The sequence below is a fragment of the Cajanus cajan genome, chromosome 6, assembly GCF_000230855.2.
Source record: "Cajanus cajan strain Asha chromosome 6, NIPB_CcT2T_4, whole genome shotgun sequence".
NCBI classification, from domain to species: Eukaryota; Viridiplantae; Streptophyta; class Magnoliopsida; order Fabales; family Fabaceae; genus Cajanus; species Cajanus cajan.
Genome location: NC_138522.1, coordinates 41,252,489 through 41,324,577, shown reverse-complemented (window position 1 = coordinate 41,324,577; position 72,089 = coordinate 41,252,489). Strand labels below are relative to the sequence as shown.

General features: G+C 29.2%; 4 protein-coding genes across 4 annotated transcripts; 1 reads left to right on the top strand and 3 right to left on the bottom strand.

Moving 5' to 3' along the window:
• Positions 1-6,887: 6,887 nt before the first annotated feature.
• On the top strand, positions 6,888-11,554 carry LOC109810778 (low affinity sulfate transporter 3). The gene is made up of 12 exons (XM_020374332.3): positions 6,888-7,394; positions 7,519-7,567; positions 7,659-7,866; positions 7,953-8,145; positions 8,490-8,555; positions 8,648-8,878; positions 8,996-9,122; positions 9,242-9,528; positions 10,429-10,622; positions 10,709-10,785; positions 10,984-11,060; positions 11,150-11,554. Exons 1-12 carry the CDS (start codon positions 7,086-7,088, stop codon positions 11,291-11,293), a joined length of 1,962 nt encoding a protein of 653 aa, XP_020229921.2. The 5' UTR covers positions 6,888-7,085; the 3' UTR covers positions 11,294-11,554.
• Positions 11,555-22,493: 10,939 nt separating this feature from the next.
• LOC109810792 (uncharacterized) lies at positions 22,494-31,032 on the bottom strand. The gene is made up of 15 exons (XM_083076402.1): positions 28,592-31,032; positions 28,302-28,399; positions 28,058-28,199; positions 27,875-27,948; positions 27,486-27,551; positions 27,281-27,397; positions 27,025-27,165; positions 26,594-26,659; positions 26,245-26,472; positions 24,593-24,707; positions 24,436-24,483; positions 24,187-24,264; positions 23,754-23,896; positions 23,560-23,648; positions 22,494-23,330 (listed from the first exon to the last, which is right to left on the bottom strand). Exons 2-15 carry the CDS (start codon positions 28,397-28,399, stop codon positions 23,314-23,316), a joined length of 1,422 nt encoding a protein of 473 aa, XP_082932528.1. The 5' UTR covers positions 28,592-31,032; the 3' UTR covers positions 22,494-23,313.
• A 3,947-nt stretch (positions 31,033-34,979) lies between these two features.
• Positions 34,980-39,859, bottom strand: LOC109810796 (uncharacterized). Its single transcript, XM_020374351.3, has 10 exons — positions 39,618-39,859; positions 39,380-39,515; positions 39,036-39,259; positions 37,527-37,757; positions 37,278-37,394; positions 37,026-37,149; positions 36,279-36,368; positions 36,086-36,183; positions 35,883-35,971; positions 34,980-35,756 (listed from the first exon to the last, which is right to left on the bottom strand). Exons 1-10 carry the CDS (start codon positions 39,683-39,685, stop codon positions 35,719-35,721), a joined length of 1,215 nt encoding a protein of 404 aa, XP_020229940.2. The 5' UTR covers positions 39,686-39,859; the 3' UTR covers positions 34,980-35,718.
• LOC145949297 (uncharacterized) lies at positions 39,854-43,938 on the bottom strand. The gene is made up of 3 exons (XM_083076401.1): positions 43,106-43,938; positions 40,741-40,860; positions 39,854-40,214 (listed from the first exon to the last, which is right to left on the bottom strand). Exons 2-3 carry the CDS (start codon positions 40,858-40,860, stop codon positions 39,993-39,995), a joined length of 342 nt encoding a protein of 113 aa, XP_082932527.1. The 5' UTR covers positions 43,106-43,938; the 3' UTR covers positions 39,854-39,992.
• Positions 43,939-72,089: the final 28,151 nt, after the last annotated feature.

Here is a 72,089-nt window from a genome sequence, read left to right as displayed (position 1 = left end):
TCAAATTTAAAATTGTTGTTTTTAGTTCCTGTAATTTTAAAAAAAATCTTATTTTAGTCTTTATATTCAAATTTTGTTTATAAATTTATCAAACATTATTACATAAAATCTACCTATTGGTGTCCCTATTAGTAAAAATATCACATCAAATCTGATTGATATTGCATAACTTTCATAATTAGTCACTTTCAAATATGTTATTGGTGACTTAAGGGGCTAAAACAAAATTTTTGAAAATTACAGGAACTAAAAACAACTATTTTAAATTTGAGAGACTAAAAACAAATTTGTCTTAAATTTGAGGGACTAAAAACATATTTAAGCCATAAAAAAAAAACTTATAATACATAGTAATAATAAAGAAAAAGTAAGAGCCTTTTTATTTTAAGGAGGAATCTCTAGTTTTATCTTTTTCTCCCCGTCTTTTTCTTCGAAAGCAATGGGGTAAAATGCTCAAGAAAAAGAAGAAATTTCTTCCTGTATATTACTCGAACGTCGCATTTCAAACACTAATTACGGTTAAAGCTGGAATTGGTAAATGGCAATCTAGTATACCACATTTGAACAAAAGACAGCCCGAGTTGGACTGAAGCAATCTGATAGGCCTCCAATTAACAACATGCATGCAATGAACCTGGCAAATATGAAATTAAAAGAATTGATGAGGATCAATGAATTAATTAAACGTTTATTTTAATTATCTAAAAATAATGTTAGATCACTATTGCATAAACAACATATAATTTATTATTATTATAAATATAATATATTAGAATATTAATCTATTTAATATATAACTACATATAATTTTAATATTAACTTTGAATTAAATTTAATCACATATATTATGTCTCACTATAACTTCTACCTATAACTTTTGATAATATATTAATATATGTTGTGATAATTTTTTTAATTAGTATCATTTATTTATTGAAAATGTTAATTTAGTACTGTTTTTTTCTTCTGAAAAATCATTCGTTTAAGTTTCAGTATTTTAAGAACTAATTTAATATCACTTCAAAAAAATTGATTTAATAACATATATTTATACTGAAAAAGTGAAAAGCTAGTTTAATATATTTATTAATAGAGAACTAAACTAATGGCTTAGAAATAGAAATTCACCTAAAGGTTAAATAATGAAAAGTAGGAGCTGATATAAGCCCAATCATTTCCTATGTTACGTTGCAAAAACAAAAAACTCTATGTCTTATGGATTTTATGTGAATCAATATGTAATGTGAACCCCATGTTGACCCGGCATCAATCATAATTTAATTTTTATATACACAAGTATCCTCAATTATATACACAACAAGTATCCTCCATTAAAAAATAATCTTCAGACATATATTCATTCTAACAAAAACAAAAAAAATATGTTTATCATATTTAATTAGATTAGGCGTTTCAGAGCAACAACCACAATTGACTACATTTTCCTTCCATTAATTTAAATGTAAAAATTACACAAGAAATGAGATTTGACACGAAACTCGAAGCTAATAGTTATATAATAATCAGATTTTCCTTCCATTAAGCAACTTGTCCAAGTTATCGTTTTGTATGATCAAGAATCATATTTTATTGAAATATTTTAAGCAAGAATGTTATTTTTGGGATATTTAAAAAATGTTTAATTACTAGTATATTTTAATACTCCTAAAAATATATATTTTTTAAATTCAAAATAATTTAAATATAAATAAATAAAAACGAAAGTTACAAGTATGTGATAAATTTTTTTTTTCATTTTCTTGTAAAAATATTACTTTCTCACAGCTAATCACGGGAATAAATTAAAAATGGGAATGTAACTTTTCTGACAATAAAAGATACTCGAAAATCTTTTTGTCCAACTTTTTAACAAATATGTGAATAAATATCCACCTTTTATATTCTCATGAATAAAAGAAGATGCCATGAAATAAAAGTTTGCCTGTGATTTAGTCTTTCAAATATTTTTTTGAGTTAATTGAAACTTTTTTTTTTTCAAAATAAATAAATATGGTCTTTTTGTATTTTTTTACTTAAAACATTTAAATTATTATTTACTATTTAAATATTTGGTTTTTAATGACAAATTTAAGACAAAATTATTTTAAAAAGCTTAGAAATTAAAAATTAGTGAACACTTGATAAAACTTGAAGAATATTATAAGATATTATAATCGAGGTTTAAAGACATGATTTTTTTTTATTTATAAATTCGAATAAAAGTTGATGTTTTAATTTGTGTGTATTGAATAGAAAACAATTTAGTAATGAATAAAAATTTGAGAATTTTAAATAATAGATTATGTAACAATTTGTCATAATCTTATATATAACGAAATCAATTATTAGTGATAAAAAATAACTAAAATACTTAGAATTTTAGTATTCTCATCACTTGGATACAAACACTATACTATATATAAATATAAAAAAATGAGGAAAATAAAGCGCGCACACACACACAAAGAATCAATAAAATATGAAAGAATTAATTAACTATATTACAATTTAACTGCATTACACAACATATTCTCAACTTACAATATAATTATACATCCACCACCCATCTCAAAAAGGCACATACACTACCGAATCTTTAACTTTTTCACAAAACAACACATTATATGTCCAACATCATATATAACTTAGTACATGCAACATAATACAACTAAAGCAACTTAGCTTAAAAGTAACATTGCATCATAGTAATATAGTTTGACATACCAATTATATAAGAAAATACAACTATACTACCAACCTTAGTATGTAACCCATACAACACACTTCATACTCTACCACATATTAATACAACAAATAACTCAACTTGACATTCAACACCTTACAAGAGTAAGCAACTCTCACTACAAGAAAATTGTCGTATAGTGACACACATTCTATAATGACACAATAAGTGTCACTAAAAACTACTTTTACCTACACAATAAATATAATATATGTTGTTATATTGTTAAAAAGTGTGGGTATAAGCTATAGTGACACACAAAATATGTTGTTAAATCTCATTCAAAATCAATACTAAAATTATGTGTAGCTATATGCCAAATAGATATATACCTACGTATATTATACTTATAGTGACACTTTTTGTATGTTACTATATGTAACATTTATTATAGTGTCTATAACATATTATACATCATATTCCACATCAATGTCATTCAACAATCAATCCACAAAGTATATGAACACACCAAAACAACACATCATATGCTTACACTTCAACTAATGCGTCATCACGCAGTCAACTACGAGATCTCCTACACCAAGATCAATAGTCTAAGTAGTTTGACCTTATTGACTCAACCTAATCATTTTCATGCCTTACATGTTTGTTAGATTAATAATTGATTTGGGATACCAATTCCTATTTTTTTATTTCTCAGGTGTTGCTACTTAAATTAGGAAAGTTTAATATCACCATTAGGAATAACACAACTTGGGTTACGACTTATCATGACATTGACATGCATTAACCATGTCTCCTATGGATTGCAATCTAATTAACTATTCTCACGATACCACACACCTCTTCAGTAATCAATTAAGGGTTGTAGTCATCGACTTCATACCTTACTTCTACATTGACTAAAGATCTAGAGAAGACTCACCATTCCACTCCAAGAGTTTAACACCTACTCAAGGAGGGTTTTTCAACAACTGCCCTTCCAAAGCGTCACACCAATATCTTCACAATGAGATATTCAACTTTCAAAAACATCTTCTTCTCTAGTCCCAAGTCAATTAGCATTTCTAAATGCTTGTAGCATTCTCAGCATCACACCTCCACAACATACATCTATATGCATTACCTAGGTTAATGTATATAGAATTATCAATAGAAATCAATTTATGACATACCAATGCATCTCAACAATCTAACCATACAATCATCTATATATGTTATCCCTAATCAACATATATAAAACAATCACCACCAATCAACATACAACATGCAATAGATTCACTTAACCTATCTATGTTCACCATTTAATTCATCATACAACAAGATATCATCAAGAAACTCGCATTCGACGCCACACACCCAACGTCCAGTGCCATCGGGGCAAAGAATTCTCTACCTCATCCATACTCAACACCATACAACTCGCGCTTGACGTGGATTAGGTGGAGACCCCTTAGGCTCTGATGCTTGGCATGGCAATGACCCATGCCTAGCGTGGCAAGGTCTCGTGCCTAGTGTGGCAAGTTTCTATGCTTGGTGTGGCAAGGTCCTACATTTGGCGTGGCAAGGTCCCACATCTGGCCTTAAAAAAACTCGAGACAATTCTCTATTCTCATGCCAACGCCACTCCATTAGTGTCCAATGTCAATTCAAGTAGATCCAATTCTCTCACTTCACACTCGATGTCATTCAAACCATGTCTAGCATGACTAAGTTAGAGGTTATTTTCTCTCTTCATGCTCAATGCCACCAATCTTGTGTCTGATGTGAGCAAGATAAAGGTCTGTGATTTGAGTCACATCTGATGTCATGAAGGCATGCCCAACACAACGATGAGTTTTGCACTTGTAGACTCAAGAATTTGGCTTAAGCCACTTGAAAGATAGAAGATTCCAAGCATTCAAAACAAGATAACACCCATATACATTATCCATAACTCAATTCGCACCAAAATGGTTGCATGCAACAACAACAACTCAAATAAATCACCAAGATTCACCTTCATGAGCTAAAACCATCCAAGTTCAGCAAACAACACTCTACACCTTTGAATCATTCATATAATCATGCATTAAACACATTCAAGGCACATGCAACTCATCAATCCATTAAAGATCCAATTTATAGTTTCCCTTACCTTGGATTTGGAAAAAATGAGGAAGAAGGAAAAAAAGAAGAAACGACTCTGAGCTAATCCCAAAAGCTCCACACCAACTTAAATTATCAACTCCTTACCTTGAATTTCAGCTTCTATTACGCCAACAAGTCAACAGGGGAAGAAAATGAATCTTCTTGTGGAGTTGGATTGACGATTAGACTCCAGTAACCCCAAAACACTTCTTTCTAAAATTCTAGAGTTGTGAACTTATGAAATTCATCTATCAAAGTTCATCTTATATATTTTAGCTTTCTCCAATCAACTTTAACGCGTTTAAGTTACAACAACAAAATAATACAAAATAAAATACTTAATTACTCATATCTCAAACATACATAATTAAAAAAACATTGCATTACAAGTTATATTTGTTTAATTTTAAAAGTGAAAGCACTTCCAGACTAAAAAAAGATAAATTAAATCAATAACTTTTTTTTTTACGGAGAATCAATAAAATTATACACAATTCAAATTAAAGGAAAAAATAAGTAATTAAACAGACAAATGTATATATATTTTTGAAAGACAAGTTAAGGAGTTTATTTTTTGGAATAATTATTTGTTAGACCATCAAAAATATAATTAGTTGTCATGTGAAATATAAATCACAACTTTTAAATTTAAACTTGGAGCAACATAAAATGCAAAAATATGGAGAAAGCTTTTGGAGTTAGATTCATAATACATCCATATTTCAATTTTGTCTACCATAATATTTGGATTTTCGAACTGGTCAGAACAAGAAAGCCCTTTCCTAGCGGCAAAAACTGGATACGCTTATTATGTTCACAGACCTTTTACAGAGGGAATGGCAGCTTATTTGGCTCCACACTTTCAGGGATTGAAACAAAGTTGCTGACATTTTGACCAAGTCACAAGCTCACAATAACCGGTGGGAGAAGCAATGGGATGATTCTCTTGAACAAATCCTTTGGGCCGTCTCTTTCACCGATTAAAGTTGATACTCTGAATACGAAAAGGAGAATTAATATTTTTATGTTTGTTGTGAATTTGGAAAATTTATTCTGGACTATCGTTTATTTTGGAAAATAACTTTTTATCATGCTTCTTATTTATTTATTTATTTTTTTTACTTCTATGTTGAGAATGTGATATTACATGAGAATATTAAAAGATACATTCTAACATATTTATAATTTTATTTTCTATTTATTTTTTGTTTAAATTATTTTAAATTGTGAAATATATTATTTCAAATAATACTAAATTATATAACCAAACACATTCTAAAGATATTGAAGAATAACATTTTAATCAAAGTATTCTCGAGAATACGATTGTCGGATGTAATATGATACTTGGAAACAAATATTCTTAAAGGTCTCATCTTTTTAGGTTTTAATTTGCTTTTAGTTTCATTAATGTAGCTAAAAGACACTTAAAATTAAAAAACTAACCGTTTCAAAATCGCTCAAATTTACATGATTAATCACCGTAGAATTTCTCTTGATGTGTTTGAAAATCATTTCAATTGAACTTGTTCAATCCATCCTCTTAAGTTTTGTGCAATAGAACAGAACCCCCTTTTAATGTTTTTTCAACAACCTTCTACTAATGAGTTTTTCTTTTGCAAATTCTCACCTTCCATGCATGTTGAACACGAACTCTTCTCCTCTCCCGGTGAATTGGTAGATTGGTGGATTAATGCAATCCAGTTTCAAATAGACTCTAAAAGGATAGGATAATTAAAATCTTACAGTACTTTCTGTATCATCGGAAAAGAAAAAGAAAAAATAATCACCAAGCGCCTGAATAAGAAAGTGCAAAATTGTTCTAGTTTCATCAGTAGTATCGAATTAGAGCCTAGATATGTAATTAGAAGAGTTTGGTTATTCACATAATCTTACTTGACTTGTGCAAGATTGAATTTTAATGGAAGACACGTATGATCTATAAAATAAAAAAATAGCAAATGAAAAATGTAACATGTTAGAAAAGAAAAGTGGCGTGAGAATTATAAATGAGAATAGCGTTGCCAAAAGAGGAGTTGTACTCATCATCAGACATTCCCAACTTTTGAGAATAGCCAATCAAAGTGGTGCCACAACTATCCTCTCATCTATCAGAGGCTTCTATCATAGCTTCTTTCAAGCAATAATCCAAATAAATTGACCCATGTCAACATTAGTCGCGGAGATGGTATTCTTGTATTAATATACATTAGCACAAGTAGTAGAGTTCAACCAAACACTTTAAACAACAATGAGTTCATCTCCCAGTATGAACATGAGCCAGCAGGAGCTCTTCCATGTTGAGGAAACTAGCCAAGTAGAGAGGTCCCTCTGGGTGCTGAATCCTCCCAATCCACCACCTCTATGGAACAAGCTATTTGGTCCACTGAAGAAAACCGTGTCCTTTTTTTCATCCAAGAAGAAAACTTGCGTTGGACATTCTGTTTCATTTTTGGAGAGTTTATTTCCCATCCTTAGCTGGTTCAAAAACTACAAAGCCTCCAAGTTTAAAGATGATTTGCTAGCAGGTTTAACTCTTGCCAGCCTCAGCATACCTCAGGTGTATATTCACGAACATTACACTACTTCTAATTTCATGACAATGCTTAAGATATGGAACATTGTTTCATTACATTTCCTAGCCTTTTTCTCTTCACTCAAGTAATTTCTATTTGATCTTGCAGAGTATAGGATATGCTAATTTGGCAAGACTTGATCCTCAATATGGCCTGTGTAAGTATCTAAGTAATATTTATTATAATATACTAAATACTATACTGATGCATCATGGTTCAAATTTTTTATTGGTCTTCATTGCATTCAGACACCAGTGTTGTTCCTCCTCTAATCTATGCTCTGATGGGGAGTTCAAGAGAAATTGCAATTGGACCTGTTGCTGTAGTGTCATTACTTCTATCTTCCCTTGTCCCCAAAGTGGTAGATCCTGCTGTTGATCCCGATGCCTACAGAAACGTTGTCTTTACCGTGACCTTATTTGCTGGAATCTTTCAAACTGCATTCAGTGTTTTCAGGTGGTTTTCCTTGTCAGTTTGTGAAATTTCTTATGAATGTGAAGGTCTCCTTATAGAGTAAGCAGTTTATTTTTCAAAATCTGCAGGTTGGGGTTTCTTGTGGATTTTCTTTCACATGCTGCACTTGTTGGATTCATGGCAGGAGCAGCCATCATTATAGGTCTTCAGCAGCTCAAGGGCTTGCTGGGGATTAGTCACTTTACCAACAAAACTGATGTAATATCTGTGTTGGAATCTGTTTATAAGTCACTCCATCAACAAATTACATCCGGAGAAAAAGTGAGTAGTTCTTGCTAAATGATTTATGTTCTAAGAGAATTTAGTCATTGGTTTCAGGATCGGTAACTTTAAACATCTTCTCATTCACGGGTTTAAACTCAAGACAATTATGTTGGAGATTTCAAGTCCACTAGTGATATAACCAAATTAATATTATAAGTGACAATCAATTCTCACCTTTCAAATTAATTTTTGTTGGTTGAATTCGCTTTCTTTAAAAAATATTAGAGTTTTTCTTAATAATTGTTATTGGGTCTAGTCATCCACCTCTATTGGATTGTTATCAGGTCATCTGTAAATTGTAAACTTCGTTGACATTATTCTTTTGTTTTTTACTTTGACAGTGGTACCCTCTGAATTTTGTCATCGGCTGTTCATTCCTAATTTTCCTTTTAACTTCCCGATTTGTGGTAAGTAATGAAATTTCTGCATCCACATTCCACTACTAGATTTCCTCTGTTCGATTTGAGCTTCTGATAATGTATATGTCACTTATTTTCAGGGCAGAAGAAACAAAAAGTTTTTCTGGTTGCCGGCTATTGCTCCTCTTCTGTCAGTTATGTTATCAACTTTAATTGTGTATTTGTCGAAAGCTGATAAGAACGGGGTTAATATAATAAAGCACGTCAAAGGAGGCTTGAATCCAAGTTCAGTTCACCAATTACAATTCCACGGTCAACATGCCGGACAAGCAGCTAAAATTGGATTGATCTCTGCCGTTATTGCTCTTACTGTATGTTAATTTATTTGCACCTTTTTTTTTTGGATTAGACATTTGTTTTTCCCAATGTTAATTTATGTTACATTCTATCTTCCTAATGGAAATATAAACTTCCAAATTCCAATTCAGGAAGCAATAGCAGTTGGTCGATCTTTTGCTTCCATTAAGGGATACCATCTAGATGGGAACAAAGAAATGTTAGCAATGGGTTGCATGAACATTGCGGGATCCCTCTCTTCATGCTATGTGGCAACTGGTGAATTTTTTAATTTTAATTTTTGCTAATAATTGTGCTATTTATCTGACATATTCTTATGTATTGATGCAGAAAAGTGTGTGTAAAATTTGTTCATAGTTTATATTTAACAATTGCAGGTTCTTTCTCAAGGACTGCAGTAAATTTCACTGCAGGATGTCAAACATCAGTGTCAAATATTGTGATGGCTGTGACTGTGATTCTGTGTCTTGAATTGTTCACAAGGCTTCTATACTACACTCCTATGGCCATACTTGCCTCTATCATCCTCTCTGCACTTCCTGGACTAATTGACATTAGTGAAGCTTGCTATATTTGGAAGGTTGACAAATTAGACTTTCTTGCTTGCATTGGTGCCTTCTTCGGTGTATTGTTTGTATCGGTGGAAATTGGTCTTCTTGTTGCAGTAAGTAGTTGATCGCTCTCAAGCGTTATTGTTCATCAGGAATTTTCTTTGTTTTAGAGTTGAATGTTGTTAGGAAGTTATAAAAATAAAATATACAAAACCAAACATAATGTGTAATGTGAACGCACATAATAAAAGCAGACACCAAGGTACAAATGATTTAACTATTTGCGCAAAGAGAAGGGACCCAACTTCACTCAAACTGATAGTTACCCAATGAATTTGGTTGGAGAGTGGAGACTAGTGTAGATTAGAGTTGAATGTTTGACATGAAATCTGAATAGGTTAAAGGATTGGTGTTGTCACCTCTAAATCGGTGGGGTTCCATCCATCAAATAATTTGTCGTAGATAATTGTGTTGTCTTGCTCGGTGACTACCTTACTTGTGGGGCATCTAGAGTGTAGACTCTGGTCCACATATATTGGCCTGATATGCATGGCTTGTATAATTGAAATCAGAGTTTATATTATCATTATTTCCAATTCTAACAATCATCATAATTTTTTATTTGATAAGTGCATGTGATATTGAATATAAAATGTCCAATCAACTACAATTTTGATTGTTATAGCAAAGATCTCCCTTTTAATTTAGTTTTAAAATGATAAATTTGGATGCATGAAACGATGCTGAGATCACCAAGCTGCACTAGTTTTTCAACGGCAGGAAATCCATTTTCCCCTCAAATATTTTTTATTGCTCCGTATCCACATAGAGTTTGTCTTAATCACATCTGAAGCTTCTCCACCACTCATTATTCTTACAAATTACAAGCACTTTAGTTATGTATATGGTCATTTCACTTTACCCATTAAATTAAATTAAGGTAAATAAGTAAAAAAGCATGTATGTAATCAATTATCATTAGTGTCTCTGACTGAGATGTTTGTTTTTTTCAGGTGTCAATCTCATTTGCAAAGATACTAATACAATCAATTCGACCAGGGATAGAAATTCTAGGTAGAGTTCCAAGAACAGAAGCCTTCTGCGATGTTAGTCAATATCCCATGGCCTTAAGCACTCCAGGAATCTTAGTGATTCGCATAAGCTCTGGCTCACTCTGCTTTGCAAATGCTAACTTTGTGAGAGAAAAGTAAGGACTTAATTTACAATGTTATTTGTATAGTTTAATATATTTAATTACCAAAATATGAAACAAAAATTATTCAATTCTTCCAGAATACTAAAGTGGGTCACGGAAGAAGAAAACGAGCGGGCCAAGGGAAGGGTTCGAGCAGTAATCATTGACATGAGCAGTGAGTCTAATACTTTATGAATAATTTCTGTCGATAACTTAATTAATGATCTTGATATCTTCTCTTCCAACTATGTTTTATTTTTCTTTCATGATTCCTCTAATGAATGTTGCCATAACTCGACTCTAATAATGACATAACATTTCATGTAATTTATTGTAACCTTATGAATGACCCTTTTGCAATTCTTTTTGATAGACCTGATGAATGTTGACACTTCTGGGATTCTAGTACTGGAGGAACTGCACAAGAGGTTGCTTTCGCGTGGCGTACAAGTGAGTCTAGATTGCAATGAAGGTGTGGTTTGCTCAAACCCATAAGACTAATAATCTAACGGTTTTGCTATTGGTGTGTGTCTTTGCAGTTGGCAATGGTCAATCCAAGGTGGCTAGTGATTCAGAAGCTCAAAGTGGCACACTTTGTGGATAAAATCGGAAAGGAATGGGTTTTCCTGACTGTTGCTGAAGCAGTAGATGCATGTCTATCTTCTAAATTCCCTGACCCATGATTTAACGGGTTCTTGTCTGTAATGTGCTGCATCATTGCATATATAAGTCCTCAAAGTTGTTTATTACGTGACGTTACGTTACATATATAAAATGTAATGATCGATGTTTGTGATTGTGCCCACTCACTATTAGTGGAGTCGTGTCCTGTTCGGAAAATGTCATGCCAGAGTTTTATTTTGCAAAGAAGCTCTTTGCATGGACAATTTTGCCGCGAGGAATGCCAGTCAGAATATAAATAAAATAAAAATTTTCTATATCCATCCAAATTTTCAATTTCAAATAAATGTTGTTTAAACTTAAAAAAATATTCAGAATTATAAATATTATATTTAGAATTATAAATAATCACCCAATCTATAGAGGATCACCATCCTCGTAGTCTGTTTGGTGAAGTTGATTGCAATGGAGGAGAAAATATCTCTAAAGAACAAGAGGAAAAGGAGGGAAGAGCTGTCTTTGACTCTTTGGTGTGATAGAAAGGAAGGAAAAGAGAGTAATAAAATAGTGGGACTTCCCTCAAAATTCTTTTGCCAAAAAATAAAAAAATTGTGCGAAAATTATTGTTCAAATATAATTGATAATGTTTGTGAGTAAATTATGTTATCTTTTCTTTAGAGATAGGAGTGTTATATTGTTTTTCTTTTTATATTAAAATATATAATTTAATCTATTTAATTTAATATTGTTAATTTAAATTATATTTATTTCTTTTAAGAAATGTTACATTATCACCTTTTGTATGTTAAAATATCAAATAAATTATAATTTTATTTTTTTTAGAGATATAAGTGTTGTATTTTCACTCTCATTATATTAACATAATATTGCTAAATAATAATTATTATAAAATTTTAAAAATATTTTTATTTTAACTATTCATAAAAATATACTTTTATTTTAATTATTCATCAGAAAAAGTATATTTTTAATTAAAATATATTTTTAAAATATTTTTAGTTGATTGTCATTTATTCACTTGATTAAAAAATTTAAAATATATTATTAAATTTAAATTAGTTATTAAAATAGTAAATAAATAAATAAAAATTATAAAATAAATTATATATGTATAGTTTTATATATACACATCAATATATATAATACAAATTAACTTATATATATAAGTATTAAATATTGTAATAATTTATTTTATTTAATAATATTTTTAATATAAATATATTTATTTAAAAATTATATATTTAATATACATATTTTAACCTTACATTAATTAAATATAATAAATAATACTTTATCATAAAACATTAATTTATTTAGATACTATTAAAATATTGTATTAACAATATCAATTAAATAATATCTTAATACTTACATATTACATTCAATATATATAATTAATATTATATGATGAAAACACTGTTTTCTTTAAATTCTTATAAAAATAATACATTAACTTCATCAATTTAATAATATTTTAAAACTTGTATTTTATTTTATTTTATTTATACAAATATATTATTTTTATTTTGATATATAACTTAAAAAATATATAGTAAAGTTAATAATGAAATTTTTTAAAGATATATAGTTAATTTTAGTAAAATTCATAATAACTTTTAAAAATAATTAAATATGTAAACAAAAGATAAATTGTTAAAATGTAACATATTTGAATGTGTTAAGGGAGGGTGATGTAGTATTTATATCTATAAGGAGATGTTAGTGCAAAAAATATTTTAATAATAATTTTTTTTAACAAAAGTTAACAAAATTTTTTTAAAAAAATAAGTAAAGTGTCATATATTAGAACTTGAGAGGTGACTGTAATTTTTAATATAAAAGGTGAGGATAGTGTAATATTCATATCTTTTAGGAGAAAAGAGTATCATTTACTATATATATGACTCTTTTATTTTATTTATTTAAAAATTAATAATTTTAAATATAATAATAATGCTAAATAAATAATTAAAATATTTAATATGTTAACATTTATTAATTTAATTTTTTATTTACTTTAATATAAATCAATTAAAAATTATCTTCTCTACACTTTTCTTTCCTTCTTTTTCCTATATTTCTTTCATCTTTATCAAACACAACATAAATTATAAAGGGATCATTTGAGATGTTAACGTGGACGCACATATGAAGGAAAAAACTACATTGCATGTTAAATAAATTTATTTGATTTTCTTATGTTTCTTTATAGTATATTTTATTTTCGTGTGTTCTCTCGTATATCGTGTTGTTTCTAACAATGGTATTAGAAATAATGTTTTGTGCAAATGACCCATCATATGATCATATTAAACCTTGATGAAGTGATTCTGTATATTGAAAGTTTTCTTAACAATGTGAAAGTTAAGTGGTGTGTTTTATTACAAAACAGTACTAGTTCATTAAATATTTATGGAGTGGAAGAAAGAAACAAAAGTTTAATAGAGAAACATATGATTGAAAATGATTGTGACAAATATCCATGACAACAAGATAGTTAAGAGCTCAACATTAAGATTTATTTTGGGCACACACACATTTTTGACACATATTAAGCTTGTCAATGTTTTCATGAGGTGCATACTACATTAAACTTTTATAATTATGCAACCTTGATAAAGAAGGAAAATAAGATACAATTGAATGCAATAATTGTAACGCCCGATTCTAACGCCCAATTTATATAAATAATAATTATATATTTCTTATATAATATTTTTGCAAATATATCGTTAACAATATTTTTTTATATAAAGATAAAGATAAAGAAACAGAATATTTTGTGAATTTAATACATAACATATCGTTCTAAAGTATTTATAATAATGTATTATTTTACATAATATTTCTTTCTTTCACTTCTATTACAAACTTTACATTGATAATAGAAATAAATTTACAATAACAATTATAATAGATTCATCAAATAGCCTCCACATTCCAATTTCTTCCAAGAAAGACAACAACTATAATCACTGCAAAATGCCCTGGAATTTCAAGTAGATCCATCTATTTTATAATATATTTAATTTTAAAAACAAAGAAAAGAGAGGAGTAAGAACAATATCGAATAAATACAATAATTCAAAAGAATAAACAGAATTATTTATAATCAATATTAAACATATATATATATATATAAATATAAATATATATACAGATCATATATTAGATTTTCATGATACAATAAAATTTGAATTATACTTGTAGTGACTAGTCAGGATAAATGAGCATCATCATAATACCAACCAACAAAAGGATATTTCACCTTAACCAACTAGAGAATATTTCACCTTCATTCCTTACTCATTTAAATCCCCAAGGTCAAACCTCCAGCTACAAATAATTTAAACTTTATCTTCTATGGCCATAGGACAATATTTATCTTCATAAATACGTGAAGAAGTAACAACAAGCCGAGTCCAAGATATCACAACTATATTATAGTTGATTATAAACATATTTACAATATATATATATTTACGTAAATATATATATATATATATATATATATATATATATATATATATATTAAGAGTACCAATGATATAAATAAATATGACAATCATTATAAAATAATTAAACAATATAAAATATGAACACCTTAATAGTTATTATGGATAAAATAATCATAGATTAAGCAAATAAATGAGATTAGGGACACCCCACTGAATAAATACACATAGAAAATAACATAAATAAATAAACATAATAATATATAAAATTTTAAAGAGATAAGGTTCTCCTCCCCCTTACCTAGATAAGCAGGAGCTAAAACTTGAGCAGAACCTCCCCCTCTGGATTTCCTCTTTCTTTCCCTCTCTCTCTCTCTCTAAGATTTTTACTTCTCACTCAGTTATAATTTTTTTCACCCTCTCCCTCCTATTTATAGGCATCCTGGCGTACCCGAAACGACCTGTACTGAATTCGGAACGGCCCGTTCTGGAGCCTTCGAATATATGTAAATTCCTCAACTGGAACGGCCCGTTCTGAAATCAGAACGGTCCATTTCCAAAAAGCAGAACGGCTCGTTCTAAAATTAGAACGGCCCGTTCTGGAGTTCACTTTTACACAGGTTGACCATAAGGAGAACGACCCGTTTTCAACTTGGATTTTAAGCCATTTTGTTTATCTGGAACGGCACGTTCCACTTTTTGGAACGCCCGTTCCGCTTTTAGGAACATGCCGTTCTGCTTTTTGGAACGCTCGTTCCGCTTTTTGGGAACAGCCCGTTCCGCTTTCCGAAACAGGCCGTTCTGGGCCTAAAAAAATCAGAATTATTTTTTTTATAAATAATTTAAATTATTACAAACCTTTAAAATATTCTATAAAGCCCCTTTTAATTAACTAAAATAATAATCTTCATAAATATAAAAATAAATAATAATTAATAGCCTATTAGTAGAAAATTCGGGGTATTACAATAATGATTGGATATGATTTAAAACATGACACTTATTCCATCTTTTATCATTGAAAATCTCATAATTTTTGACCTTTCAAATAATCCAACAAGCGATAAAAAGAGAAAACCATGTTGTACTTAAACCTTTTTGAGCTAGTATTGAAATTCCAATTAATTATGAGAAAATTGCATCAAGTACTATATTCTCCTTGATATACAACAATCCTTTAATATGTGTAAAATTATTTGTACTACTCCACACATATGCTTAGAAGAATCACAAGAAACATGACAAAACAAATTATCAAAAAGCTAGTTAGAAGGTTATCATGAAGACAAACCATACGAATTATTTTGTTTTTCGAGAATTGAAATTGCTAGAATTAAGACCAATATTTTTAGTAGTAGATTGAGAGGGAGAAGGGCTCATAAATAATCCATAGTAGGTAGTTTTTTTTTTGTTATAAACTTAAACCTTGATTTTAATACTATAGTAGCTTTGAAAATGAAATTTCATGTATAAAATGCTTTATTAGTGTGATGAACATGACGAATAAGATTGTTTGACAAGTATTTTGTAGACACCAGTTGCACCCATAATTTGTTTAGATTATATATAATATCCTAAACATGTGTACCCAACTAAGAAGCATATAAAACTTTTTTGTAGTGTATGTATACATAGGTAAGTCCAATGTCTTAGTACGTTAATCTTCCTCCAATTAATCCAATTCCAAGAACTTCTTCCTATATAAACTAGAACACACAAAAATAAATATTATAACAAATACTTTTTGTTAACCAAAGATTATGCGTCAAATAAATAAGAATTGAAGAGAATATAAATTTAGCCAAAAAAATTAATTTTTTTGGATCTAAATATAACTTTGAAATAAGCTTTAAAACACATTACAAAGATTGCTAGGTTTAAAGTCTTTGAAAGTTGAAAGAAGATTTACCTTAAAAATATATTGAGACAATAAAAGTTTCATTGATCTAATGGTTGAAAACAACATCTACTAGTTTTCACACATCATCTATAACAATATGCCAACAAGAACAAAATTAAAAATATAGGTTGAAAACTATTGGGACTAAATGTTTGATAAGGAATCATGGAGAATAAAGCTTCCTTACCATCCTCCATAGTAGTAGTTGTAAAAAGATCTTCAATGAAATCATAATCAATTAGATTTCAATTTCAAACTATGAGGATCATAGACATGAATAATTAGAAAAAGTTTTTTAAAGAATGATAAAACTTTTATTCACAAAGTCTTCTTATTCAAATCTAGGAGCCATTAATGTAAAAATTAATTATTCATCCACCTACATATGTATCACAATTTTGGTATGAAGGAATTATTTATTTTTGTTTCCAAACTTAATTCAATTTTCCCTAGACTTTTGATACCAAAGAAAATTTTGATGAGCTAAAAATAGATTATACTAGATCCAAAAATCTTCCTCCAACTTAATAAGATAAGACTCATGAAATTTATCTAATTGTTGATAAACTCCTTTGTTGCGTGCCTTTGATTGTCTTTTTACCTGAACTATATTTCCAAAAGTTTCCTTGTGGAACAAAACATATTGTTCTTAAGTCATCCTTAATTGGTCAAGTCATATTACCCTTGAATGTTGCCAAATGTTGTCCACCAAATTCATAACCTATATGTTTAACCCAAGCAACTTAGAAGTGAAAACTCTTGACTATTTTTGTGTGTGTTAAGATTTTTTAAAACTAAAAAAAAATGATTGTGGTCAGAATCAAGCAATGAAAAATATTCAACTAGCACATAAGAAAAAGAGTCCTCAATTCACACTCGACCATGCATTTGTTCTATTTTTTCCCTAGCTTACACTAAGCATTTTTGCACCAAGTAAATAGGTCTTCGAGAGGTAAATAAAAAATTTAAGGCATATCTTGCTATCATGTGTGTCATAAGATTGGCTTGAGATAAAGAAAAAAATATATCATTTGGGACATGTGAAGTTCTTAAAACTCTACTTAGGTCACTTGACAAAATCCATGAGCTTACAATTTCACTCTCATATTAATTAAATGCTTCCATACATTATAACAAAAAATAAATAGGGGAAACATATACAATACCAAGTCACATATGTCTCTTATTAATAGAGAAAGTAATAGGTCGATTCATACTATTAATTAAAGAAAATGAGATATTACATCTACAAGATAAAATCTAAATCCCTCCAAAATGATCATGAATAATGAAGAACAATGAGTCTCAAAATCCAAATATCCTAAAAAAAATGAAAGTACAAGAAAAATATGTTAAGAAGATCACATTTTATATGCATTTAGAACATTGATTTTAAATTATACACTTATTTGTTGAAGACACAATTGGATGTAATTTCAATGCATTCTTTATGTGTTTTACGAACCTTTGAAACCGAGAAACCAAGCCTTTCTTTGTCTGATTACACACTCCAATATTCTATGACTTTTAATGGGGCAAACCTCAAGAGGAATTAATTGTTATCGTTACAATAAAGGGGACCTAGTCATACTATTTAGTTAACCCTAGACATTTCCCATTATGAGCCTTGAGATTAGGCTTACATTGTTTTTCACAATATCAAAATTAGGCGCTCAAGACCCATTATATTTGATCACATTATTAGTGAACTTAAGTATCATTAGATGGATCATAATATTAGTCTATTTTTGGCAAAATAAAATTTACAATTGATTGTAACTTACAAGAATTTATAGGAAATTCCAACATAAAAAAAGTTTATCTTTAATTAGCAAATTGTACATAAGTTTTGAAGCCAAAATATAAATAACAATGATAAGACATAATATTATGATCATGTGTATTCTTTTGATGAGACCAAATTCACCACGAAATTTTCAAAACAATATAATTAAAGCTTAAAAAAATCCATCATACAAATAATCACAAAAATTTCAAGACAATATAATTAAATCTTGAAAAAAAAATTATCATACAAATAATCATAGTAAATAGATGAGTTGGAAGCTTGAACATCCATATGCCCATTAAAACCATTTAGATACCATACTTTGGCTTTCATGTTGTTAGAAAATGATGATTATCATGTTAAACTACATCCATAACATTATTTCGAGCATCCATCACATCATTAGGTAATAAGATATACCTTGTATTACATACAACATGCATGCTAATTATAGACTCAACCTTATTACCTAAATAATATACATGTTTAAGTTGAGATTTATAGGCTTTATTAGCTTGCACAACTATAGTTAACTTTTTTAGGGTTTTAGCCAATAAAAGTCTACAAAAAGATAAAACTTGTATCTTTTATTTATTTATTTTTGTTAAAGTTGAGACCATTATTTTGTGTACTAATTTTGCATTCAAATTAGATGTGTCCTTGATTGCATGAGATTTGTCTTATCATAATTGCACTTTCTTTCTTATTATTATCATCTTTGACTAATTTGTATTTGTTTCCATTTTTTATGTTTTATAATAACATGATCAGTTGATCTCCATGTAATGAGTTGCGATTCAACATTCCAATTGTTCCACCATTATTAGGTAATATTTTTTCAATGATTGCACTTGTTGTTTCTTCATAATGTTAGTCGATATAATTTCTACTCAAATAGACTTAATATTTTTTATTTAAAAAATGATGATAAACCTTTTTTTCTTTGCTAACGTTCAATATCTATTATTTTGCATACTAACTTTGCATGAAAATTATACGTTTCTTTGGTTATATGATATTTTATTTCTTACCATTATTATTCATAATTGTTTTCACTTTCTTATTATTATCATTCTCTTGTCCTGTTTCGATTTGAATCAACTTTTACATTTTACAGTTAATCAATCCTTATGTATACATGAATCTTTGTACAACATTGTAACCGTTTCACCGTATTTATAAATCAATGATTGTACAATTATTGCTTCATAATAATAACAACACTAATTGCTACCAAAATAAATGCATCAAAATTTTGAGGCACAATAACTTGAGATTTTTATTTTTTATTTTTTATCATTATTATTTATAATTGTTTCCTTTCTAATTATTATTACCCTTGTCTTGTTTTAATTTGTTTCAATTTTTATGTTTTACTTAATAAACCCTTGTACAACGAATCTTTGTTTGATATTATAATTGTTTCACAATCATTAATAAATTTGGCAATGATTACACAATTTGTTGTTTTATGAGTCATATGTTAACAACAATAATTTCGGTAAGACTCAGAAGTTTGGAGGCACCACAATTTGAGACTTTTGTTTCTTCTTATTATTATTCATAATTATTTTCTTTATCATTATTATCATCATTGTCCTCTTTTGATTTGTATCAACTTTTACGTTTTACTGTTAATTAATCCCTATAACGAATCCTTGTTCAATATTTTCCACCATTATTTATAAATTAATGATTGCACAATTGTTACTTCATAATGATAACAACAACAATTCCTATCAAAATAGACACACTTAATTACCAAAATTTTCAAACAATACAACTTGAGATTTTTTTTTGTTTTTTACCGTTATTATTCATAATTGCTTCCTTTTTAACTATTATCACCCTTGTTTTGTTTTGATTTGATTTTTTTATTATTTTTTATATATGTTTTACAATTGATCAATTAACCCTTTATAACGGATCTCTATTTAATATCGTAACCATTTCACAATTATTAATAAATTTGACAATGATTACACAAATTGTTGCTTTTATGAATCCAATGTTAGTAACAATAATTTCTACCGAAATAGGCTCATTAAAGTTTGGAGGCACCTAAACTTGAGGTCTTTTGTTTCTTACCATTATTATTCATAATTGTTTCCGTTATAATTATTATCATCCTTGTCTTTTACAATTTATTTTGATTTTTATGCTTTATAATGATTAATCAATATGCATATAATGAATTCTTGTTCAACATTGTAACCACTCCACCATTATTTATAAATCAATGATTGCACAGTTGTTGCTTCATAACGATAACAATAATTATTTCTTCCAAAACAAACTCATCAAAATTTAGAGGGCACCACAACTTTATCTTTTTTTGTTTTTTACCGTTATCATTTATAATCGTTTCTTTTCTAATTATTATTACCCTTGTTTTCTTTTAATTTGTTTCATTTTTTATATATGTTTTACAATTAATCAACCCTAGTATAACAAATCTTTGTTTAATATTATAACCGTTTCATAGTCATTAATAAAATTGATAGTGATTACACTAATTGTCATCGTGTGAATCATATGTTAATAATAATAATTTATATCAAAATAGGCTCATTGAAGTTTAGAAGTACCACAACTTGAGGTTTTTGTTTCTTACCATTATTATTTATAATTGTTTTCTTTATAATTGTTATCATCTTTGTCTTTTTTGATATACGTTTCAATTTTTATATTTTATAATTAATCAATCCACATATAAAAAATATTTGTTCAACATTATAACCGTTCCTTCGTTATTAATGAATTTGTGAAAGATTGCACCAATTGTTGCTTCATAATGTTAGCAACAATAATTGCTACCGATAAAGGTTCACTTAAATTTGGAGAGTTCACAACTTGAAATTTTTGTTTCTTTTATCGTTATTATTCATAATTAATTTTTTTTTTATAATTATTATCAATCTTGTCTTATTTTGATTTGTTTTTATTTTTATAATTTACAATTATAATCAATTATTGTATAACGAAATCTTGTTTAATATTATAATCATTCCATCATTATTAATAAATTTGTCAATAATTGCATTAATTGTTGTTTCATAATGTTATAGTAACAATATCTTTTTTATTATTGAAATAGATTCATCGAATTGGAAGCACCACAAGCTGAGCAAATGTCAAATTTAGTGAAATTTTAGACATCTCCTAGATTTGCATGCAGTCTCCGCCAAGTGAACGTAACTCCTAAATCTACATGCAGTGTCCTTTATGCTTAACCTAATACTAAATTTCAACCATACTTTATGACAAGAAGTTTGTTGATATCAACTTCAATACATACCCATCAAATTAATCAACCACGTCAAAGTATTATTATCAACTTTTATGAGAGCACAAAATCAATCCAATAAAATCGACTCCCTAGTTTTATCATTTTTTGTTGTCGAATAGAAAATTTAGCATCCAAACTTGCACCATGAGATAAAGATTAAAAAAAAAAAAAATTCATCCACAAGGCTTCATCCATTACTTTGAGACAATCAACTTCAGTATCAAATTTGACCATAAAGTAATCATTTCCTATATTTAGATTTTCGAGCCTAGCCATCGACTTCTCTGAAGGAAAATCTACTTTTCTTTTTGCACATCAACCTTGCTATCTATTAATTCAATGGTTCATTCTTAGCCTCCACTTCTCATAAAACTCCCCAAAGAAAATCATCTCTTGAGATGAGTCATTGCATAAACCCTAACTAGCTGTCCCTTACCTTAATTTGTTAAAGTATATACATCCCTGAATAAAATATTGTTTTACTTGTATCAATACACTCAGTCTGACTCTATAACTCAACTTAATAATGAACTTTAAACCAAGTATATAGTACACGATCGATGGAGGAAATTGCATAATTCACGAGATAAACCTTTTTATTGGGTAGCTTGTTGTCTTTTTCAATTCTTTTGATGTTTTTCTTTATTAACAAATAACACTTATTATGTATATGATTTTTTTTTATTTTTATAAATAAACAAATTTATCGATTTAATATTATATATAATGAGTTTTTTTTTATTATAAATTGTTCATTAATAAAAAAGAGAGTACGTTTTTACTGTTTAAAATTTATGTTTAAACTTCATCTAAAAATATTTTACAAATTTCAAACTATTAAAAATAAGATGCTTTCTCTAAAAATAATCCAAGGCATTTTCAATTATCTCAATTTCTAAAAATAGAAAACAAGACATTAATTATACATGTTTTCTAAAACTTAAAAAATATGAAAGTAAAATTATTTTAAAAAACAAAATAAATATTTACTTAAACATAATGACTCTTAACATTTTTGTTTGTCACCTCTTTTTTATCTCTCATATACTCGCTTTACCAAGAAAATTAAATTATTGGCGAAGAACGATAAAAAGCCCAGCCACAGCACACAAGATTATTCCTATTTCGACTAATATTAGTCCCTTTTGTGTTGCGTCACGAGAACTGAAAGGGCATCCTGTTGGCCAAAAAAAATATTAGGAAAATATTGGTAGACACTTAATTTGAGGAATACACATCTTAAAAGGGAAAGAAGAAATAAGTGATTGATATCAAACTTAAGCATTTATAAAGTTTTGGATGTTCAAGCATCATCACTCAAAACATTAACACAAGCTAATTATAAATCTATCCAGCACTGCGTTTTAAAACTGGTAGACACGAAAACAACATAAAATGCAAGGCACAGATAATATCATTTGCACACTAAAATTTATCACAGCCTTATTTTCCCTAGTTATATCGAATTTCATTTGTGCAAATAATATCACGAAATGCTATGGTCCTTGTTTCTACTCTATATTTTAGAATTGTCTGAAATTAACTAGTTTTTAAGTATACTAATTGAAATCATCCGATTTAACTGCTCTAGAGGATCCCATGCACTTGACACTTCCTTTTTGTGCAGGCTAGGCACAATATTTCCCTACATAAAGAAAATCACCATTCATCATAAATTCTGAAGTTCTTTTAGCTCAATGTAGTACTGCATTGTAATATGAATTTTCTACAGTAATGATATAAACTCACAGTAACTAATTAAAATATTGCTCGATAACAAGACAACTTACTAGTATCGAATTTCTGCATATTAGAAACTGGTATTTCTTTTTAAATTAAAAATAAAAGCGTATGGTTTAGAGAATTGTTATTACCTTGTGATGCTTTGAATAATCTAATATGGGGGTCAATGGGGTAACCACGCTTCTCATATTTGATGTTATAGACAAGGTTCTCATGTTCACTGAAAATTCAAAACCATGAAAATTCAGTTATAATGTGAGTTAAATGTGGAAAGTGATGGCAAAAAAAGCATCAGAGAAATTGGCTTTTGAGCTGCGGAGTCTACCTAAGCTCGGCGTCAGGGTTTATGGGTATGTCGTCATTCTGGATCTGCAGATCTCTATTCACTGAAATTTCAGGATTAGTCTTTGGTGGTTCTTGGGGTATAGGGTTTCTTTGATCAGCTTTTCCTGCTCCTGTAGAAACCTTCTGCAACAACTCAAAACAAACCAAACCACAAGAACCTCATAATCTCATTCTGGCCCAACACATTTTTTGTCACAGTAACATGATGAAACAACACACATATAAAAGAAGTGACAATATATAATAATTTTACAAAGTCATTTAAAAAAAACCAACTTATATAAAAAAATTTATTAATTTTTATAATAATTATGTTAAAAGTTATACTAATAATTATTTTTATTGATTAAAGGGGGGAATTTTTTACACTTTATGTATTCACACTTGCATGCGTGGCTAGGTAAAAAGGTTACCTTTCCACGTTGAGAAGAAGACGACTCTCCTACATCACGTCGTTTTGGGGGACGACCACGACGTGGCGGCTGATAACCCTGTTGTGCAACCTTCAATAATTAGTTTTTTTTTCCCTTCCCCAAATATGTATAATGTTTCAACTTTTAAGTAAAATAGAAAACACTATGCACATGCACACAAAAAAGAGAACATCTAGATCGAGGGAACTATGCTTGTTTTGTGATTGAACAAAAGATTATATGTTTTACCTCTTTCAATGTCAATAGTTGCTTCCTAAAATCATGATTTCGAGAACCCTGTTGACAATAAAGCGTAGAGCTTCACATATTGTATAACTCACAGACGAGATTATACGTTGTCATCATGGTTGCCTTAAAAAGATAAGAAATGTTATGGATTTTTTACCCTTCCATTTTGCAAGCTCCCGCGTTGTTTTAGCTGAGCAGCGATACCATTGCGATTAATTATTCTTGAGGGATTCATTTCCAGTATTCTCTGCATTGCTTCAGAAGGTGGGGCCCTATGCACGCATTCAACCATGTAAATAAGAACGCCAAGAATACAATGCCTTGGGACAAAACTTTTTTAAACTTCTAGCATATATATTTAGAAGTGATGATATAAATAAATAAAGAAAAATAATGGATGGAAACCAAATGCTATATACAATAAACTTATATTGTTAAAAGAAAGAGAAATATAAATATAAATAAGTTACATGATTGGATAAAAGAGAAAATAATAGGTGTTAATTAGGTTTACCAAGATATTAGATGTTCAAATATCATTACTCAAAAATTAAATTTCAAAGATTTCATCAACACTTATTATTATTATTTATTTATTTCTCTTAATTATTACATGACGTCATATGCCTAAATTTTTCTCTTTTCTTTTTCTTTCTCTCATGTAGTTCTCTTTAATAAAAATATTACAAATCATATTATTTATATAATATTATTTTCTCCTACATCTTTTTAATTATATATGTACTCTCTTTCTTTAACAATTATTATAAATATACACTTACTTTTTCTTTCCCCTCATTTTCATTATATTTTCTTCATATTTCACTTCTTTTTCTATCACATTATTTATGACAGTTATTAATTTTTTTTATTTATTTTTTCTTTGTTCTTCGTATCTCTCATCTTTTTTCACTCCAATTGATCCCAAATTAGGATAAACAATAAGTATTTCCCTTGGTTTATTTTCCCGTACTAATAATTTTTTTAACAAACTTGTTATATAAAAATAATTTGTCAAATATAAAAAAGTGTATTGCTTTTTTTACTTTTTTTTTCTTGGTCAATGCCTTGAAAAGCAAATCAATCAGAACACATTCAATATTCACTAATGATGAACATCATTTGGAACTAATAAAAGTGAAGAGGTTTCATTTTTCATCATCTTCATTATTATTATTATAATAATAATAATTATTATTATAATTATTATTATTATTATTATTATTGTTATTATTATTATTATTATATATATATATATAGTCAACTAATCTTATAATATAACAAGTCCTATAATATATATGAAAGATGGCCTTGAAGTGAGTAGGAACTTTTTAAGGGTAAGGCTTGGGATATATCCCCCATCAAATATATGTTTTCTCTTGATAAAAAAGAATACTGTAAAGTGCAATAGAAATTGAAGAAGCATTGACCACTTTTTGCATGCTAGGCAAACTTTTATTGAGAAAAAAAAAATACAGTGTGTTTTTATTTTATTATCTAAAAAATGTAAAATTATAATCAAAAAAGTTGTATGAATAACATTATTGCAGTAATCAAATTAATGACATGAATATATATATATATATATATATATATATTCATTTATGGATACCAGAGTGTTTAGAATTTAGATTGACATTAGAAAGTTCACTTGTAAAATCATGGTGAAATTAATTAATACAAAAATAACTATTTGTTGTCTCAGGAAATCAAGTTAGCCCAAATGCCATGTCACTAAACATGCACACAATCTATGTTATCTCGGATGGAAGAAAAAAAAAATTCCAAATGAAAAAAAAAATCCGATACCTTAAAAGGCGTTCATTCTCAACCTCCTTGATAGGAACTTGTGGACTTGTTCCTTCAGATGCCCTAGTACTTGAAAGGCCCAGAATCCTTGCTGAGCTGAGTGACAGCGAATTACTGAAGCTGGAAGACTGAACTCTATGTTCATGCAATGTGCTACTAGGTCGTTGCAAGCTAGGATTGCTTATCATTCGATTGTATTCGTTTATCCGATCTTGCACACCCCGATACCTTTATTTTAAAATTAATGAATTATTAATTAGCATGTAGAAATTACAATGAAGTTGGTAGAGAAATGCCATAAGATGCTTCTACTCAAGAGTGTTAATGGTTATTGATAAAGGTTGCTCACCACTTAGAGGATTCACTGTCCCTTTCATTGTGCTGATGGTCCTGCTTTTCGAATAACTGGGAATGTCTGCAATAAGATAATTTGTTTAGCAAAATTAATATATTGTCAATTGTCACATTTGCTGAATGATATAGTTCTGAATTTTTAAATAATTGTAATTTAAAAAATGTTTACAATTGTTTATATGACAAATTAATTAAAAGAGATTTTTTTTTATAATTTTGTTATAGTTCTTTTATATCACTATAAAATAAAAAGAGAGATAATTTACATTGATAAATTAAAAATAAAAATTTAATCATTATAATTATATTTTCATAAACTTATGGTGTTTGACAGTTTTTAATTTAATGTAAAACCCTAAATGACAATTATTTAATTATAAATTAAAAGGTATGCAAAGTGGAAATTTGTTGTTAATCTCTTCATACGTAGGAGTAAGGGAAGACGCAGACGATGGTGATGGTTCTGCAGACCCTGGCACCACGGGACTATAACCTTGTTGATAAGAATTTGATGGCATTGTTCCAAAACCAGACTGAAGATCACTTGAACTTGAGTACAGTTCAGACCTAAAACAAAAAGCAACCAATGTTGATTTATTAAGTGCTAAATTTGTCCATGAAAACACAAGTAAATTTTATTTAAAGGCACGTTTCTAAATAATAGATGATAATATCTTTATACCTTGGGTAAATTGGGTTGACAGGCTGCTTAGAATTTTGAGATTGTAAATCAAAATTATCCTGCGTTCCAGACGCATGACCTACTTGATTCTGCAGAGTAGTGAACGACTGAGCCGACCTGAATAAAAAATAATTAGTTCATGCATTTTGTTTTTAACTAGTTAATAATCAAGTGATTGCAATAAGAATGATCAGATGAACCATACTGCGTATAGTTGGGGGCATATTGTGAACCATGGACATTAGGAGCAGACAATTGATCCTGTTCTGGCCTACGGTTAAAAATTCATAATCAAATAATCGTCATTATTATGAGCACATGGAGCATTCAAACACATTTAATTGTAACTTCTAAAAATTAATGAAGCCTCTCTTTAGAGCTCAACTTTGATGCCTGAAAATTTTATTAGGGGCGTAACAAAATTGTGGACCTCACACCTATTGAGAGATGTGGGGTCCATACGTAAGAGATGCAAATATCGCATGTTTTAAGGTTATGAACTATGTAGTGTACCACGCCTTTATTATAGTACTAATATTTTCAAGAGATAACCGGTTAAATTTACTAAGTAATTAAAATAAAGGTCAAAGCCACCTAGAATTCCGCGCAGAACCGATAAGCATTTGGCTTCTTGAATTTCCACTTTCAATCCCTGGCCTTGCCTGTGCCTGCAAGAGATGTTAACAACAATGGACCAGTAAGATTCTGAAAAAGCAAAGCCTATATATGCAGTGCAACCCTAGTTTTGGAACATGTTTTCTCAATATTTATACTCACGGAGTTTGGGTGGAACAATGCTTGATATGGAGATGTCTGGTTATTGTTTCCACTGAAATTATTGTTTTGGATTGTATTTGGCACCAGCGGTGGATTGTTTCCGGTTGTGGGGTACTCATCAGAAACACCCAATCCTTGAAAACTACAACACAGGAATGAGTGAAAAATTAAGACTACATTAACGTTTCTAAAACTAGTTATGACAAGATAAACACATTAATGAACAGGAAAAAGAAAAACTCACCGAAGCGAATTCTCGTTTTGCATGTTGGACAATTGATTGAAGTAACCCTTTTGGGTCATAATAGACGAATTAACACCTCCTTCCCAGGCCAATCCCATCTAATTGAATTATATGAACAAAAAGAGTACAGTCACGTGTCAGTTGCATATGTATGACAAGAAACATTTTAAGACATAGGAAAAGCAAATGTAGAGAACTGATGGAGCGTTATGAGAGTTTACAAAAAGTCAACAACATTGAAAAGAGGTACAGTATGAATTATGATATGATGTGATGAATAATTAATTTACCGCAGATGATGGTAAAGGGTGGCTTGGTTGCGTTTGATTAAGCGGTGGGGCTGAAGAATTTGGTAATGGCAAGGGTAAAGGATTAGGATTCTCCGGAACAAAAGCAGAAGCCACAAAGCTTTGATGACCAGAGGAGTTTGACGACGATCCCTGGTAAGATGAAGAAGGATCAGTGGTTTGAATTTGGACCTGATTTGGTGTTCCAACAACAAATCCCACCACCTGAAAACGTACACAAAAATAAGATCCACAAAACCTGAAAATTTTATCTACTCAAAGCAAAATAATGGTCATTGTCAGAGAACTCAAAGAAAAATAAAGATTAAAGTAGGTAAGAAATAAGAATAAATGATAGTAACTGTGAAAAGGAAATTTGCATATATGGTAAGAATAAGATTTAGAAAAATAAACTAGAAGGTAAGAAAAAGTGTGACAGCTAATTAGTTCTTACTGGAGGGTTAGGAACAGCAGCCAACTCAGTTACTGGGTCCTCAACATTTTGGGACTGAAAAGATCCCAAAATAGAAGATTTGGGTGTTGAATTCGCATCATGCAAACCGGTGTGGGGACTGCTGAACTCTAGAAAGTTTGATATGTTGTTAACTAGAGCGCCGTCCTCGTTCCAGTCAATGAATGAAACACGGTTGTCAGAGGCATTCTGCGAATCCATGTCTGTGGTTGACCAAAGAGTGAAATATAATAATAAGTTAATAAGAGAAGAGACAAGCTTCTTTCTGTCTTATAATGGTATTTGGTTTGAAAGTGGTGGACCTCACCCAAAAGAGACAACAAACTAGGATGCTTTCTTGTTTAAAAATTAGGATACCTAATTATATTAGAATGAAAAAGATTAGGATAATTACACTTTGTAAAGTACATTAACATATTTTTGTTAATTCAATTCTTACACCTATCTCTCCTACACGTACGTGCATTCTTTATCTTGTTGATTCATTCTTATGTTTAAGTATGTTTAACTTCTTAATGTTTGCTAACGTGTAAAACTAATATATTAAGATGAAAATATGTAATTTTTTAATGTATAAAGGTGTAACTGGTTGCATTTTTTTTTTAGGAAAAATATCAGTTTAATTAACCCCCTACATTTTACTCTTTATTTTCTCTGACTTTTAATTTCATGTATGTTATCTTCGGTAGTTCTATTTTATTTACAAATGTGGGTGGCATAAAATCTCACAAAAATTACAACATGCGCACCAACATACTCTTCCTTCTTAACACTTTCTTTAAATATCAAGTGAAATATTATATTCACTCTGCAAGTAATAGAGAATATGTCCGCATTATTTTTTAATGAGATATGAAAAAATAAAAAAATCTAAAATATAAAATATTTTTCCGTCTCAAATTAACTGATTTTAATATTTAAAAAAAATTAAAATAACTTATACACGTAGTTTTCAATATAATATTAAAGAAAAAAATCTTAACTTGTATCCACATAAATTACATCAATTTTTTTTCAATGTAATTTATTTATTAAAAAATAAGATTATTTTAGTAAAATTGTATAAAAAGAGTGCATTCATTGTTATTTTTAATTTGTATGTAAAAATTTTAAACTAGAGTCATTTTGCTAGTTATTTTCTTTTCTTGTTATATACTTTTTCATGAAAAGGAAAACGTATAACGTAAGAAGTTCACTTTAACTTTTTTCTTTTTTCTTTTGCTTATAAAAGTATAAGAAAAGACTAAAATATTATTAAATTAAATATTTTAAATCCACCATTTAGTGGGGCACATAAAATTTCAAATAGTGGTAGTATAAATAAAATGTGAGAAACAATGTTAACGTTTTGTTATGAATGATGCTGAAATAAAATCCCTCAAAGAAAGTTGAATAAAATTGGTGGACCTGAAACGCAAGCGGGTTGTCCGGATATCGGAAACTGCGTTCACACTAGACTATGAAGATTAAGTTGACTTTTATATACACTGTACATAATGAATAAATACTTGACTTTTACAAATAAAAACATCAGAAGTTAATTAATGATTGTTGCTCAAATCCAAATAAGACCGCACAGAAAGTTTAAAGCAGGCGTTTCATCTTCCAACACACTGTTTTGTATGAATAACGCGCGTGTACCAAATTTTGAGTTGGATGAGATAAATGAAAAACAGAGGGGAAAAATGAAAAGGAAAACAAATTAAAAAAGGAAATGAAAGTTATGATAATTGATGTAATGAGAAAGAAAGAAAGAAAAAAGGATGCAGTGAAGAAGAATTCAGAAAAAAAGAAAATGTATGTTAATTCAAGTTTGAGGAAAGTTAGAAAAATTTGACATTTATTTTTAAATTTTTATTATTAATTAGTAAAATTTATTAAAAATTACTCCTGTTCTTATTGTTAGTTTTTTCATTTACATAATTCACATAATATTTTAAAATTGATAACTAAAAATTAAAATTTATTTTTATTTTATGTCTCATTTAGCCAATTCTTATCTTTATCAGGTGATAAGATTCATTAAAATTAGTTTCTTTTAATAACTATTAATGAGTTTTTTTTCTCATTTAATAAGTCTATTATGATTTAATGGTAAAATTTACTAAAATTTGTAATTTTTACTAAATTTTAATCAATAATATGTAGTGTTAGATAGAGAATTGCTAATATTTTTCTAAAATCTTTAATGAGCAATGTGATATTTTTTAAGATGAATGCTAACAACATTTTTCTTATCACTATTTTTAACAAATTTTTATTATTAACTGAAATTTTTAGAAATCACAAATTTTAGTGAGTCTAAGGACTGTTTTCTTAAGTTTCTTTTGATTTAGTGGTGAAAACTAGTAAAACTTGTGTTTTTAGATAAATTTTAGCTATATCGAAACAACATCAAATACTTTGACGTATTTTCTGCCTATATTCTTTTTTATTAATTTACACATTTACAACTAATATGCATTATTAGTGGTGGTAAAAATGAAAATGATATAATAGACAATTTTAAAACTATTTTATGCAAAAGAAAATATATATATTGTATTTTTATTTATATATAAGAATCTGACTATTAAAAATAATAAAGATAATACTAAATAAAAATTATCTTTAATCTCTTAAAAATGAAAAATAAGCATTTATTTAATAAATATAGAACCATTATTTCATGGGACATAAATTACTGTATTAAATAAGAGTGAAAAGTTATATATTTTCTAATTCTTTGTTTTCAACACACTCTTTTGTATTAATGATATGTATGTGAGACTAATTAATTTAGAGATAAAGATCTAAAATAGAGATAGACACATTTAGTGAAACTCATGTTTTACCGAAAAAGAAATGATGTGTTATATTAAAAAGAAAAGAGGGGTATCAAAAAGAAAATATATATTATATTCTACAGTAATATTTTAAAATACAACTAAAAATAAAGATATAAACAATATTAATTTGCGTACTTAAGATAATTAATAGTGAATATAAAGCATTTTTCAAACGAGGTTCGTGTAAATTTTCTTCATAAGAAAAAAAGAAAATAGTAGTTCCCCGGGGATGGGCAAAACAATATCTTTTCAAATTTTTATAATTTAAAATTTAATGTTGAATGAATTTTTTATTAAAAAAATATTTTTAAAAATTAATTTATATTTTAAAACCATATTTTAAATTAATTTAATTTTTTTGAACAGTAAAATATTTTTGAAGTATAAATATTTTTTTAAAATTTTTTAATAAATATTATATCCAACATTAAGTTTATTTAATTACTTTAAAAACAAAAGGAAAATATTTCTTAAAATTTATTTTACTCACGGTAAAGTTAATTTTTAAAATTAAAATAATTTGTCAAATTACTTACTAATTTTTACTTAACATCCATCTTAATGTGCAAATGAAAATATTATCACCTTAATAGTGAGAGGATAATCTTTTCTTTCACAAACACAGTTTGAAGCAGGTTAATATGTTAGAGAAAAATAAATAATTTTTAAACACGTATATTTAAAATATATATTTGGTCCACATCTGACTCCTTCTGACATGCGGTTTCTCTAGAAATAAAAAGCTACTATAATTTTTGCATTTTTAATAATTAAGTGAGATGTGATTTTACCCAATTCATAAGTTAATCCAAATATGCAAATAATCAAACAGTTCAAGTAAAATCTAATTCTTGGTTAAGCATAATCATGTTATAGTTGTGTAAAAGAGAAAAAACAAAAAACACAACAACTCATCCAAACATAAAACAAGAAGATTCCTATTTATATGCTTAATCTTCATACCATGCACAAGATGCTTTGCTTGCATTGTTCTCTAACAAAAATCATTAAATTCTTATACAGTCGCAGTTGAGTATAATTACCTCAAAATTTAGGATTTTTCCTTAGAACTTTGATGTGCCGCTCTCAACCCTGTAAACGACCCAAATAAAAGGGGGAAACATGAGTGGCTGAAGTGGTATAAAAATGCATATCTTAGTCAACAAATTGAGAAAATGATAAAATATTGCTATCTTTTTCAACTCATGCCATATCCCTCCAAATGAAATAAGAAAAAAAATACGTGTGATAATAAAAAAACAAGAAAAAGAAAAAGAAAAAGAAAAACTTTTTGTTTCAATTAAAATAAGGAAAAAGGTAGAGCCATGGCATACGACCCTCACGGTTACCCTCCTTGAGAAAGCCAAATGCTTTGGATGTGAAAATGAGACTTGATCTGTAACAAAATAAAAGTCTGAGAGCCACAAAAATGGAAGAGCTTAATTAGACAAAAGAATGGAAAAGGTAGTCTTATATTATGGTTATGAGATCTCATTCTGAAATTTTACCAACTCAGTTCCGACCAGAACACTTTCTTCAAGCCCCTTGTTTTATGAGACTCAATGCAGAAAGTGGGCAATAATTATGAGTTAACTCACTTATGTTTATCTACTTGGTATTGTTGCTTAGCCAATTAATTATAAGATGTATAATTAGTTTCGATTCTTTAAATGTGGTTGATATCGTTCTTTAATTAAAGTTAAAATTAATATAGAAGTAAAACTCAAATTCTAATTGAAAAATAATATTAACTATATCTCCTATAGTCATTAGTCAATTTAATGATGAGATTGAAATAATCTGTATAAAATATTATATTTAAATTTTATTATTATTATTATAATTTTTAATAATAAAAAATATGTACAATGTACATAATAAATATTTATATTATTCAATTCAACTTTATAATAAATAATTTTTTTGAATATATAAACTATAATACAATTAGATTTATAATGATTAATATTTTTAATATATAAAACTTATTTTAAAATTGTGATAAATAATTATATTGTAATACAATATAATTTTCAATTGTTTATGCTTTTTTAATTCAAAAATATTATAATTAATTTAAAAGTAAAGATGAAATGACACGTTAAAAGATATAAAATGATGGAAAAATTCTAAAAGCACTATTTTTTATTAAAAAAATTCTAAAAATACCCTTTTAAGAAAAAAAAGAAAAAGAATTAAAGAGAGAAAGGATATATTTTTGTAAGAAAAAAATTAAACTAAAGCAAGACACTATCTCATTCAAAGATAGAGTTAACCACCCATTTCTTTAAAAAAAATTATAATATTATAAATTGTCTATCGACCTTTTTTCAACTCAAAATCTACATTAAAAAACTCCAAGCGTGTGGTTCAGCGATAGGGGTTGATCCACGCTTAAGTAAAGTCAGGGGTTCGAATCCTGTCTTATGTATGCAGTCGCGTTAAATCTTTGAGTCAGTTATTCCACCCTTTGAGGTGCTTCCAACCTAGCGAGGAGATTAGTCACTACTATCGGCGGTGATACTTCAGGAACGAACCCAAAAAATCTACATTGAAAAACTAATTAAGTTTGAAATATATAAAATAAAAGATAAATTAGATTCAATTCTAAAAATAAAATAAAAAATAAAAATAATAAAAAACTTAACAAACTGTGTCGGTCATGTGGCAAAGAGGAAAAGGATATGCTACATACTTGTTCTCCCAAACCCTCTTCTATTTTTAAAGTATTTTTTAATAATATCTTTAATTGAAATATACTTTTAAATTTTTATTTCAATATCTGCCAACTCAAAAAATTGTTTGGTAGTGGAGAATACACTGAAACATGATTGACGTGGCGCATGACCTGATCATGGACTCTGTACCACACTACCACTGTTACCACCCCTCCTTTTCGTACCCCTCTTCCATCGTATTCCCCCTCTACCTATTTGTTCTTCTTTTTACATATCTGCTTCTATTCAACCACTATTTAGTTTCTCCATTCTATTATTTAAAGAAGAAAAAAAAAACATTTTAAACCTTTTATGTTACATATACATTGCTATACTAGTCTTTAAAAAATTTAATTGACACCCTAATTAAAACAATGCTCTATGTGGGAGGCTTTTGTACAATGCGTTGCGGTTACAAGACCAACCAAATTGGAGTTTGAAAATTTTCCAAAGAAATAAACTATAGACTTCTATTTAACTTATGAAAAGGAAGTTCATTTTTCTAACTTATAAAATTCATTGGCACCCAGTTTCTCTCTCTTAGGAAAATATGCTACTTTTATTAGTTAAGATTTCTTCTCATACAAATTTGTACTAAAAATTTTCTTAACAAATAGCTCTCCTTTATTTAAAGAAAAAGAATTTGCTTTCTGTAATCCTCGTTACAGATACACGCAGGCTCTATATTTGTTACTCAAAGACGACAGTAAGTATTTACTCATAAAACATTTAATCCAACAAAATATCGTTGTTCATAAATTTTGTTAGAAATATAAAATCATTCATAGCATTCTAACAACTTAAGATATTAAGAAAACTAATCATGCATTGACATATTATCAAAAGTTCCAAACCAAAATTCATTTTTATGATTTCACTAACCACATGTCCACACATGTAACCATATATTAATCCTCAAAAACTTCCAGTCAGAAATGAAAACCAAAATGGACAGGAGTTTATTGCATAGAACTTGTCTTATTGTTTACACAACTTTATTTGTCTAGAAGTTTATAACCATTGTTTCAAATTATTCAAACTACTGACATCATTGTCCAATATCTTTGAGAATTGACATCATTCAATTCGCCTGTTCTTGAGGATTCCAGAAGCTTACATCGTTGTTGCAGGCGCAGGCACTGCAAGTTTCTCTGCATGAAGAACAACATCGTTCTTGTCAAATATATATATCTGGCTTGTAATTTAATAACCTAAAAAAAAGATTTCTACAATGATTAGTAAGTAGAATTGTTAAAGAAAGTAATAGTAATAATTACCAGATGTTTTGTTTAACAATCTGATAAGAGGGTCAATGGGAACACCAGCCCTCTCAAATGACGGGTCATACATAGTGTTGACAAAGTTCCTGAGAAAAATTTAAAAACATGAAAAAAGTATTCAATTTTGCTGCACTCAATAATAAATTGAAATGCAAAAAATGGTAAAGTGAAGCTAATGATCAGTAGGTGTAGAGGAATACCTCGCTATTTCAGCATTGGCGTTCTGATCTACACCATGAGGAGTGCTGTTTGCTTGGGATAAGGGTGTTTTTCCAGCATTTTCTCTAGCGAAACCCTTCTGCAATAAATCAAGAACCACAAATTATCTCATTCTGTTAATTTCCACAAAACAACATTTTCATATGCATGGACAAGAAAGATCTCGACGGTTACCTTTCGACGTTTATAAGGCGAAGTTACCGCATCGCTTGGTTCAAATCGTTTCCGGGGACGACCGCGACGTGGGGGTTCTCGTTGCACCTGCTGTGTATGTGCAATTTACCATGTTTAGTTTATGAAGGTTTTGGCAGCTTTTTTCTCAAAGGGTAACTCTTGGAGGAAGTCAGATGTGGGAAATATTGTGTGTTTTGTAAATAAATAATAAAGATGATAACGTTTGGAAAAAAAAAAAAAGAGAGCAGACAAACTTTTACCATACATAAGGAGAAAGTTTGTTTAACCCTTTTTTTTATTATTAAAAAACATTATTAAAAAAAAGTTCTTACTAAAATTTTAGACACGTTGGGAAATTTTGTCAAGAATTTGTTTTTGATATAATTAGAAGTAATAAAAAGGTTTTAAAAAAAACTATTTTTCATGAGAAGCAAGTTAAACAACTACGAGAGGGATGAAGTTTTTTTTCAAAAATAAATGCTTTTATAACATTAACAAAACATAAATTAACTTCTACTAATATAAGAATCTCTTAAAAATATTTATTTTTAAGCCTAGACAAACAATCCCCAAGTTGATAATATAAAAGCTTACAAGTATAACTTTTGAGATAATTATAGTAAAAAAAAACAATTATATATATATATATATATATATATATATATATATATATATATATATATATATATATATATATATATATTATCATCCTTGTTAAAAGAAAAGAAGTGGTTCAGGAAATTTTACCCTTTCATATGGCATGTTCAGGCTTGAGTTTTGCTGTAGAGTAGAATAAGGACCATAGGAACTAACCGTTGATCTGTCATTCTGATTCAGCATGCTTAGAATTGACGACGCTGAAGATTGAGCCCTAGCACGATTCAACAAATATATAATAACAACTTGAAATGTCAAAGGACATTCGTTGGTTCTTTTATTACTTCTAATTAAAGCAAATAAATCAGAATTCTGAATAAAGTGCTAAGAAATCATAGATACCCGAAAGAAGAAGACATATGAAGTCCATGTCCATTGCCAGCACGTTGTGGAGTGATTGTGTTCATATAAAGAGGGTTCACAGCTTGCTGCAGTTGCGCCCCTGGTGCTCTTTCAGGCCTAGTAATAGTAACAAATGTTAACATCGGTGGAAGAAAAATTACAAAAATATGAACCCTTTTTGAATTAAAAGATGGCTACCATAAGCTTAATATTGTTAGAGGGAAACCCTAAAGGCGAAAATTTTGATACCTTAAAAGGTTTGCGAACTGAGGCGCATCCATGTTAAGCAATTGTGAACTCGATCCTTCACTTGACATAGTACCTGAAAGCCCCATCATAGCAGAGTTCAATGCCGAGGAATTGTTGAAGGTGGAGGTAAGACCTGTATTAGGTCCATTCAATGTGGAGCTCTGCTGCTGAAAACCAGGGTTGTGCAGCAATGGATTGTATTCGTTTCCTTGATCTTGCATCCAAAGGGACCTTTTCAAAATAATGTGAAAATGAATGAATTACTGAGTAATAGAGAAAATTGCATGTTATTGTAGAACTCATAGTTAATGATCAACATTTGAAATTAATGTACTTTTGGTTAAGAAATGCCATAGCATCCTTCTTGGTAGAGAGGGACGAGCCTTTCAAAAAAGGAGAGAGAATCATGTAATCTTCATACAAAAGATTTGAGAGAAAATATTTATAATCCTCGAGAGAAAGAGATATCTAAGATGATACAAATAGACAATTTTGTATTTTCATTGGTCTTAATCAACAATAATAGTGAGTATTTATATTTCCATCGTAGATGATGAGATTGTGAGATCCTCTTATATTAAGGGAAATATTGTAATCCTACGTATAGTAATGGAGATATTTGTTTGTAGATTAAGTCTATAATTTTTCTTTACTTACATTAAAAATATTTTTCATATTAAAAGTCTTGTTTCAAATTATTCCAAGCTTTGTATCACCTATGAAATTATTTAAATAGGGGTGATAACAAATCAAATCATTCGATATAAACCTATGGTCTACTCAACTTTAAACTTACATTAGACTAGATCATTCTTTTATGAAATAAACTAAATTTAGGATTTTATAAAATTTTACTTGATTAAAAAAATCAGATTTTAAGTAATTTAAAATAAAATATTTGACCTAACAAGCTGTCTTGAAAGGACTATTTTTGTTTAGCATTATTACTATTATATTAAAAAAATTATAATGTACTAAAAAACATATATTTATTTATGTCCAAATTGTAAGATCCAATTGTATAGTAGACTTCTAAATAAATTATCATGAAAATCAGATTACATCTTAAAATTAAATTTATATCATATAAACATCTCACACAGTGATCTTATAAAATTTGACCTACCTGATTCATGTCTGAGAGACTGGAGTTTTATTTTTATACAATATATAATTTTCTTTCAGAAAAAAAAATCTCATTAACCTATTAATCAATTAACCTATTTGAAATAAGTCAAATACATTCAAAAAAAAATTCATATCAATTAATAGGTCAAATTAAACTTTTAAAAATGTCAAAACAGACTTTTTTAAAAAATGTCTATAATTAATAATAGGTCAAATTTATGTTTAGAATATTTTTTAAACATATTAAATTTAATTGAACAACACTTTGTTGACTGAATGTATTTCTACCCTTAGGACAAATGACGTATAGAGGTTGTCATGTTGTGTGTGAGCATGTGTGAATGTAAAAGAGTTAATTATATGTGAGTAAAAGTAATTTACCTCGGGGAATTCCACCCACTGTTTGGGTTGATGGCCTGATTGTTCATGCCATGATTGTTGGGAGCACACAATGGGGATCTTTGGTTAGTCATGAAATGTCCATTTGTGTTCTCATTCCCAATGTTAGGGTTGATGGCATGATGATTGTTGAGAGCACACAATTGGGATCTTTGGTTAGTCATGTAATGCCCATTTGTTGTCTCATTCCCAGCTTCTACTCCCACCTGCTTATGAGTTATGATCGACAACAATAATCATGTCAACTTTGCAATTTACAAAACACGGTCAATGTAGAGCAGCCTAATATACTAGTGGAAAAAGTTTATAAGAATGCTTATACTCACGTGGTTTTGCTGAAAAATGTTTGGATAAGAGGATGGCTGGTGATTAATTCCATTGAAATTTTGGTTTGGTAGGATATTTGGCATTAACAGCTGATTGCTTGTGTTAAGCTCGTTTTGCTGACCCAGATCATTCATCCTAAATACGGAACGTATACAAGAAAAATACGTGTGCCTAAAACTTGTTTTAAAGGATAATAATGACTGTACAGTTCATAATATATGGTATAGGAAGACCTACATTGGTGGTAAATTATTGTTTTGCATGGCAGAAAATTGATTACAGTTATAGTAATTCATCTGGTCCATATTTTGGCCTTGAACCAATGAGCCTGCTCCATCTGAGATCAACCCCACCTGATCAAAACAAATTAATGTGAAACAGTTTTAATTAGTGGTTTTCCCGTTGTGGTAAAATCACTTGCAACCTTTTAATGTAATGCATTGATACAAAATAGCTAGTTTAAACTAATATGTGATGTGACATATTGGACAAACGCCTACTTGTATATATGTTTCTATGCTCAGTGAGTGTATGAGTCAAATGCATATCAATGAAGGCAAAGTATAGTGAATTATGATGATATGTCATAGACATGTCATACTATTGCATGAATCATGAAGTTACCATGGATGGTACATAATAGTTTGAATGAGTTTCATCCAGTAATATTGGAGCTGAAGAGTTTGATGAAAACTGGGGCAACTGATCCGCAACAAGCTGTGGAGGGTTTCCCATGCTAGAGGAGGTTGTAATTTCCTCGGGAAGGTGGAATGCACGTTCAGTATTCTGAGCCTGATTTGGTGTTGCAACTACAGTTCCAACTGAGTCTTGAAGCTGAATAATAATAAACAGTGATGCATACAATGGTAAAACACTTTCAATGTTCACAAATAAAACACTTCTGTTTATTTTTCTTTATTAACCAGTTGGATTTGCAACTGGCTCAAACTATATTTACTGAGGTTTACATGGAATTTTATGTAATAATAAAATAATATTACAGTAATACAAATTGTAAAAAAAATATTTTCATAATATTTTTATCTTTAAAAATAGGTGATTCGGTATTACGAAGATATAAATATCTCTAGTGAGTTGACCAATTTTACGTAAGAATAAGAGAGGTAATCAAAATTTAATGTCATACAATCACTTAAAAAAATATGTGCCATTTTAACAAATTAAATTACATGACTTGTATAGTTTAATCTTAACTATTCACCTTAAAATCTAATATTCAATAATTATTCATGTCATTTTGATATTAGAAAAAAAATACTCTCACGTACTATTGTTGGTACTACTTCATAATTAACACATGAAATAGAATAAGAATAAGGAAAGGCAAAGATAGTTTTACAGTGGGTACAGTGACTTGCTGCGGACCATAGGAGGGGTTGTTGAGCAAGGAAGGTGCGATGCTGTTAAGGATGTCCATCTGAGCCCAATCAAATTCCAGAGCTAGATCCTCGAGGTCCATCTTCAAGTTAATAAGAAAAAACCATTATATAAATATATATATATATATATATATATATATATATATATATATATAATATTATAAGAAAAAACATTTGAAAAGGAAAAACCAGACATAGAAAGTAAATTAATAAAAAAAATCTTTTCTTCGATCTTTTACCTAAAAAAGGGAGATGCATATACCCTATAATCATGTCATCGAGGTTGGGTTATAAAGAATTTGTTTACTACAGTTTATTAGATTAGTGTATAACCAATGAATTTAATCTCACGCTAATTTATAAATAAGGATATTTTTACAAAAAAAAAAAAAATAATAAATGTCAGAGCAATCTCCCTTTAACAGTCAACTTGGAACGAAGGTCATATATATATACAAGTGAAAAAATAAAATTAAAAAAAAAAGTGTGTTTTTCGTAAAAATATACTGAAAAGCAATTTTTTTATCTCATTAAACTCATCACAGTTAAAATAAAAATAAAAAACACTTCACAGATAATTTCAGTAGGCATTATTTTAATATCTGGGTTTTTATTAGAATATGATACTTGTTACTATTTCATTATTTATAATACTTAAGAGCTCTCCTTGAATGCATTTTTTATTTATCAGCAAAGAAAGATATATTGAAAGAAGTACAATGGGGTACATAACCCACATACAAATACTCTACCTATAATAGCATACTACCAAGTGACCCCTGGTTAGGGATAATTTGCATATGATCAAGTACGAATTAGGACCTAACCAAGAGATACCGATTTGTATGAGATCATAATGAATGTTTTCATTCCCTTCCTATATTCCCAATACCCTACTATACTACCACCTAGCACCTGTTGCAATGTACTACAGTAATTTCCTAATCTAAAACAGTCAGTTATAATCGTGACCCAAATGAAGCTTATACTCCTCGAAACCAATTGCAGCATGTGGCTGAACAAGAATAAATAATTTTATAGGTTCATGCATCCAGAAAGCAAACAAATTTAATATATATGATTTATACTCAAATCCAAACTAGAGATTCTATCACTGGGATGATGTAGCGCTATATAGCCAATGTGTAATAGCCACCTCACCATATGATCATCAATTCATATAACTATAATTGAGCTCATAGCTCATAAGGAAAAAGGTTAGACACTTCTGACTCCATTTTGGCCAAATTTCCATTAGTTCATGTACCTATTTTTGAGAAAGCATGGGCGATTTGTGTTGCAAAGTAATACCAAAATGACCAAAAAAGAAAAAACAAATATACTAATTAGTGTGTTTGGTTTCATGTAAAAATTGAACAAAAATTGATTATGCTTCATATCATTTTAGTAAAAATATATATGTTTGATTATTATTAGATAAAATTAATTTTACTTCTAAATCTCGGTATGACTTTTTTTTTAAGGTCCAGTGTGGATCCAAGATATTTCCACATGCGGTTTCCATGGGCTAATCCTCTATGTCATGTATTTAGAAGACCTGAATTCCTAGGCTCTCCTGCCACAGGTTGTTTGTGGGTAAATCTCACTTTGACTAAAATTGATAAAAATAAATTTGTTTTAAGTTGAAAAAAAAAATTATACTAAGAGTGTGTTTGAGACAATGATGAAAAATAAATTATTTCAATAATTGATTATAAGTATAATCGATTATAATTAGAATATATTTTTGTGTGAATAAGTTTTTTGAAAAGAAATTTTTAGGATATATAATTTCATTTTGGTATAAAAAACATAATTTTCTATATATTATATCAGTTTTTATAGAAAAAAAAAAAAAAAGATGTTGAAAAATGATCATAAGATCAAATTTTCAAATACATAAAAACAACTTATTTGTTAGGAAAAATTAAACTTTTTATAAATTTCAATTATTATCCCAAACAAACAACTTATTTTACAAGTATATTTTTTTCCTGTAAAAACAATTGAAATTGGAAAAATTAAATTTCCTCAAACAAGCTCTAAGTTTTACATCAAATCTTCTTTTAAAGTGAAAAAAAAATTCTAACATAAATCATTTCACTTCAAAATCAATTTTAACTAAAATCATTTTCATTTTTTAAATCCCGCAAACACTCATCTAAACATACACTTAATTAAAAACGCACCTTCAACATATGTATACAAGCAAAGACAATTAGATCCTCATTCATATGTTTTTCCATGCAACAAGAATTTTCCTTTAATTTGCTGTAATTAACATGGGATCCCTCTCGTGTTAACAACCAAAGGGGGGAAAATTACCTCAATTAAGAATTTCTGGCTTAGAAAACAGATGTGCCGATTTTAATAACCCTGCAATCAAGAAAATTTTGTAGATGGGTCAAGAAATACATGTGCGGCTCAACAAAAGAAAATATACATGTATGCCAATCAAAATTGATGAAATGATAACAAGACCGGTTCAACTTTTGGGCATGTCATCATGGCATGTCTCTTCAGAGAGAGAAAAAAATATTTGTCACCATAGTCGTCGCTAACAAGATGGGAATAATAAATATAGATATAAGTTGACCATCCCCAAAAATCAACAAAACCGGAAGAAAAAATTAATCTTGAGTGCTTTTGTTAATAAAAGTTGCACAATTAACTATTGATGTATTTCCCCCTCAAAGAAAGTGAAAGAATTTAGATGTGAAAGTGAGAAGTGATGGGAAGAACGAGAAGCATACAAAAGAGATGGGAAAGGTATAAACTTATGACTATGAGAGCTAGCTAAAGCTGCAAGCTTATAAATACCAGCTGGTGAGAAAGTCCTTGAAAACTCTTCTATATATGAAAGACAAAATGCACAAAAGGGACAAAAAGGCTTAATAATATTTTTTTTCCATAACACTTTTTAGATAGCATATTAGGAAAGACGTTTTGAAATAGAGTAACTCAGGAAAAAAAAAATCTCCAGTTAGAAGTTGCATAAAAAATGTGCTTTATTCCTATGTCTTGTAAAAATATACTTGAAATAAAATGACTATGCAAACACCGGAAGCTTAAAACGTATTCTTAGTTGTTAAATGATTCTCGATCGTAATCATTTCAATTCTCATCAACATCTAGCAGTGTTTTGTTTTTTAAAAAATAGAATTAAATTAATATAATTAAATAAAATTACAAAAATGTTTTTTTTTCTTCTTAAAATACAACAAGCTATAGAATGAGATTCGGCCGATCCACGAAGCTAGCAAGGTAGGTCAATTGTTGGCCTTTTATGGGGCTTGTCTGCTGAAGTGAGGAAAAAGGAAAAGGAAAGGGTTTTAGTTTAGCCTAATTTTCAACAAAATAAAATAACATAAGTTTCAATTTTGAATTCCTCTAAAGGTTATTTGGAAAGATGAGGGATGTTATCTGTTGAGGTGCATTCGGCCAAGTTCAAGTTGATACGATGCTGGAGGTAAACAGGATGGATTTTTGTGGTACAAAGACTTGGGGCAGCACTTACATGGCGAGTTTTCAATGGCCGTGGTCCAAGACGTTATTGATTGAGAACTTAATTATTTATTAATGGGGGGTGCTGGTTGAGTCAAAGTAACAAAATTTTGTAAAATGTGTTTTTATTACATGTATAGTCTAATCAAATCAAGTTGGGTCACATTTTTTAGGTGTTTAAAATCCAGAAACCAATTAAATAACATTGGACTGAGTTGATCCGGATTCTTTATTTGTAAGTACACAAGTCGGCTTGTATCAAATTTGTTTGGGTCAAGTGATCATGTCAGATAACAAAATAATGATAAATTATAAGAAAATAGACAAATGACAATCAAAATACCCTCCCTTCCAAAGCTCATATTCCATATTCAAAAAATCAGGTCAGGTAACCATCACTGATCTTCATTTATATCTTTCCTTGTTCACTCCATCCCTGTACTAAGAAAATGGATATTTTTGCACACCAACTCTTGACCACGACCGTCATATTAGAGATGCTCGTGCACTAAACCTATTTTTCCTTTCCTAACAAAAATAGTGAGAAAAATAGTGGTCGAGAAAAATAGGTGGAAAATGACCTCAAACATGAAAAACAAATAATGAAACTAAGTGAATGTGAGTGTGAATAGGTTAGAATTAATATTCTTTATGTTCGAGTCGAGTTGATTTTAATTAAGTGTCAAAATTGGTAATTCGACAACTAAACTAAACATATGTAAGGTCGAGTTTAGTAAATACAAACTAAATTAAGTGTTCAAATCAAATCTAAAAGGGTGAGTTAAGTCAAGTCGATCTACCCATTTATACTCATAAGCATGCATTAAATTTAATTTTGAGACATGACAATAACTTAACGATCTTAATTAAAGTTTGGTTTATTTTATGTCAGTCTCACTTTTTAAGACACTTTGAAAATCAATCTTACTATCACAAATCATTTAACATTAAAAAAAATTGAAAGTTCAAACTCAACCTAAATTATTTCAAATATATATTAGTTTAATTTGCTAACATAATATCATACTTTTATTTATTTTCTTCTTACTCTTGATCACATAGATTAGAATTAATGTTCCTTATGTTTGGGCGAGTTGATTTTAATTAGGTGTCAAAATTGGTAACTCGACAACTGAACAAATATATGTAAGGTCAAGTTTAGTAAATACAAACCAAATCAAGTGTTCAAGTCAAATCCAAAAAAGAGAGTTATTAGGTCAAGTCAATCTACCCATTTATATTCGTAGAAACATGCATTAAATTTAATCCTGAGACATGATAATAACTTAACGATTTTAATTAAAGTTTGATTTGTTTTATGTTAATCTCACTTTTTAAGACATTTTGAAAATCAATCTTACTATCACAAATCATTTAACATTAAAAAAAATTGAAAGTTCAAACTCAACCTAAATTATTTCAAATATATATTAGTTTAATTTACTAACATAATATCAAACTTTTATTAATTTTCTTCTTACTCTTGATCTCATATATTAGAATTAATATTCTTTATGTTTAAGTCGAGTTGATTTTAATTAGGTGTCAAAATTGGTAACTCGACAATTGAACTAAACATATGCAAGGTCGAGTTTAGTAAATACAAACCAAATCAAGTGTTCAAATCAAATCCAAAATGGTAAGTTAAGTCAAGCCGATCTAGTCATGTATACTTATAAAAACATGTATTAAATTTAATTATGAGACATGACAATAACTTAATGGTCTTAATTAAAGAAGGATTTGTTTTATGTCAATCTCACTTTTTAAGACACTTTGAAAATCAATCTTACTTTCACAAATCATTTAACATTAAAAAAAAATTAAAAGTTCAAACTCAAATCTAAACTATTTTAAATATATATTAGTTTAATTTACTTACATAATTAATTATCAGACTTTTATTTATTTTCTTCTTACTCTTGATCACATGGGTAGAGGCAGGGAGTACCTAGAGGGGTTATGGTCCCCTCATTATTTTAGAATGTGTCAAAATTGCTTTAAAAAATTTTGTTGGCCCCCTAAAATTTATATAAAAGAAAATATTATAGATTGATAGATAAAAAGTATTATATTAGTTTATACTTATAAAAAAGAAAAGGAAATAAATATATGTAAGATTAAAATATAATATAATAGAAAGAGCGATAAAGGAAACATAAATAATAATAAATTATTTATAATAGTAAAATATTTACATATAAGTGTTATAAAAATAAAATTAGTCCCCTTTAACATAATATTTGAACTCCACCCTGCTTGATCATACATTGGTTGATATCTAAAATTATGTATAATTTCTAACAAAAATTTTATTAAATGTATAAAAATATATACACAATATGTGAGACACATCTTTTTTATTTTATTTATTGCTTCATTACTTTTATACGTGAATATTAAAGATATACTTTAAAATTAAAGAAGCTTTTTTTATTATCACATTTTATATATTCACAAAATATATTATCCTTATAATAAACTTATAGTGCAAAAAAATCTATTTATTTATTTATTTATTTATTTTATTTATAATAGTCATTTTATGAGTAATTGTAAACATAAGCCCACTTTTTCTTCTATTAATTTAATTCTTAGCTCATTTTTTCTTTTTTATCTATGTTTTTCTTTTCATCGCATATATACTTATCTCATTTTTATTTTTATTTTCTCTCTGCTTATTTCTCTCTTCGTTACAACTATTCATCTCAATTTTGGAAGGTAGTTTGTACATTTCCTAATTTGTTTTTTTTTTTATCATTACATTTTCCTAATTTTATTTAGGGGCAAGAATTTATGCCCACGTACATTGACAAGCGGATAACCTCACAAAGCTTCCTTCATAAGATGAATTTATTTAAGGGAAATAAAAAGTAAAGAAAAAGCATTTGTGAAAATTAATCTTAAAAAATTGCCTGTAATCAGTGATTTAAAATTCGGATTAAACCGGCCAGTCGGACCGGTTGGACCGGGAATCAGTGGTCTAGCCAGTCTGAATCTTAAGTTAGATCTGTTATGCAGTTGACCCGTTTTAAACCGGATTAAACCGGTCAATTTTTCGGTTTAACTGGTAAACTGGTGGGTCAAACTGGTTCAACCACTTTTTTTTCTTTTTTTTTTAATTTTTTTAAGGGACCATAAACCACAAAAATAATAATGAAAATTGAATCTCTTAATGGAAGAGCAAAGAGTCTTATTAAATATAATAATGACTACTTGTTCTAATGTATTTTTTTGTAATATATACAACTTAAATAACTTTTATAGTATATTATTAATTTTAAATTATATATTTAATAATATAATATCTATGTAGATATTACATATATTATTTTGTGATATCAATTGCAAGCATATTATATATGTACATATTATTTATATTTTTAATTTGTATTAATATACAATTTAACATGTATATTTTTATGTATTTTTTTACAAAATAAAAATAAAAATAATTTTAAATTAGATAGAAAAATTGAAATTTAAAATAAGATATGAATTTATTAAAATTTATAAGTATAAAATATATTTAATATGAATTTTTGTAAATAAAAATAAATAAAAATTGAGTCATGCGATTCAACTAGTGACTCACCAGTTTAACCTTTGACCCATTGACCTAGTATCTTAACCGGTTTGATGACCAGTCCGATTTTTAAAACTATGTTTGTAATGTAATATCATCTTTTTTTAATTTTTTTTTAAATCATAGTTAAGAAGGTTCAAAAAAACGAATAAGAGGCACCGAATGCAATAACCGTCGTTTTTCCCTTTACTTTTATTTTCCACATTAGGGTGGATTGAAAATCAAAGCAAGTTCTTGCATAAACCTAGTTGGTGCACGTGTGAAGCAGGTTAGATTCTCACAGATAAGATTTGTTTGTTTTGAAATGATGACTTTGAAAAACAAGACGCATAACGGAGAAGAGATTAATATTATCTTCAATGCTGAGAGGTGAAATTAATAGCATCAATAGTATGTTTATTTTTACTTTTAAACAAAACTAATATGTAACACTGATTGTTTTATTAATTATGTAATTTTTTTATTGTTTAGATATTAGTTATTGTTGAAAATTTTGGGTCAAAGATTTTAAGAGTAAATTGGTCTCTGAATGACTGAATCAAAGATAAGTGATAATATATTGATTAATAAAGGACATATCACAAGGATAATGTTAAAGAAAATACAAGAAGAATAGGCTTGTGGTGAAGGTAGTAGGCCTAAGCTCCTTTTGAGCTATAGGCTTATCTTTTTTAGTCCATTTTTCTCTATGTATATTTCTTCTTGTAAATATTTTCTTCTTTATTTTTGACTTTGTATTATGGGTCAAGTAATGTAGGAAAATATTTTATTGTATTTCTATTTTGAGGTGTAAATAGTAATTCAGGAAAGGTACAACTAGCAAAGACTATTGGACATATTGGGCTTGGAAGGCCCAAGAACACCTCCCCCTTCTAGCCATGTGGATGTCCACTTGCTATGCCAAGTGTAAGTCATCCAACAAGGAGGGGACAAGGTTGTCTCTTGCTTGTTTCAAGAGCCACCATGTCACATGTTCCTTGCCTAGTCACACCAAACATGTCATACCACATGGCAAGTTATCATTAGCTCTTATAGATTTAAGATGGTGACAAGAGTCACACTTACCTTGTTTGTCCACATGGCAAGCTCTCATTTGTCATTTTAAATCTAAAAAAGTGACATATGGTAGTGACATGGTTAAGTAGGTTATGATTAATTAGGGTTAAGTAGTTTATAGTTCAAGTTACTCTAATCTAGGTTAGTCTAGCTTGCATTAGAAGCTACTCAACTCTATATATAGCTCCTCCTGTACTTCATTCATCACTTTTGAGCATATATGAGATATATCTTCTTGATTTCTCTCTTCCAAAATTCCTAGTTCGCTAGGAGAATCTTCTCCTTAAGACCTTTCATCAAGGATTTCCTCCTTATGACAAGGCTCCAACCACTACTTATATATCTTCCTTTCAAAGGAAGTGGCGTGCCAACCTCATCCATATTCCACCATTGTTGAAGCTTCATGGAGTTTCTTGAAGCTTGGAGTCACCATGGAAAAAGATAGGGCCACAACTAGAAGCTAGTTAAAGAGACTTCTCAATCATCCTTCAACCTAGTTTCATCATGAAGTTAACTCAAAAGGGTATAAAATGATTTTCTGAAGTTTTAGATCTCATAACATGTTTTCAAAAATTCTAGAGAAAAGTTAGTGACAAGTTCTCTGAGAACCCAAAATCTTCTCATTCTCTTATTCTTTTGAAACTCCTCATTTTCTACTTCTTGTAGTTGATCCAAGTGCGAATTCGAAACTTGGAGAGTTAAAGTTCCCAAGTTATAGTACAGTTTCATTCATCCATTCTTCCTCTTCTTGATTTCAGTTCTTCAAAAGGTATGGGAATTTGTAATTTCAAATCCTTGTGTGAATTGTGTTGTTGCATTATTGAAATTGGTTGATTGTTGGTTATTATGAAGAATTGAGTGACAGAAATAATGAAGTTAAGAGGGTTTTGAAGTCTTGAAGTAATGGATGAGTAAAGATGTTAGATCTTGATTGATTTTAGATGCATGTAGTGTTTTAAGCTATTCTTAAGTTCTATATGATGTCTACATATTGTATTGTTGGTTGCATGTTGATATGTGTTGAAATTTCAAGTAGATTAGATGATTTTCAAGTTCTACATAGGTGTAGAATTAATTGATATCACGTCAGACGTGCCTTCATGGCATCAGACATGGTTCAATCAAAGGCACTCTATCTTGCTCATGTCGGGCGCAAGATGGGTGGCGTCAAGCATGAATGGATAGAATTCTCTCAAGCTACACTAGCATCAGGTGTGATTTGAATAACGTTGGGCATGAAGAGAGATAATTGTCTTGGGTTGACATGAGATCGGGCGTGGGTTGTTGCCACACCGAGCGTGAGGTTCTAAGGGCCTTGGCCTAATCCACGTCGAGCATGGGTTGAGTGATGTCACACATGGGCGAGACAAGGAGTCCTTTGCCTCAATGACACCAGGCGACCTTTGAGTGGTGTTGAGTATGAGTCATATAAGGAGAAGCATATTGTTTTAAGTTGTTTTATAGTTGTACCGTCTCGGTCAGAATCTGATCTGACCCCTTTACATAGGTGCATCGTCTCGGTCATAATCCGATCTGACCCTCTTACATAGGTGCATCGTCTCGGTCAGAATTCGATCTGACCCTCCTGCATAGGTGTATCGTCTTGGTTAGAATCTGACCTGACCCTCCTACATAGGCGTTGATCCGATATCAGGGGTAAAATCCTATCTATAATGACTAAATATTTCCAAACAAAAACCGTTATGAAAATCTCCATGTTCATGGGGCCCATGAGGCCCATGGACAAAATAGTATAAGACCTAAAACCCTAGAGCTAGGAAGGCAGCTTACACTTTACACTCTTGAATGCTCTAGCTTGGAAGCTAGACCTAGGAGAAGAACCCTAGACGCCCCCTTAGCCAGAACATTTTGACGCCCACTGTGGGACTACAGTAAAACTTTTCCTACGCCCCTAAAAAATAAGGGTACGAAAACTCGAAAAGGAACGAGGAGAGCCTTTAAAAGAGTTCCTCCAAAGATTCAACGAAGTCGCTTTGAGAATAACATCCTTAGAAGATAAAATGGCAATCATAACTTTCCAAAAGGGCTTGAGATCGGGCGATTTTGACATCACACTAGAAAGAATAAATTGTCAAACGATGTCAGAGGTAAAAGTTTTTGCCTTAAGCCATATAAAGACGGAGGAAGGACAAATCAATAAAAGGGCCACAGAAAATCAAAAGTTGGCCGCTGGTTGTAAAGAGGGAAATAAACACCTTCGCGTGCGCTCAGATTTGAGCAAAAGGAGAGATCGTTACAACATAGGAGAATAGGCCCCATGACCACAAGGTATTTAATGAGGCACATCAAATAATAAAAATCATTATTTTCAAATTGATTCTGACTCGAAGAACTCATGATTGATCGGTTAAATTCTGACAGGACGAGTATAAATAACTCGAATACAAACTCGTGATTGATCGGTTAAATTTTGACTGGGCGAGTATAAATAACTCGAAGACCAAACTCGTGATTGATCAGAAAAAATCTGACTGGGCGAGTATAAACAACTCGAAGACCAAACTCGTGATTGATCGATTAAATTTCGACTAGGCGAGTATAAATAACTCGAAGAAGAACTCGTGATTGATCGGTTAAATTCTGATTGGGTGAGCATAAATAACTCGAAGACAAACTCATGATTGATCAGTTAAATTATGACTGGGCAAGTATAAATAACTCGAAGACCAAACTCGTGATTGATCGGTTAAATTCTGACTGAGCGAGTATAAATAACTCGAAGACAAACTCGTGATTGATCGGTTAAATATTGACTGGGTGAGTATAAACAACTCAAAGAACTCCTGATTAATCGGTTAAATTCTGACTTGGCAAGTATAAATAACTCGAAGACAAACTCATGATTGATCTGTTAAATTCCACTAGGCTAGTATAAATAACTCGAAGAACTCGTGATTGATTGGTTAAATTCCGATTGGGTGAGTATAAATAACTCGAAGACAAACTCGTGATTGATCAGTTAAATTCTGACTAGGCGAGTATAAATAACTCGAAGTCAAACTCTTGATTGATCGGTTAAATTCTGACTGAGCGAGTATAAACAACTCGAAGAACAAACTCGTGATTGATAAGAAAAAATTCGACTGGGCGAGTATAAATAACTCGAAGACCAAACTCGTGATTGATCAGAAAAAATCTGACTAGGCAAATATAAACAACTCGAAGACCAAACTCATGATTGATCGAAAAAAATCCGACTGGGCGAATATAAACAACTCGAAGAGCAAACTCGTGATTTATCGGAAAAAAATCCGACTAGGCGAATATAAACAACTCGAAGAGCAAACTCGTGATTGATCGGAAAAAAATCTGACTGGGCGAGTATAAACAACTCGAAGATAAAACTCGTGTTTTGATCAGAAAAAATCCGACTGGGCGAGTATAAACAACTCGAAGACCAAACTCGTGATTGATCGGAAAAAAATCGACTGGACGAGTATTAACAACTCAAAGACGAAACTCGTGATTGATCGAAAATAACCGACATGATTCTACCACAAGTAGATTCTATTCCTCAAAACATTTGAATCGAAACGAAAGGTGGTGTTTACCACAACATAGTTTCTTAACTTGGTTCTTTCCCAAAACTTGTTGAATTGAAATTTGGACGAAAGGTGGTGTTTACCACAACACAGTTTCTTAACTTAGTTCTTTCCCAAAACCCGTTGAATCGGAATTTGGACGAAAGGTGGTGTTTACCACAACATAGGTTCTTAACTTAGTTTTTTCACCAAACCTATTGAATCGGAATTTGGACAAAAGGTTTGTCTTTATTACCACATACTCTTATTTTTTATTTCTATAAAGTGTTGGATCGGAATTTGGACGACATGTTTGCGTCTCCACAACACGGATAGTTTCTTATTCTACTCTACAAAATGTTGAATCAGAATGGGGATGACATGTTTGTGTTTATCACAACATAGACTTTTATATTTTACAAAGTGTTGGATCGGAATTTGGACGAAGTGTTTGCGTTGCCGCAACACAGATAGATTCTTATTTTACTCTACAAAATGTTTGGACGAAAGGATGGTTTAAAACATTTGTATTTACCATAACATTAATTTTTTAACTTACCTTATTCTTTAACTCGATAACCAAGTCCCTTGGCATGCCTCAGATAAATCCCGCGTGGTGTGATAGTTTAAGCCTTTTCGCCTTAAAGGCTTAGGGCTGGAAGGCAAGTGTACCATCTCGGTCTCATTCCAAGGTGGGTTTGTAGGAAAATAACCAAGACCCTTGGCATGCCTCGGATAAATCCCGCGTGGTGTGATTGTTTAAGCCCTTTCGCCTTACAGGCTCAGGGCTGGAAGGCAAGTGTACCGTCTCGGTCATAATCTAATCTGACCCCTTTACATAGGTGCATCATCTTGGTCATAATCCGATCTGACCCTCTTACATAGGTGCATTGTCTCGGTCAAAATCCAATCTGACCCTCATGCATAGGTGTATCGTCTCGGTCAAAATTCGACTTGACCCTCCTACATAGGCGTTGATCCGATATTAGGAGTAAAATCCTATCTTTAATGACTAAATATTTCTAAATAAAAACCGTCATAAAAATCTCCGTGGTCACGGGGCCCATGAGTGATAGACTATGGCCAAGGCCAAGGAATCCAAGAGGTGATATCTTAAAAGAACCAAGAGGAATGGGATGATCTTAAAGACCTTTTTCATATGTTTATACATATAGTAGTTTCTTTGTATAGGCTTATTTTTGCCTTTGTATTTGTAAGGCACTTTACTTGCTTTTATTAGTAATTGTTTATTATTTTTAGGGTGGGTTACTTGGAGAGTTTAACTCCATTTAACCTCCTTTGTTGATACATTCATTTTATATTTTCTCAGTAGAGAAAAAGGGGTGGCATTTAGCAATGCTTGAGAGTGTGACTAGTAATTGGGCCAGAACTGGGCCTAAGCAAAATTTTGCACATTAGACTCATTTTGCTCCTAATTTTTTATAGATTTGATTTAGCTAGGTCTCATCATCATATGATGAACCTAACTAAACCAAATCAAATATTTTTGAAATAAATCATGGAGCATTTTTAAGCCTTGGCCGCCTAGCTCATTCTTTTTGTTCTTGGCCGAAATTTCTAGCTTCTCCTACAAGTTTTGAAGCTTGCCTTCCAAGCTTCTAAACCTTAGTAGGTTTGGCTAACCTTACCATGGTTCTTAAGTGAACCATGGTCAAGGTTAGCTTCTCCTACAAGTTTTAGAAACCATGGATGGTTAGCTACACCTTACCATGGTTCCTAGTGAACCATGGTTAAGGTTAGCTTCTCCTAGAAGCTACCTCTCCCTATATATTTGTAAATCCCTCTCTTGTAATCACTTTTGAACATTTTGAGAAATAGAAATCAGATTTCTTTCTCATTCAAGAGTCTTATAAACCGTAGAGAACTCTCTCTCTAAGGTTTCTATCAAAGTTTCTTCAAACTTTGCCTTGGTTCCTCAAGCTTCCTTCACAAGCTAGGAAGTAACCGAACCTACTCCATTGCTTCTCCACCATTGGAGAATCCTCCAAAGTGATTTCGCCACCTCAAGGAGTTCAACCTCAAGAGTTTCTTCGGTCCTTGCATGGAGAACTTGGAAGAACAACAATCTTCTCCAAGTAGTTCCATCAATGAGGCTCATGGACAAGATAGTATAAGACATAAAATCCTAGAGCTAGGAAGGAAACTTACACTTTACACTCTTGAATGCTCTGGCTTGGAGACTGGACCTAGGAGAAGAACCCTAGACGCCCCCTTGGCCGGAACAATAGTTGAATAAGGATGTGTTATGATAAATTTCAATGTTGTAAGTTGATTCATTGCATGATGATATTACATTGACATGTTGTAAGATGTTGTGAGTTAAATATGTTGTAAAGTTGTAAGTTACTCAAGCTAATAAAGTTGCATAAGTTGCCCATTATTAAAGTTGTTAAGTTGTTAAGTTATAACATGTGAGTTAGATACATGTCATAGCTATAATACATAAAAACTATAGGGGAATAAAGTTATTTTCGAAATTAGAATATTTCATTGTGTGGTTATACGTTGTGGTGCTCCAAAAGCCTAATTAAAACCTTTCAATAGATAAGTTGGCCTCTAAATGGGTAAGTTATTTTCAATTGTCCCCTCTAGGTTTCATGTGACATCTTTATGTGGGTAACATTGAGATATACATGTATAAAATGACTAATTGAGTGAAATACGAAGTCGAGGACTTAGTTCCTAACCTAATATTGAAGGGATATATAGTATTTGGAGGAAAGTCAATGGGCTAATCTCATAGATAGCTTAGTATTGCAAACTAATATCGTAATAGGCTCATACCCAAACTATTATACCTTAACAGTAGTACTAAACATCCTAGTTTAAGTGATGAAACTTGAGAAATCAATTTAAATTGTCTATACCTAACACTTTAGGAGACCTAACATTGTTTATACTTGACTTAGTTAAGATAGGTCAAACGTTGTGGTTCGTAGGATCTAGCCATGCTGGAGCACTTGCCTTTGTGATGAATCCCTTGAGCTTTTACTATCTTTTTGATTCTTCTTGCTAGCCTTCAATTGTATGATTTTCTATATCGCTCTTGTCGAGCTCTAGCCTGATCCCTATGATCTCGTACTTGGCCTTCCCTTTCTCTTTATCTTCATCCTAGGATTTAAACTTCTCACCATGTTGTAGGATATGTTTGACAAAACATTAGTTGTATATTATTGTATGATGATTATAGTATTGAGATGAAGTTGTTAAGTTTTTTTATGTTGTAAGTTGTATGAGTGGTATTGGTGACAAGTTGAATTTGATGTTATTGTTGATGTTACTTAAGTTGATCTTGATGTTCTAGTTGTACGTTATTTTTATTTCATAAGTTTACCCTTGTGTGTTTTCCATATGATTAAGAACTGCAATGATCATACTTGTTATGGGAGAAGAGCAGGAATAAGTTTTGTTGAGGTGTATCAGTTGAGACCATCAAATAGATGGTGACTTTTGTTGTATTTTGGTGTTACTTTTGTATAGTTATCGCTTGACCAATGCTTAGAGTTTACATTTGAGTTTACTGAATTACTATACATATGTTGTTTATATTCATATAGTTGTTTCACACTTATACACATGATATATAGTACATATCCAGGTCTTTGTAAATGTATAATTCTAAGTAGTCCAATTCCACTACTAGTTAATGATTTCACTATGTGTATAGATCATAACAGATCGTTACATAATGCAGTAAAATAATAAAAGAAAGTAACAATGAGTTATGTTATTTATATATTATTTTATATATTTATCTATTTTTATTACATTATATATATATATATATATATATATATATATATATATATATATATATATATATATATATATATATATATATATATATATATATATATATATATAAAGATAGAAAGAGAGAGAGAGAAAGAAAGAAAAAAGATCCATCACTTACATTAAGAGTATGTCTACCTAGACTTACTTCAGTCAATAACTTATGTTCTATATCAAATTTTAATGATCCAACCATTAATTTAAAAATTCTTAATACATATATCAAGCCAGCAAATTTTTAAAATCTTTAAAAGCTATTTGAGACTTCATTTCAATAATTTAAATCAATCTATAAAATACTTTTATGATTATTTGTCAATTTGAATTAATGAAATAAATTATCAAATACATTTCAATTTTTTTTAAAAAAAAATTGTAGTCTTGATCTATACTTTAAAAACTTTTAATTAAATCGTTTAATATAGAATAAGAGTTATTAAGTGGATTAAATTTAAATATACTTACATTTTTAAGTAAATACTCTCTCTCTCTTTACAGATATATATATACCTCTCTCTTTATCGAATAGTTATTATTCTATAAATACATTTCTCATAACATATATATTAGAGGGGAGTACAAAAATGTTTGACATCTTGAATACTACCTCATTTTTAATATATCATTTAAAATTATAGATTTCAATTAATTTTTTATTATTTTTAATAATTGATTGTATTATTTTTATTTTTATCTTTTAACTTTTATATTGACAGATAAATGAAACAATTTTGCACCTAAAATAATGAATAATATATTGAGAAAAAATAGTTGCAACCAAAAGATAAAAGGTTATTAATTAGATAACATTGGTAACACTCTTTCTTTACAACTTAGGGATGATATAAATAAGGTGGGGGGTAGTGGTAGAGAGTAGTAACTTCTTGGCATTTGCTTATTTATTGAATACATGTCTGATACTCAGTTTCATATATGCATGAATATCTATTAATTGATCAGTATTAATAGATTTATTGAATATTGACAAATAGTCAGGAATATCTATGAATATATATTTATATTAAATAAATTATTTTAAAAAATATATTAGTATTTAAAATAAATTAGAATAATTAACTTTAAATATAATTATAATTATTTAAGTAATTTCAAACAGTAAATTTACAGATTCAAATACTTTTTTATGTGACCTCGTCTTGTTAATAAGTGAATAAAAAAATCGTTAATTTTACATGAAACTATCAAAATCTAATTTTAAATAGATTTTACCGGTGATATTCGGGAGTGCAAATATTTGGCCATTCATAGGCCAATCTATTGATTTAGATTACTTATGTGAGAAAAAATGATTTTAAATTATTTGAATTTGTTTATTTGATTTAGTTTATATTGGTTTACATTAATCTAAGCTAATAAAATGTAATTTCTTTTATTTTGTCCGAATAATTGATTTGATAATTTAAATTCGTCAGCTTGATATCTGAATTAATTATTTTGAATCTATTTTTTTTTAGTTTAAATATATATTAATTATGAATGTAAAATATTACACTATCAATCATCAATAAGAATAAATTAACTTGACTGTTCTCTTTGCTTTTTCAATTAAACTGGATAATTATATGAATCGATTAATTTAAGCATTACTTTATTTTTACGATTACAAACTGAACCAAATCATGTTTCGTTACTTTAGTTTAAATTTAACCAAAAACAAATGGAACCAAACAAATCAATTTGCTTGATTGTTTTTTCTTATTAAAACCAAATCAAGTTGAGTTATTAACAATTTTAGATACATTATATATTGGATTAGTTAATTTTCAAAAAAAAAATTATAACGAACCAATCAAAATACATATACATAAAATATAATAATTTGAAAATTACTGCTCTAAAATATGTGTGAGATTACAAACAGAACCAAATAAAAATTTATTAAAAATTATAAATTTTACTCCCTCCATTTCTTTTACTTATCAAATTTTAAGACAATATTATTTTTTTCTATATTTCGATCTTCAACTATCAAATTATAAACACTTTCTAGAAAATTATTTCCAATTTTTTTATTATTGATAAAAAATTATTAAATATTATATATTTTACTCCATCTATTCCTTTTTACTATTGTCAAATTTGTATTAAAGTTTTATTTTTATTTACTAGTCATTTTCAAATTTTAAGACAATATTAATTCCTTTTTATCAATTATATCCTTGTATCTTGCTTAACTTTTAATAATTACAACCAATATGCATTTATTATAGAGCAAAAATGTGTGTGTGAGAGAGAGTAAAATAGGAAACATTAAAATCATCCCGTGAAAATAACAAAAAATATTACTTCTCTTGATTTGTAATACTATCTTGGAATAGTGGATTATAAACCTAACTTAACCTACAAAATTAACTTATGAGATGAGTGTTGTTCATCCACTTATAAACTCTTTATTTCGATCTCTTATTTTTAATTGATGTAAGACTTGAATTTGTTTTAATACAACAATCTCAAATGACTATTAATTAAGAAAATCAAGGTAGCAATAAATTTTAAGTCTCATTTAATGAGTATCTCTCAATTTAAAAGTGAAACTCACCACCACACAGACTTTCTTGAACACTCTTTCTAATGTTTTCTCCATTATCGATCAAAATTTATTTGAAATTCATAAATTTTACATCCCATTTTAACGAGTCTTTCCTATTTTAAAAGTGGACCTCACCAAATTTTCAAATGTGTTATAAAAAAGATGTTGTTAAGGTTAAATTCATAAAAAAAAAATGTGATCATACTTACTAATTAATTAGCATTTAAGAGACATTTATATACAACCTCAATAATGAGTGACTTTTATTACAATTCATAAATGAGTTAAGTTTCTCAAAACATTAAAGATAAGTATTTAATAAGCACATGGGATATTATATCATACTTTTTTTTTTAACAAAAGATAATGATAAAAAGAAAGGGAAACACTAAACACGTTAGAAAGTTGTGCCACTAGTTAGTAACACTGAGGTTGTGGTACATGGTGATATGATAGATGGGTCTAAAATGAAACAAAGATGCGACAAGCTAGGAGATAGGGATGATACCGAGGTTAACACTAAAGAGAAATGGGCCAAACAAATTAATGTGATGAATGAAGGAAAGAGAAATGGGTAAGTGGGCTATGCAAGTCAAGAGGGGAGTGTAGAAAAACAAAAAAGACATGTGTACAAAAAGTGGTGAATAAGACAAGGTTTGTTCCAAAATAGTAAGTTTGGGCCTTTCACAATTTGGCTCATCAAAAGAAGTAGGTGATAAAGTTTTGGGCCAACAACCACACTTTGATAACCAAAATCCCAACAAACAATTAGTAGAGAGTAGTTAAGGGGTCGAAGGGAAACATAGTGCTAGCAATATGAAAGCAATGTCTTGAAAATAGAACTTACAAGAAGCAGACTCTAAAGTGGAAACAATGGTATCTCAAACCCAATATAAAACCAATTTGGAGATGCATGACAAAGTTAGGAGTAAAATGGTGATCAAATTCATATTTCTATGGATAATAGTGGAATGAGCATCGACTAGGGAGATACAAACATAAAGGAAAGACTATTGAAGAACAAAATTTTGAGAAGAAAATTGACGTTAAATCATTATTCCTTTAGCAACTCCTTATTGGACAATGATATAAGGAATTGTAATAGAAAATTTTGGGTGGTTAATGAGGATATTGAAGCTGCAAAAATATGGGGAAATGGAAAATATTTAGGGGTGAGTTTTGAAGGAGCAGATGAGGAAATTGTGCATAGGCTACTTGATAACATGGAGAAAAGAGATCAAGGAAGTGGGGTATATAAGAAAGAGGGAATAAAGGAGGTCAAATCATGAGGTTCATGACATATAGTATTAGAGGGTTGGGAGGGAGGGTTAAAGGAAAAATGATGAGAAAACTAGTGAATGGAGGAAATGTATAGCTATTATGTTTATAAGAGATCAAGAGAGAAGAAATAAGTAAAGAAGTGTGTTATAATTTGTGGGCGAATTATGAGGTGGAGTGGTTATTGAATCCATCAATAAATAATGCGGGTGGATTGTGAGTTATTTAGAGTAAAATTAATTTTGAAATGACAAACCATTTTTTGGCTCTAGCTATATTGGAGTGGAAGGTAGGTGGCATAGAGATTACTATTGTTAATATTTATTTACCATGTGATATGCAACATAAAAAAAAAGAATGTGGGAAAAGTTGAAAAGGAGGAAAGTGAGTAGTAATATCATTATTTGGTGTTGTTTGGGTGATTTTAATTGTGTGAGAACTTCAAATGAAAGGAAATAATGGACATGCCTACAGGAGTAGTGATAGAAAAGAGTTTAACAAGTTCATTGAAGATATGGAACTAGAAAATGTTCCAAAATTAACCCTAAACCCTAAATTGAATGGGAAAAAAAAGTAGAATTGGCCTATTTTTGGTGAGTAGAGAATGGTTTGGAAAATGGCCCACAAGCACCCAATTTGGTTCTAAAACAAGAAAACAAACAAAACAAACTCTATGCAAGAACAAGCCAAAAACGTACAAACATAAAACCCAACAAGAATGAAAAATGTAAAAGCAAGAAAAAATGCAATAAAAAATGAAAAAAAATTAAGAGAATAGAACACATCATATTTACGTGGTTCAATCAATTTTGCCTGCATCCATAAGAGAGAGCAGATTTCACTATCTAAAAATAATATCAAGTTTTTATAGTAGAGCAACCTCTTGTTATTTTTAGAAACCCCTTAATCTCTCTAACCAGTTCTTATTTCCTCTTTATGTATCTTCTTCCTAACTTTTCATACTCACACTTAGCACTTTGTTCTTCACATTTTCTCTCTTTATGTCATGCACTTAGAAAGGATTCCTAATATATATGTGTGTGTGTGTGTATGTGTATAAATATAGGGATCCAAGACACTAAAACTATGTGTTATAAAACAAGACAAATTAAACTCATTAGACTAATGAAGACAAACTGAAACTCGTCAAACGAATGGAGACATATTGAATTCATCAGATGAATGGAGACGAATTGAACCTATAAGACTATATAGACAAAAGACTTTGTAAAGTATATAGATGATACATTAGATTTTGAGTCATAATCAACAATATCCTCAAAAGGAATATGTATGACCATTGTACTTTAGTTTTGAAGATTGTGAAAAGGGGTTGGGGACCAAAACCTTTTAGAGTGTTAGATTGTTGGAATGAAGATAAAGATTTTGAAAAGTTTGTGGAGAAAGCTTAGAGACAAATAGAAATTAATGGATAGGGAGCATTTGTGTTGAAAGAAAAATTAAAAAGACCTAAAGGAAGACTATGAATATGGAATATGGACCATTTTTCCAATTTGGAGAAGTAGTATCAAGAGTTGGAGTGAAGAATGAATGAACTTGATAAAAAGGTAGAAAGTGAAAAATTGACCAAGAGAGAAATGGAATTGAGAAATGAATTACAAGCACAATTTTGGAAGGTGGAAGCTTGTAATGAGTCACTATTGAGACAAAAAATTAGGTCAAAGTGACTTAGAAAGGGTGATTGCAACTCTAGGTTTTTTCATGCTACAATCAATTGCAAAGGAAGATAAATGTGCTAAAAGGAATCCATATGGGAGGACATTGGGTGGAGCATCCAGAGAGAGTTAAAAAAGGAGTCAAGAATTTCTTTGAAGAGAAATTTAAGGAGGTGAAGGATAGAAGACAAAGACTAAATGGTGTCAATTTCAATAAACTCTCACAAGGGGATAATGATCTATTAATTACAATATTTCAAGAGAAAGAGATAAAGGAAGTTATTCACGATTGTGGAACACAAAAAGCCTGAGATTGGATGACCATAACTTTAGATTTATTAAGAAATTTTGGAGTTTGATGAAGGGGGATATAATTTACTTTGTGGAAGAACTTCATGAAAAAGGAATATTTCCAAGGGGAACAAACTCCTCTTTTATAACATGTATCCCTAAGTTGATGATCCATGAGGCCTAAGAGAGTTCCAACCTATATCTTTGGTGGGATGAATGTACAAAATTATGTCAAAAATCTTGGCAATGAGGATAAAAAAAAGTGTTTGGAAAGGTGATTGATGATAGACAAAGAATTTTCTTGGGGAAAAGAAATTTACTTCATAGTATGGTTATGAAAAATGAGGTTGTGGATGAAGCTAGAAGAAAAAAGAAGAAATGCATTTTGTTTAAGGTGGACTATGAAAAGGCGTTCGATTGTGTGAGTTGGGAATATCTTTATCCCATGCTTCAAAATTTGGGATTCAATTAGAAATGGATTGGGTGGATTAGGGGGTGTTTAATGTCAATCAAGATGTCCATACTTGTTAACAAAAGTAACATTGGATTAAGGTATTACGATAAGAAGATCCTTTGGCTTTTTTTTTTGTTCACAGTGGTTGTGAAAGGGCTAAATGGGCTTATAGGAGAAGTAAGGGAAAAAAACATGTTTAAGGATTATTTGGTTGGCTATAAAAGGGTGGAGGTAAATTTTTTGTAATATGTGGATAATACCTTATTCATATGGGAGTTATATTTGTTAAATGTAAAGACTATAAAGTGTGTACTTAGGTGCTTTGAACTAGCGTTGGGACTAAAAGTTAACTTTTGTAAAAGTAGTTTCCTAGTATTAGGGGTAATGGAGATGTCGAAGAAAGATATGCATGAGTTCTAAGTTGTAAATTGATGAAATTGTCTTTTGTTTATTTAGGAATTCCTATTGAAGCATACCCACAAAGGGAAGAAATGTGGACACCAATCATTTCCAAGTTAAAGAAAAGATTTGTGACATGGAAACATAGGCACTTCTCCTTTGATGCAAAATGCATTTCTTCTTTTTTCTTATGCTTTTTCAAGATACCAAATGTTACTAAACTAGTAAGCATACAAAGAGATTTCTTGTGGGTTGGTGAAAGGAAAAAAGATAAAGTTTGTTTGGGTCAACTAGAAAATAGTATGCATACCAAAAGAGAGTCAGGGTTAAGTATTAAAGATTTTGAGAATTTTTACCGAGACTTTACTAGCAAAATGGAGATCGGCATTATTTTACCAAAATGAGTATGTGGGCAAGTTATGTTTCTATTCTTAACATATATATATATATATATATATATATATATATATATATATATATATATATATATATATATATATATATATATATATATATATATATATATATATATATATATATATATATATATATATATATATATAATTTGCAGTAAAATAAGTATATAATTATGAATATATTATCAATAAAAAAAGGGTAATATTTAATTTTTTTATTAGAACTTGAAAAGTTAAGATTATAAGATAATAAAGTTATAAATAAGTAAAAGATATAAAAAAAATTATTTTTGTTAGACGTAAAAGATATAAAACTTAACAAAAAATTATATATATATATATATATATATATATATATATATATATATATATATATGCGTGCACGCATGTGTAATTTTGTCTATTTTTTTATTATATGTAATATAATATTTCTGACACTTTTAATATACATAAAATATCTATATATTTTTTTTAAAGAAAATTGAAATGTTAAAAATATCAAAATTGATAAAGATATTTTTTTAGTAACAACAAAAGTTTAGGGGGTGTATTGGTTTAGGATTTCGTAGGATTTTAAAAGACTTTTTTTGAGTAAAAAAGTCCATTGGTATTCAATCAGGATTTTATGTCACTTAAAAACAATCCAGTGGTATTCAATATGGATTTTTAGGATTTTTTAAAGAGTCCATTAAAATCCACTGGTATTCATTTGAGATTTTTTACAACTTAAAAACAATCCATTGGTATTCAAAAATTTAAGGATTTTAAAGGATTGTTGTGTGAGAGGGATTTTGAAAGACTTTCTAGTGTTATTTATAAATACCAGATTCATAAAACAATCCCATCCAAACCCATCGGATTTTGAAGGATTGTTTGAAATGATTTTTCAAGTGTTTTAAGAATTTTCAAGTGAGTTTTTCATCTTTTTTTTCTATGCTCCTGTCTTCTCCATTTTTTCTCTACTAATAATACTACACTATTGTTCATTGCTCATATATAATACTATTCTCATACCATTCTCCTATTTTGTGAAACTCTAATATGTAAATGATAGTGTCATTGACTTGTTTTATTTTTCTGTTCGTTCTCTTTAATTGACTTACTTTATTTTATTCTATGTAGTTGAATTTGTTCCTTTATATAACACAAAAAAATATTTGAAATTTTAACTTTTAAGTGGTAATTTTTTTTATGACACACGTTAAGAAAAGAAAAAGGTGAAAGATGAAATTGATATCATAATCTCAACAATATATATATATATATATATATAAGATGAATTTGTTAGGGTTTTTGTGAGTAGAATGAGATAAAAATGGATCTTAGTAGGGGGAAGAACCCTCTTAGCATAAAAATTGCGAATTCTCTCTTTCCCTTGAATTTGTTACTCTTATCCCTCCTCCTTTTATGACTCAACAATTATTTTATTTTTTTTACTATGAATTTTTCTTTTTTATTTTTATATTATGAAATTAAGATTTTTTATATTTTAAAAAAAGAAAATTAACATAAGACATTGCAATATCTAATTTTTTAGGGTTTAGGATTTATGTCTTCATTAACTTATTTTTTAAAAAAGAAAATATTGTTAAAATATTTGTTAGAATAATTTATATTTATAAATATCGTTAAAAATTATCATATATATATATATATATATATATTCTCTATATCTAAATACTTCTGTTTATATAAAAAAAATTATATATCTAAATATTTTTTCAGTATCGAATATACTAATTTTTTTATATAAAAAATTATCTTATGTTTCTATATTTTCGTTTTTACATTTTTTTTTATAATAACTGAGGTATTTGATCCATTTGGATAGCAAAAATATATTCGATCTTGTATGATGGTGTGCTTCTAAAAATAATAATATAATTTTATTGATTTTGTCTATTATCCGTAATTATTTATATAACTATTTTTTAACATATATTGTTTTAGTAATTCAAATGGGAGATTCACAAGGAAATAATAAAGAAAAATGAAAAGAGAAAGAAAACTATGAAGCTTGGATTAAGGATGATTCCGATGAATTGTTACAATTGATAGTGGATGCTATAAAAAGAGGATAGAATATTATAGAGAATTATTATTATTATTTATCTAGACATTATTTTTTTTATTTATTATTTTTATCTTTGGCTCTTTTTAAATTTGAATGTATAATTTTTTTTAAATCTTATCAAATGTCAAAACTCCACAAAATCCCACAGAATCCATTAAAATCCTAATTTAAAAGTCTTGCAGAATCCATTAAAATCCTGATTTTAAGTCTTGTAGAATCTTGCAAAATCTTAAAAGTCATGAAAATCCTGCAAAGTCTTTTAAAATCCGCAGGATTTTTTTTAACTAAAAAAGTCCTTTAAAATCCTAATCCAATACACCCCCCTTATATTATAATAAGTTACGACTCCATGAAAAAAAAATTAATAAAGATATAGGAGAGAATTTTTATAACGTATATAAATAGGTAGATTACAAAAAGAGAAATTAGAACTCTTATCATAAATAATAACACAAGTACTATTATGAATTACTACATGATATAAAGTTTTCAAGGGTTATATAGTCAACTCGAGCAATCTTTCTTTAGTTATCCACTAGTCACAATGAATAGTTCATCCACACTTCACTCTATTGATTCTTAAAACGGGCCTAAGAAAACCTGGACTATAATTTAGTAGCCTGCTATTTTTTTTTTCTTACTCTGTTTTCATCTCTTCAATTTTTGGTCAGGCAGATTTTCACTCATTGGGCCAGCCCCCATAGGGTTTTTGTTAAATAAACCTTATTTTTATTAATAATACACCTCCTTTACATTTTTCTTTTCTTCTTCTTTATTTGTGTCCTAAATACTTATTTTCCAAAGTGGGACAGTATAAATATTCTTCTGGAAAGTAACTTTTTAAAATACTTTTACTCTTTCGAAAAATATTTTTTGAAAGAATGAGTAAAATTATAATTTTAAAAATTACATTCCAAAATAATATTTCAAGAATTATGTACGAAACATAATTTCAAAACAGTAATAATAAAATAACATTGCTTCTAATTGATAACTCATCATAAAATTAATAGGTAATGCCTTTGAAACATCGCCTTACGCTCATAATCTTTTATCTAAAGTATACAATATTGAAAATGAAATGAAAAGATTAGGGATTAAAAAATGTTGAAATTAATAGTTAAAAAAAAATATTTGAAGAATAATAAAGATGAACTGGAGTGTTTTGATTGTATAATTTTTAAAATAAAATCTATTTAAATAAAAATAAATTAAAAAGATATTTAAAAAAAATTAAAAAAATTAAAATAAAAAAAAAAAACAGAGAATGAAGGCATATTTACTGTTAAAAAAAAGAGAGAGATATATTCTTATTGGGCTTTTATAGTTTGAACATAATTGCAGCTGCTAACGAACATTTATGGCTTTGCCTAGTTCTATACTTCTCATCTACCTAATAGAAAGTTCCACCTATGCAGTTTTTTTTTTAATACATACTATTATACTAGTTTTCTTAATTTGACCCTTTTTATGTGAACTAATTAAATTAAAAATTTTACTTGATATTTTAGTCTCTACAAACCAACATAAGTGTAAAAACTATTCATATTTATCTAGCTCTGGTGATTTTTTTCTAACTCACCTTTCTGACACTATTATTGATTAAATCCTACAAACTTAACCTTGATCAGTAAAATCTTTTTGTCCAGTTTTTAAATAGGTATCTCACTTCTCCAAATTCGTTATGTAGAGAGAAATTAAACTTTTATTGAAATATATTTTAGACATAACAAAATTTCATCTCGTAAAAGAGGCACTTCACTGAATCTGAATTTTACCATAACCAAGAAAATAATTGCAAAGTGGGCGATATACCAATGGAAAGACAAAGACCTTATTTACTTGGATTTTTATTTCATCTTTGCCTTTCTTATTTTAACTTTTTAATCACAAAAATTCACTTTATCTTCATTTTGTTTTTTTTTCTTTCTAATATATATATATATATAAAAGTCGCATAGCTTTGATAGGCCATAGCATGACGAACATTGAAAACGAATAAAAATACTGACTTTATCATAATTTTAAAAATGATTAAAATTGTTTAGTTAATCATAAATTATTTTAGAATATTTTAAAATGTCACATAGGAATTAAATATATTTATTGCATTAATAAAGTAAATTAAAGATGTAAGAGTTTGAACACATTAAAATGAGAGAGATTCAGAAATTATAAAAGTATCAGATTCTATAGTTAAGGATGACTTAAAGCAACTAATTTGTACTACCCATATTAATAAAATATATCTACTTTTTGGTGGCTCATTTTATAAAAACTTCATAGTTAAACATGTTTGACTTATGTAATTTAGAAATGGGTGATTTTTTGGAATGATATAAAAAAAAGTATGTGAGTAGAGAAAAAACACACTGAAAAGTCTTGTATTAGTTTGTTGAATCAGTCGTTGATCCTAAAAGCAACAGATATCTCAAAAAGAACTCTTCATAGAGGGTTTTGATCAATGAAGAATTTTGATCGACAAGAAATTGTGTGAAATATCATTGTGTCACTAATACCTCAAATATGAGGGGTGCTACATAAAATTGGTATTAGAGCAAGTCCTTTCTCCTAGTATAGTGTGGTTCAAGAGTGAGAATGACTTAAAAAAATTAATTTGTACTATTTATACTAACAAGATACATCTACTTTTTGGTAGTTCATATCCCATAAAAATTCTATAATTAAACATGTTCGACTTGGATTAATTTTGGAATGGATGACCTTCTAAAAAGTTTTTCAGAAAACATACGAATAAGGACAAAACACACTGAAATCAATGAATAGCTCTAACCAACAAGAAGTTGTGTAAAGTGTTACCATGTGAAGTGTTATGAAGTGAAACTGCTCAAACATCAAATCTAAAAGGTATTACAAAAGAAATATATATTTTATACAATAAAACTTTTCTTTTAATTCAAGAATTTTAGATTCTTAACACTTTAAAGAAAGTATTTTGGTGAGTAACCTTTACAAAAATATTTTCAAAAAATTATATTTTCTAAAACTTTTGTTTTGTAGACAATAAATCAAACATAAAAAAGTAACACCTTAACTTCATATTATTGAGAAAATAACAAAAATTTAGTTTATCAAATACTTTCTTAATTTATTTTTCATTATATTTTATAAAATTATAAATTGTGATAATATTTAAGTTATTATGATATTTAGTAATTATTTTAAAAGTAAAATATACTTTAATTTTTAATTAATTAATAGAATAAAATTCTCCCCATTATAAATTAAAATTTGTTATACTCTAATAATATCTCAATGTCACACAACAATATCAATTGTGCACGGTTTAGTAAATAGTAATAAATTTGTATACAATTTTATAGTAAATATCATAATATTTTATATTTGAATTTCATTGTAAAAGTAAATATATATATATATATATATATTAAAAAAAATAACTGTTTACTATTGTATGGGAAAGAGGGAAAGGTTAGTCAAAAGATTGGTTTCTTTGCACTCCGTCTCTGGCGCTGAAAGGTGTAGGACCAGAGACAACACATCACTTCAATGTTCAGACCACAGCATGCAGAAATGTTAATGATGGCATCAGAATATTCATTAATGAAAAAGCTTTCCTCGAAATTCATATCAACATGTCAAATCCATGCACGTGAAGTTAACTTCACAACTGTAATTAAGAATTTCTTTCCACTCCGCAGCAACCTAACTAATAAGACAAGATGGTATTAAATAAAAATGTATATATAAATAAATAAATAAAATTTTATCAAGATTAATTATTATATTAAAAATTTTCATGTAATATATAACAACGTACATTTTACTAGTTATTAATTTTTATTAAGTGTTATATTGTGTTGATTTATTATTCAACTATGAAAAAACTCTAAAATTAAGTGATTTTCTATGAATTTTAGGATGTAGAGAGTTTTTTTAAATAGAAGTTTAATTTGACTTTGAAGAAGAAAGTATATAAAGTTTTTCCTGAGTATTGAGTTTCATAAGTTCATTCTCAATATTTTCAAGGAGATAAATTAGAGAGATAAATTCTCAAACTTTTCATTCTTCTTCTTCTTCTTCTTCTTCTTCTTCTTAACTTTTTGAGATAAAGACTCATGGTTGGATTGTTGAGTGGAACTTCAGCTTGAAGGGGTTTGAATTCAAGTGTGATTGTAGTGTACGAAGAGCTCTCGAAGATAGCTTAGAGTAGTCGTGTTCTTCCTTCTACCTCTTTTTTTTTTTATACCAACTTTGAAGTAATTAAGAGAAGTTAAAACTTGAAGCTTAGTTGATTTATTTTTTGTATGGTTGTTGTTTCATTTCATTTAAAACATGGTTGTGTTGATGATTGAATGATGAGATTTGTATGCTTAGGGGTTTGGGGTGTTTGAATATGCTTCGGGATATCTTTAAGTGAATGATGGTGAAATTCTAGTTTTATGTTAAAATTCTTGTTGGATTTAGGCTATTTGGAATGCCAATATGTTGTAATATGTTGCATGTTGGAAATCTTATGAATTTCAAGTGATTTGAGCCAAATTCATGGTTTTCTAAGGGTAGAACTCACTTAGAGGTTCTCTGTATTGCTCACATTCGTAGAATTGGTGACGTCGAGTGTGAGAGAAAATTGTTTCAGGTTGAAATGGCACTACGTGTGGTTTTGAACGACGTTGAGTATAAGGTGAGAGAATTGACTCTAACTGGATTGGCATTGGGTGTGATGAGAGAGAATCGTCTCAAGTTGGATTAAGGTAAGACATAGGACCTTGCCACATTAGGCGTGAAGATTTAGCGGTCGTTACCTAATCTGTGTTGGACGTGGGTTGTATGACATTAGGCATCACTAGTAGAAAAAGGGTAATTTACGTCACTGTATTCTCGTCGGACAAAGAAAAATACGACGTTAAAAAAACGCGATAGCATTTTTGTAATTATAATCAAGTTTTTTACGCCGAACCTCATAAGGGCCGATGTAAAAAAAGAAAATCTACGTCGGATATAGCTTGTGTCCGACGTAGATTTTCCAATTTACGTCAACCTCTACGAGATCCGACGTAAAATATCTACAAATTTCAAATTTTTTCGCGCGCGCGTCAATATTTAAACGAGAGAGCTTTGAGTGTATGTGCAATTCGAATCTTCTGAGTTGACATTTTATTTGAGTGTATTGCATCTGGGTGTACATTTGCGCGTTTTGGTGGTTCTTGAGTTTTTGACCGATTGCATTGGGCTCGCGTTTGAGGTTAGTTTGGAAAATTCTTTCTTAATATATTAGCTAATATGTTGAAAATAAATGTGTGTATTGATCTATTAATATATTAGTTAATATTATCCTCTTCTTCGCGTTTGGGTGAATCATCGTTTGTTAATATATTAGTTAATACTAAATAGAAAATTCTTCGCGTTTGGGTGGATTTCCAAGCAGAACTGCACGTTCTGCTTGCACGCATTATGTTTTTTTTTTCTTTACAACATTTTTACGTCGGCTCTTGTTAATGTCCGACGTAAATTTACGTCGGCTATCACAACCAACGTAAATTTACGTCTCCCGCATTTACGTCAGACCTTTTTCTGACGTAAAAAGTTTAAAATAACCAACGTAAATTACCCTTGTTGTACTAGTGCATGGGTGAGGTAAAGGGCTCCCTACCTCGATGGCTCCAATGGATAACGTCAGGCATAGGTTGCCTTAATTTAGCTTATTATTTTATGATGAAATTGGTGAAGATATATAGAATAGTTGGATCTATTACATGTTGTATGGTGATCAAGTTGTGTTATATGTTGTATATGGATGTATGATGTTGAATCTCTGATTGATATAGGATAGTGTATAGTTAATTAAATGATTCAAAGTTGAGTTGAGTTACATGTTGTTAATTAGTTGAGTAGATGTGTTAAGAAAGCTTTGACATTAAAGTTGTACTATGTTGATCAACCTAAGACTAGAGGAGAAGTTTTGTTTTAAAGTTGCATATCTCATTATAAGGATATAGTGTTGTGGTGTTCGAAGAACCCGATTTGTTAGAAAACCCTTCTCGACAAGTTAACCCTTGAAATGCATAGTTGAGTCTCTTCTAGGACTTTAATTGATGCAATATTGTGAGTTAGGTCGAGACATATTGACTATAAGCGATCAATGTTGATCTATATGTGAACAAGGTTGAAACACACACACACATATATATATATATAAAGGGACCAAATTGTAGTAAGGTACAAGGTTGGGGACCAAAATCCTTAACTACGTATTAGAAGGGCGTAATATTCGGAGGGTAGTCAAAGAACTAATCTCATAGACAGCTTAGTTATGTTAATTAATGTCGTGGTAGACTCATACCTAAGTTATTCTACCTTGACAAGAACCTTAGACTTCCTAATTTAAGTAGCGACATCCGAGAAACCATGTTATTAGGGATTGGTATCCCAATTGATTGTTAATCTAGTTGAATTGAAAACATCGTGTTGTTGGTGTGATATGGTCAAACAACTTAAACTATTCACCTGTATATATTATAGGAAATCTCTTAGTTAAAATGTGTGATGACACATATAATTGTTGTGTGGTGCATATGATGTGTTGATTGAGTGGTGTTGTTCATATGCTATATATGTTGAATTGTGATGAGTTACATTAAGGTGGTGTTGTTGTTGTTGTGTTGTTCAAGTTGAAGATAATGTTGT

Excerpts from the sequence above, each read along its gene's own strand:
- LOC109810778 (XM_020374332.3), top strand. The coding sequence starts at position 7,086 with ATGAGTTCATCTCCCAGTATGAACATGAGCCAGCAGGAGCTCTTCCAT. Across the intron at positions 10,623-10,708 it reads GCTAACTTTGTGAGAGAAAA|AATACTAAAGTGGGTCACGG; the intron begins GTAAGGACTTAA and ends CAATTCTTCCAG. Across the intron at positions 10,786-10,983 it reads AGTAATCATTGACATGAGCA|ACCTGATGAATGTTGACACT; the intron begins GTGAGTCTAATA and ends TCTTTTTGATAG.
- LOC109810792 (XM_083076402.1), bottom strand. The coding sequence starts at position 28,399 with ATGGGATTGGCCTGGGAAGGAGGTGTTAATTCGTCTATTATGACCCAA. Across the intron at positions 27,166-27,280 it reads GTCAACCCAATTTACCCAAG|GTCTGAACTGTACTCAAGTT; the intron begins GTATAAAGATAT and ends TTTTTGTTTTAG. Across the intron at positions 23,897-24,186 it reads CTTCTTCTCAACGTGGAAAG|AAGGTTTCTACAGGAGCAGG; the intron begins GTAACCTTTTTA and ends GAGTTGTTGCAG.
- LOC109810796 (XM_020374351.3), bottom strand. The coding sequence starts at position 39,685 with ATGGACCAGATGAATTACTATAACTGTAATCAATTTTCTGCCATGCAA. Across the intron at positions 39,260-39,379 it reads ACATTTTTCAGCAAAACCAC|GTGGGAGTAGAAGCTGGGAA; the intron begins GTGAGTATAAGC and ends ACTCATAAGCAG. Across the intron at positions 37,150-37,277 it reads CATATGTCTTCTTCTTTCGG|GGCTCAATCTTCAGCGTCGT; the intron begins GTATCTATGATT and ends GAATCGTGCTAG.
- LOC145949297 (XM_083076401.1), bottom strand. The coding sequence starts at position 40,860 with ATGGACCTCGAGGATCTAGCTCTGGAATTTGATTGGGCTCAGATGGAC. Across the intron at positions 40,215-40,740 it reads AGCAAGTCACTGTACCCACT|CTTCAAGACTCAGTTGGAAC; the intron begins GTAAAACTATCT and ends ATTATTATTCAG.